Source organism: Tinamus guttatus, unplaced genomic scaffold, assembly GCF_059628265.1.
Source record: "Tinamus guttatus ecotype Peru unplaced genomic scaffold, ASM5962826v1 Tinamus_guttatus_pri_ptg000364l, whole genome shotgun sequence".
Classification (NCBI taxonomy): domain Eukaryota; kingdom Metazoa; phylum Chordata; class Aves; order Tinamiformes; family Tinamidae; genus Tinamus; species Tinamus guttatus.
In genome coordinates this window covers 508,764-580,852 of record NW_028288898.1, presented here as the reverse complement: position 1 = coordinate 580,852, position 72,089 = coordinate 508,764, and the positions used below count along the sequence as shown (strand labels likewise).

At 44.1% G+C, this 72,089-nt stretch overlaps 1 protein-coding gene across 1 annotated transcript; it reads right to left on the bottom strand.

Annotated features, from left to right (window-relative positions):
* Nucleotides 1-15,490: 15,490 nt before the first annotated feature.
* SPSB4 (splA/ryanodine receptor domain and SOCS box containing 4) lies at nucleotides 15,491-64,000 on the bottom strand. The gene is made up of 2 exons (XM_010218697.2): nucleotides 62,855-64,000; nucleotides 15,491-16,010 (listed from the first exon to the last, which is right to left on the bottom strand). The coding sequence occupies exons 1-2, from the start codon at nucleotides 63,546-63,548 to the stop codon at nucleotides 15,883-15,885; spliced, it is 822 nt and encodes a 273-aa protein (XP_010216999.1). The 5' UTR covers nucleotides 63,549-64,000; the 3' UTR covers nucleotides 15,491-15,882.
* Between the last annotated feature and the right edge of the window lie 8,089 nt (nucleotides 64,001-72,089).

Sequence of the window (72,089 nt, the reverse complement as noted above, 5' to 3'; positions counted from 1 at the left end):
ATAGTGTTATTCTAAATCATATTCTACAAAGCATATGTTTTAATGAAATAAACTTTTGAGCAGAAACGCAAATATTTTTCTATGGACACACCTTTTTTTTCTTCAGACAGGCAAAGAAGAGCCACGTACCTTTGCTGACCCAAGATTCAGCAGAGCAGCTTCTCAGATGGCAACCTCTGTGTCTCCTCGGAAAACAGGTATCTGAAATTGAAAACAAAAACCTCCTAGACCCGTTTAACCTTGGTACAAGACCACTCCAGGGTCTCAGATTGATCTCACATTGTTCATTTCTGGATTTGTTCCCACAAAATCTGTGACACATGCAAGAGAATAGACTTCTGAGATTTAAAACTGAAACTAATATGTAGAGAGAAACTGTCAAATTGTTGAAAAAGCACTTCCACAAGGAAGGGCTGTAATTTCATTAGAGACTTTTCTTTACATGGCAGGTCTTGCCCCAGCCCATGGTCTTTAGCATTCCTATTAGTTAATGTTAACTAATTAGGGAAAGTGCTGACAGAAAATTGTCATCCTGGAATGGATGTGGCAAAACTGGATGGCAATTTGAAGTATGGAATTTTTGCAAAAAAATTATTTCCTTCTGTCATAAATAAACTATTTGCACCCCTTTAAGAAAATAAAACTAAATGAAATAAAAACAAATCATAACTTCCCTTATATTTGGAATGTTCAGGAGCTTAGAAATACTCCAATGGTCATCTGTTAATTCAAGCAGCTGATATAAGCAACAACAATGCATGTTTCTTATAGAACTGCATGAAACTAGCATCTGGATGTGTTTCACTCCTCATACACTTCAAACAAGAGGTTACCATCAAGTACAACAAAAAATTGCGTGGGCTTTGAGAGATGCCAACAGCCATAACAAAGAGCAGGGAAAACACACCAATTCGGTTTTCACATGAGGGACAGAACAGCAGCAGAATATGGAGCTATGGGGCTGGAATTTACTGAAAAATCAAGAAGGTCTTAATCGGGAAACGTATTGCCAGAGATATTTGTTTGTTGATGGCTTATTCAAGAAAGCATCTTTTAAAAGTAATAATTAATTTTTTCATTTTAACTTTATAATAGGAACATGTTTTTCATCTAAGACACAGATATTGTGAAGTGTAAGGAAAGGTCTGGAAAATGCAGCTTTTGCCCTGAGGAAGATTAGTTCTACACAGCTGTTCCCCCGGAATACCTTCAAATGTGTTCATTAAACCTTAAAGATTTCTTACAGAGTGGTGACAGAAATTTTTTGCTTGACCAACTTCACATTTTCATGAACTGTAAAAGCTTAAACTTTAAGATAGGATAGTATGTAGCATTTGGATGATTAATGGACACAAGAAGTTTTTAACAGAGAGCATCACCTTAATTCTAAGACACTATAAACACCACTGCTCTTATTCACCTTCACTAGTTATTGCTGTGTCAAGCAACTTATTCTCCAAGGACTGCTTCATACCACTCATTTTCCTCAGGACATGTGCATTTCCCATCTCATACGTGCAAAAGTCGGCTTTTTTACAGCTGTTCATGATAAGTCAGAAGCGGTAAAGAAAAAAAGCTCAAGTTAGCATGCTTTCTTGATTTTGATATATTCTTTTTCAACCTCGTTTAAGACTGTCTTCCTGATTTTCACTCTCCTCCTCCCAAAAAAAGTTTTAGATGTTTTCAACAAATTCATGTTTGCTTCAGTTGTTTCCTCCTATAAAGTTAGGTCCTAATACAAAAGGCTGTTTAGTTGTCTTTAAACATGTTCTTAAGCTTTGAGAAAAAATCAATTTGTCATGGAGATAACACAATCAGCCCTAATCCAGAAAAGCACACAAATCCGTGTTTGAACTCTCTCCTTGCTAGGGATGTTTCCCTGAATCAGTATTTTAGTGTTATAGTGTGACATTTTCAAGAGCACTCGAGTAATACAGCAGAACAAGTTTCGTTTGCTTGGAGGTTGGCATTTTTGAAAAACTACATTGTTGCTGAATAAGGCTGGACTTGGAGACTGTTTTGAAAAGCTTTTGCTGAATTGCAGCTTCTTTCAGTTCATTTATTTCAGCAGAGAAATATGTTGTCCAAGTGTTTTTGTCCAAGTGTTTTATTTATTTCTGGCTCTCGTGCTTTTTCTGTCACACTTCCATTGGTAGCCACCATAAACCATCTGCTTCCACCTGCTTCAAACTATTCTGAAGAATATTGTCTAGCTATGGCTGAAAAAAACAATAAATAAAAATAATAAAACTGCCTACTCTTTTAAATATTCCTTTCTTTTGATGTCTGGGGATTGGGTTTAATCCTAACTGCTACATACCACTGTCTCTCCCAGATAAAATCCTTCCTCTTGGAAGTAGCCAAAAATGCAGTACGGTCCTAGCAAGTGCGCATCACAGTTGAATTCTGCCTCCTGTGTTTTGCATTCTGCACCCATGATTTAATGCAGCATGCTTTCTTCCTCCATCTTTCCATCCTTTCTATGAATATTACAGCATGTAAGGCTAATAACATACTTTTTTTCTACAACAAACTGAATTATTTCCAGCTCACAGTAGGTGATGGTCGCTCTGCTCTTGGGACTGTCCAAGAGTCTCCTGCAGTTACATGTGCTTATTTTCACAGGCATCCTTATCTGCAGGGAACTTAACAGCAATGCATGTTGCATTGCCAAGTTATCTACCTAATAATTTAGATGCTGTAAGATGTGTCCATGCTTATCCAAAAATGACTTCATGAAATTTAGATATTCGCAGAACATGAATTTAGGCGACCAAACGCAGAAGTCTCAATGAGTCTGAAGCCTGGAAAGTGTTCATAGAATAGGGATGGAGAATTCAAAAATATTTTCAGTTCAGAATTCACGGATATGTCTCATTTATCCCCTTAGGCATTCTAGAAAAGGTCAGGATTGCCCCATTTGTAATTTCTTCCATAAAACTGAATTGCTCTTTTGCAGGAGGCCGAAAAATATCTGCTACACAGCAAATACCCATTGAACATGAAAACATTCAGGAAAAAGTAGTTTTTTTCTAGAGAGTTACTTGATCGAAACTACTCACCATTTTGCAATGCACTTAACCCCAAAAGTAAAATAGCTACAAAAACATTAAATTGAAACAAATTGTCATTAAAAATAATATTTTGCATTCAAATACATTCAATTCACAGAATGCAATCAAACTTTTCTTAAATTTTAAAATATGACAATGAAAAATGCTTCATTTCACCTTTCACACACCCTCCATTCCCCTTTTTTTGGAATTAGTTCAGGCTGGGAAGTTGTCCAAAGGATCTTCACATCTTTTCACTGGCCTTGAAGCAGACAAACTGTAAGTTAGGCAAGACCTCCTGCTTTTCATATGTAATATTAACGTGGGAGAGGAAAAAAAAAACCCCAACATCGGCAAGACTGCTTGCTTTTACTCGATTCTCACGTTTCTCTAAATGGGAATGTAATCTTGTTTGTCAGAAGAACAGCAAGTTCTTGGCACAGGATTCAGTTACTTTGCCTGAAAACTTTGTGGTCAAACAAGTTTTGATCTGGAGACATAGCAAGGCTTACTCTGAATGCTGTAACTTAGTTCCAGTGTAACACTATCTTGAAAAAGACCTCCCAAAACAAAAAAATGAACATTTGGGAGAGCAATTTTTCAACCATCAAAGCTGGAATCTCTGCACGCCACAACACTACTGACCACTGTGTGGCAGTGTAAGGAGAATAAAATAAGCCAAAAGTAAGCAACTTTTTATGCGGTCTTCTGACGAATTCTTCTCACCACAGGAGCTATCTGAACATTCAAAATATTCCCATTAGGACAGAAACTGTTTAACAGGAACCACTGACTTTTACACCACAGGGAAATTCTGGTTTTGTTGACTGTTTACAATATTTCAAATATGCAAAAGATTTTATTTATTAGAATGCTCTATCTGCATCTCAAACAAATGGAACATTTGGAAGAGGATTATAGGATCTTCAGGTTGCTTTACAAAATGCAGAGGAAGCTTGTGGTTGTCTGCTAGAGTATATAGGACTTCACCTTTAAAACTGAAAGGACCAGAAATCAATGTGCCAATAAGATGCATATTGGGGGGGGGGGGAAGACAGCATTCAAGTACATATTCAAAAAATAATGAAAATAAACTTTCCTGAGGAAACGTTTGGGGCTAAATAAAATCTACGATATGTACAGTGAGCTATACAGCTCTAAAAAGAGTAATTTCCTAAAATAGTAATTGTCAGTTTCTTTCAAATAGCAACAATAACAACAAAAACGTTGAAACAAAGAAGTCAGAAAGGAAGGAGAAAAAAATTGGTATTTTCACTAAGATTTACTGGGGCTACCATCACTGAAGAAAACAAAAATTGCTTTAGTGGTTTTACTGAAATGAAGACTAAGGATTTCATATATTCACGTCCTTAACTAGCTGACCTTCCTTCTGTTCAGTAAATACTGCACTGAGGAACACTAAATCAGCAGAACCACAGAAGGTTGTTAAAAACTAGATATGGAAACTGAGAAAAAGCTTCTTATTTGCAAGCAGCTAAGCAAAAAAAAAAAAAGTAAAATGTGAGAGGAATAGAGAATGCCTTGCACTGCATACAGAGGGACAGTAACACCAGGTGCACCAGCCTATAGGCTAGAAAGACGAAAGTGACACATGTTCAGCTCAAACCCAGCTGAGCCCACACTCACATCCGTGTGTTCCTGCCTGCAGCCGTGCCACCACGAGCAGTCACTGGAGCTCGTCACGCCAGAGCAGCATCCCGATGTGGCTGCAAGTTTATGTTTTCAGTTGGGATTTTTCTTCCTCCTCCAGCTCCCGAAGGATCGCCCGGTGGTGCAGCACCTGTGCGAGGAAGGTCGGGCATCAGCATTCCTGGAAGCACCAGGAAAGGCAGCATTACCCTTTCCCGCAGCAGCATTGGCTCTTAGGGTAATTTATAACAGTAAATATGGGAAACTAAGATCACAGAATAACCACATTTTTCTAATCTTTCCTATTACTCCGAATTATGGGAAACCTGAACAAATTATGTGAAACCCGAAACACCGATTTAGAAGAGCTGCAACCAAATGAATCCCAAGGTACCAGGCTTCAAAGGTACCACTTCTGTGACAAGCAGCCCAATGTCTTCACAAACCCTTCCAGCAGAGGCTGCCAAATAAATGTTGTATTTCACTCCTTGCAGATAATTTAGGAACGGACTTAGCAAGACATAAATTATTATGCAATAACTTAAACACAGGGTTATAAAACATGAACTAAATGCAGGATATTGATGCAATTAAGCAAAAATCTGTTACACAGTAATCATAGCCTAGTGATCTTAGATGGTGAAAAATAGAAAAGGATGCCATAAAAATAAATATTAATAAATATTAATATGATATGAAATATATTAATGATATGAAATATATGAAACACATTCCTATTATATGAAATATATTAATACATAAATTACATTAATACCTACATTATTAAGCAGGCTTTATATTTATTGATATATTGTATAAGCATTTGTTAGCCTGCCTAGGTTGGCGGGCTGTTCTGGATTACCCGCACCGAGGCGCCTCCCTGTGCTAACAGCACATCACCCTCGGCTACAATTTCTCCAGCGCTTACGAACAGAAGCAGATCCATGCGCCCGAGTTAAGGGTGAGTGGAAATCCCTTCGGGAACGGACTCCCGAGGATCCCGCAGGAGGCGCCCGGCCGCTGTGCACCCCGGAGCGCAGGGAAGGCAGCTGCGCCGCGCGCCGTTACCTCAGCGCCGCGGCCGTTACCTCAGCGCCGCGGCCGTTACCTCGCGCTTCCCGGGCGCGCGGACACGGCCCCGCACACGCGCCCCTGTTCCCGCCCGGGGAAGGGAAAGCCGCTCCAGAAGCTTCTGCCGCGGGCACCCAGGGGACCTACGGCTTCACCCCCACCGAGGGCGGGCTTGTGCCAAGACAACCTTAATCTGGCCAAGCCTATTTTGAACTTGTGCTGTTAACAAAGCGCCTGATAACGTGCCAATCTGTGTAACCTTCCTTCCTGCCCGGATACATGCGAGTCTGTCAAGCTCTACGGCTCAGAGCAAAGCATCACCTGATAACCTGTGCACACCAAATTCAGCTGCAGCATCCTGCCAGTAAACTAATAAAACCTCCTGATACAATATCATTACTATAAATACATAGCCTGGTAGGATCATCCCCTGCAGGCACAAGTATCGAATGCTTAATGGAGGCTACACCAGCAGTGCTCTGTAACTCCAAGCACATCAACATGGTCCCCTTTTCTGAATCAAATCTCACTCTGGGGACATCAGAGATTGGTACATGTTCAGAAAATTACTTGCACCACTTATTTCCTATAAAGAAGGAATAGTGCCTGAGTATCAGCATCTCTTAATCAGGAGTAAGCAATGCTTGAGGCAGGTGCAAGAAGTTTGTGACAGAACTGGAAAGAGAAACCATCTCACCCTGTTTTTAGCAAGTGATTGTGTTTTCTGCATGGCATGCACTGCAGCAGCTGCCTCTCAGCTTCACAGGGTGTGCTGTTGCTTTGGAGCCACACTCCTAAAGCAGGAAATCTTAAGAGGTATAACCTCCTTGCATAACCATACTCCTAACCTACAGTACCTTCTATAGATTTTATAATATGTAGTGTGAAAAAGAAGAGACAAACTAACACTATTTTTTGTGTAGTGTTTGTAAATATTGCAGTAATGTTAACTGCATATAACAAAGTTCTGGGACCTCCTTGTTCTGCTCATGCTGCAGAGACAAAACAAACATCTGGTATGGGGGCTTTGGGAGAGCCACAGGTGGCAAAGAGCAGCTTAATTTGCCTAAAAAATTCTTGAGCTAAGAAGCACTGACAGCTGAAAATCTGCTTTGAGTTTGATAGAACCATCCCAGGAAACATGTGCTGGAGCTTTCATCCCCCATGCATTACTTAGCAATTGCTATTACAAGTAAAATTTGATTTTTAGCATAACTTAGCCTGCCAAGACACATAGGTTTTGTGATTATTTGCGATTTTAAGACTCCATCTCTGAGATTTATATGTTTTGGTTTACTTCCATTCTCCAAGCTTTCTTCCTGGCATCCCACACCTCTTTTGTGGACAGGGAGAGTGGCACCTCCAAATAAGTCATCATGTCAGTTTTGTCCTGCCTCCTTGCAGGAGGATCTAGAACAGGAGCAAAGGAATTTCTCCAGAACAAAAGAACGAACATGAGTTCCTTATGAAAGAGTCTGTAAACTCCACTGGTAAAATAAGAGAGTGCAACCAAATGGGCATACTTCTGTGCCACGAAACATAGTTTCAGACTCTTAGCATAGATTATTGACTAAAGAGAAAGTGAGAAAACACTAAAATTTGAAATAAATAAATTTGAAATAAATAAATTTGAAATAAATAAATTTGAAATAAATAAATTTGAAATAAAAACTTTGATTTGCAGGTATGCAAATTGCAAGCATGTTATTAAACTAGATTAACAAAAAACCTTTCTACCTACAGACTAGGGAAAGGGAAAAAAAATAAAAACTTGGTACATCTTTTCTTTCTATAGCAGAGGGGAAAGGAGAGAGTCTTTTGGCTGTCTTAATTATGGCCAGACCATAACAACGTGTAGGTTCAATAAGGAAAGTCTCAAAACAAATACTTTTTACATCTCTAAAACTAAATTCTAAAAATAGAAAGCAAACAGAAACCTTTAAAGACTTAATTAAAAATCAAAAGAAATAAAATGAGGATGTAACCAGATGCCTCTCTGCTTTTTGCAGTTTGCAAAGTTCCTTGATCCAAAAGACAAGTATTCAGAAACAGACTGGGAACAACCTGAAGAAGCAGAGTGTTCACCAAGTCACTTACTTCAGCTTTCAATACAGAGGACACCACATCCTAGGAGAGCTTGGTCACTGGTGTCTGTTCATCATCCATCATTTGAGAACTAAAAAATTTTAGTTCTGTAATACAACCTTATGTAATGCAAGAAACGAGGCTCCCCAGACCTCTTCTGTTTTCCAGCTCTGACTTGCAGGAAGCTGAGGTCACAGATCTCAGACAGCAGCAGATTTCCAAATTACACTTTTTTTTTCCCCCCTTTTAAACTATGTCAGAGCAATCAGTAACATTAAAGCTCTGAATAACATTCTTTGGAGTGATAATTAAAGACATGAGGGAAACTAAAATGATTAGTTTTAAAACTCAGCAACAACAAGCCTTATTATTACAAACCATATTTATTCTGGTCTTCTTTTGCACATTCTGAACTATTGTGACAACTGAAAGAACATTTACCTAAAATAAATTTTTATTTGCAATACTGCTAATCTATCTGAGACGACTACTTAGACTAAGCTCATTCAAAGTCAAAGCACTCAGTTTTCCAAGAGCATGTATAACAAGCAAATATAACCCACAAGACATGTACATTATAGATTGCAAATTAGCAGTGGTCTCTTGAGTATCTGTATGCACGTGTAGATGAGGCCATACAATTGGACACTGGACAGTTAGCAAAGAAAAAATAAGTAAGGCCAGTTCAACAGAAAAACACTATGTAACGTGTCTCAGCATGCTTTCCATAGGCTCCTGGGGCTCATCAGCAGTTAAATTAAAAGGGTAAAGATGCTCTGCAAATATAGACCGCGAAGGAAGGAATGAAATTGAAAGGTAGAAAAAAAAATAGAATGAACAAAACTGAATACTTCAGACAGTGAACGGTACCCAATGCCCCCAGAAGATATTGAACATGCTTTACTGGAAACTGGAGTTGTATGAAGCTTGGCCTAGGAAACATAGTCCAACTCCCAAATACTAGTGACGTCAAAAACTCAACAGGAGTAAAACCGATGAATTGGATACTTTTTTTTTTTTTTTTTTTTATTATGAACACATCAGGATATTGGTAAAAAAAATGGTAAAACTACTGAAACAATATTACAGGGCTAACTTCAATCTTTATTGCAGAGCAGAAGGCAAACAACTGATAAACTTGCATATATCTATGAAATAGATCCAAGTCTTTACCTACATATGTATTGGGTAATATCAGAGATACGGCTTAGACCCACAGAACCCTAACTGGAATAAGGGCAACATTTATTTCTTGGAGGCAAAGCCATGTATGCTATGATACAAGTTGTCTGAAAGATCCAAATCTGATGCTGTCCTTGGTTGAATACTGTTACCCATGCGTTAGTCTGGACTGGCAATGAGCCTGGACCTGTGGAGTAATTCTCAAGGACAGAAGAATCCTTATTCTGCTATGCCAGCCACAAATAAACTGACAGATCATAGCTATTAGTACCAATGGCTGCACAGCTGGCAATGTTATCTACAGTGTGTTATCTGCATTGGACAGCATCTCAGAAAAGAATCAAGCATTGCATTTAGAACAACAGTTTACACTACAGAGAAACTAAAATCTCTGTAGACACAAGGGGAAATGATGCAAAATCAGCTAGTCACCAAGGTCACCCAAGGATTTCAACTAGACCACCTGTGTGCCAGCACGCAGAAGTCCTGTCTTTCGCTGGCAGAGCTCCTCAGCAGGGCACAACTGGTGGCAGACCCAAGGCCAGGCTGAGTGTTCTCCAGGTAGCTTAACTGGTGGGAGAGTTTCATCCCAGCTCTAAAGAAACCATGAGAAAACACTTCCTTCACCTGGCTACATCTCCCATTAATTCCCAAATAAGATATAAAGTTTTAATTCATCTGTAAATAAGGCTACAACTTCAGCGCCAATGTAACAGTGCAGGCACCTTTACCGTACTTGAAAAGTTGCTTCCAAATGCTTATCTTGAAATTGTAGCCACATGCCTTAAAGCTGTTCACACTGCTATATTAGAAGCAACTCACATCCCAAATTGATTTTCTTAGTGAAGAGTAAAAAGGCTGAAGCACACTGACACTAAAAACACACAATAGTTTCCCAGATTCCTGTTCTGCAGTTACTTGCATCTCTGTGAATAGTCTTTAAGTGCAATAAGAATGTCTTATTCATTATAAGGCTCCACCTTTACAGATCAAGCTTGCAATTTGAGTAGCCCTATTTAATACTTTTCTTTAAATTAAAAAAAAATTCAAAGAAACTCTTTGATCAGGCAGCCCATGGAAGGGATGATGATCTCAGCTGAGCTGCTGTGTGATGACAGCTTATGAGCGGTGTTTGAAACTGGCTGCAGAATCCACTGTACATGAGAGCCATCAAAAACATCAGCTTATTTTTGCTTCCTTTTCCTTAGAAACCTGAAGAAACTTACCTTTTGTACTGTAACTTTCACAGTTCACAGAAAGCAGCATATTAAAATCCATGTCCTCATTGCAAGTACATCCTAATAGGTTAAAGTAATTACAAAAAAAGTTCTACTCCTATCTACTGTCCCCTAGGGGATTAGAGGTGATAAAACTCAGGAATTTTCACAAATACACTAATGAAACCAGAAGGATGTGCTCCTCATACCTATTTTAAACAGGATTTACAAAGAAATCTTCAAAGCAAAATGTAGATCATTTTAAGCTTAATCATCTGTTAATCACTTCCCACTTGGTGACACTGCTTTCTCTTTGTTACCACATCCTGACAGCCATTCTGCTGAGTACGGGGTTTCTCTTCAGTACTCAAGTAAAGCACATGCCGGTGCATCAGAGATAAGGATACAGCAGACATACCTTTTGCCCAGGAGCCACTTCATGACAATCCAGTCGGACAGCACGCGGCCCAGGTGCTACTTCATGGGAGGAAGGAGAGCAGAGTCCTTCAGAGGCCTGAGAACATGCACAGCCTGTCCAAGAGCTTTGGATTGTTAAGGCTGTACAACTACTGTTTTGGAAGGGAAAAAAAAGCTTTTGCTTAAAATGAGTTTTACTTGTATGCTGCACTGGGGTTTAAAAAAAGAAGGGAGGTAAAACAGTCATGCATGAAACCTAGCTGTTCAGTGTGGTATTTATTCTCACATTTGGTAAATGCCTTGGGAAATGCTATTTTCTAGAGCTCCAGCCTTTTATTTTTTGCCACACCACAGTTTATACAAATTTGCTTTAACAGTAACCTCAGCAGAGCATTCTTCTTTCTAACAGATGCTTCAGAACAGCTTACTTTAGACACCGCCTGCAGAACACCCTGCAGTTCCTCTCTGAAAGAACAGATGTGATCTCGAGAAAAAAAAGAGATGGAATATTTTGGCCTGCCTTTTTGCGTGTGTGTGTATTTCTCACGGGTCTGTATCTACAGAGAATATATCCTGAGAGAAGGGCTTCTATTTTTTTTTTTTTTTTGTATCTTTATGTATCAAGCAAACAAAGGACTTTCATTTCATGATCACCAGATATTCTCATATGACAAAAAGTAATGAATAAAGATCCTCAATCCTAAATTTAAGTATGCAGAGTTAAAACCATAGTGACATTTTAAGGATTCATAAATTAAAATGCTTTTCCAAATCATCAAGGGCCTGAACTCTCTCTTTGAATATTACTGAGCCTCAACTAGACACATTTCTTCGTTCAGCTTTCTCACAACATTTACCTAGCTACACTTGCCAGCATGGTTTGCCAAATTAGAAAAACTTCTGCTGAAACCATCTGCTTGACATTGCTTACATATAATAAAGTATCACTTGATTCAATGTATTGGAAATGTTTAGAGATCTTTACATGGGAACTGAAATCAGCAGTGCTGACTCAGGCAGATCTCCCACTGATGTTGGTGGGAATTGTACCTGAGCGAGCACGGCTGGATGCGATACAAAGCTCCCTGCACAGCGACTGCTGCCCAGGGACGCGAGAACATATGGTTATAATTTAGCAATACCAACCAAAGAAGAAATGAGAAGGAAATTTTATAGCATTCCTGGCTTGCTGCTCTTTTATAAATATCAGGAACACTCAAATGATTCATACATACCTGCTTCTGCAACATTTTTTCCCAGAGTCAAGCAAAACTACTGCAAAGTTAGAAAAGTTTGAGGCAATACAGAAGGATTTAAACCTGAGAAAAATTAAATGGAAAGTATAAAATCAAGTTTTAGAGTTCTCTATGCACTGTATTATATTACCTCTGGATAAGAATGCAGACATTTTAGTATGTTTTTCTTGGTCCACGGCGAAGCAGAAATAAATCCTTCTTAGTCCTGGCTTTACCAGGCTAGTGGTAAGGAAACAGGTATGACTGCTGCTACACCAAATTTTGGCTTCTCAAATTTGACCCCAAATCTAGGTTTTATAAAACTACAGTTTTAATTAATTCTAAAAGCTGAGTGGTACAGAACCAGAAAATATCACTGATATTTTTGTGCTTTTAAATTGTGACTGCAAAAGTAGCATTGCTAAATGGTTAAACCAAGCCTCCCCTCTCCCAGAAGCTGAAAAAAGATGAACAGCAGCAACACTGTAAGAAGGGGGAGGAAAAAAAATAAAAAAAGAAAAAGAAAAGCTATAATATATTTACCCAAAACTCACCTGCATAATGTTGACGTAAGAGACCTTGTACTGTTAAGGAAAACCCTATTTTAGAGGCCAAAGCCCAAAGAGCAGGTGAAACATTTGTTGCAAACTGCTAATTAGCAAGTGCCAGTCACCAAGAATTAAGTAACAGAGTGGTTACAGGTGTGGGTCTTTTTTTATTTAATTTAATTACTTAATTTATTTATTTAAACTTTAAATATCACAAGGGCAAGCCCTGTGCTTTGCTCTAAGCAGTTTCTGTTACTCTTAGCACATCAATCAGGAGGATACTTCCAGGCCATGCCTAGAAGAACTGCACTCCTCATGCTCATACACAAGGACATAAATGCTGAAAATTATTGCAGCTATTGCCTGTGTTTTGTTCTGAGATGAAAGCTTGAAGTAGCGGAAATTAAAAATACATATGCAAGATAGGTCTTACTGCAAAACCCCTATCAGTGCAGCTTTACAGTAAGTAATCAACCTCTCAGTGAGACGTATCCCTTGGGGTGGACTCCTGGACAGGTATCTTGCTACAGTCAAGCTTGAAGATAACCTTGATAGAGGAACAAGAAGTTTCAACTGTACAGGTTAAGTAATTATTATAATCTGGGCTTTGGCTTTAGCTGAAACAGAGGTCAATGCATTATTCTGCAATGCCACCTTATAAACTATTGCTCAACATGCTCCAACAGCAGACAGTAAAGAATGTTTGCATTCCAGTGAAGCGGACCTTGAGGATCAACGAGAGGAATGCACCAACCAGGCTGGAATTCAGCAAGATGATGAACTTTATCTTTTTCAGCATTTTTTTTGAAGAAAATATTTTGACTACTTATTTAGCCTCACTGTTGCGCTCAGTCTGAGCAATATCGATGGGCACTCTGCTTTTCTTAAAGCCTCTCAGAGGAAGATATGTTTATGCACAAACAGTTAGCAGGAATACTGAGTATCACTGATTTCCTGCATGGCATATCTTCCTCTACAGGAAAACTAAATTGAAAAGATTTTAACCCTTGAATGCAGGGCCCTAATCCCATATGAAGAGGAAGATCTCATTCACAGAATTACAACAGTGCAGCTAAGGAGAAGTTAAAAGAATCAAACTAGTGTTTCTAAATGTTAGAAAATAAGTTTGAAAGTTAAAATAAGGAGATTTAGCATTGGCATTGTGTCCCTTTAAAAGTTTAGAGGAATGACTACAGAAGAAGCACCGACTGAAATTCCAAATCCAATTGCAAATTAACCAGGTTAATTAGCATACAGATATACCCTTAATTTATCTCACAATATAAGTTCACACTTAACTGTCACATTAAAAAGGTTTTTGCCTGGGTCAAGTTAAAAAACAGAAAAGACCATATTTAACAATTGCATTATTAAAAGGAACAAGAAGTCTAATTATAGCCAGTACAGCACTGATTTTAGGAGATATTTACCTAAAATATATTTCAGTGATGAAAAAATTAGACCTACCAGGATTATCATGACTATGCCACTCCTATACAGCTGCTTACCTTGCTCATGAGTGATCACTTGACAATTTTTTAAATTTGGACAAGTTACTGCCTCCTCATTTCTCCTCCCTCCTATGTCCCTAGTGAGAAAAAAGGTTTTATTTAAACAAAGCAGGAAAAGAAAGAGAAACTTAGAGCACAGCAGTAATTCCCTCCTCTTTGCAACGCTAAGGTAAAAATACAACATGTAACTCTGGTACTCAGTGAAAGCAAGTCCAGCAGTAAGTTGATGCTGTAGTAAGCACGTAGGGTTAAGCTCAGAGGAGCAAATACTTGTTAGTCCATTTACAATATCTCTCAGTTACCTTGCCTGGTTGCTTCCACGCTTGCTTGTAGACTTGTACCTTGTCAGTCAGAAAAGGGAAACGTAATTCTTCATCTCAGGGTAACTGAGAGCAGGCAGCCACCCGGATGTCTGTGCCTGTGCCTGTTTCAGCAGTGGTCCAATTTCAGCTTACCTCAAAAGCAGGTTGACCGAAAGCCTGACCCCACTGCTCTGGACCGAGTCTCCAAGTGCGGATTTACGTGGCGGAACCTGACCAGAGATGTGCTCAAGGCCCCGGCGTGGGCAATAAGGGTACGCACAGCGCGTGGCTGCGCGCTCCCCGCAGCCTCCCCATCTCCACCCGCGCTGCGGTTCCGAAGCAGCGACGCACAGAAGCGCGCGCAGAGCTGCAGGAGGACTGAACCTCAGCTCTGCGTGCAGTCCTGTGTGTAGCTGACAGCTCAGCAAGGCAGACAGGAGCTTTATTTCGGACAGTAGACTTTATTAGAAATTTTCTCCTCATTCATCAGTAAATTCACATTAAAATATGCTGAAGGCAGCTCAGTCTAAACATTCGACCTCCTGCCATAACAACAACTTCCAGTTTAAAAACTAGATAACTGATCAGGCAGATAAATTGAAACATGTAAGAAATGCAAATAAAAAGCAGCATCTTAAAATGGGATGAGCCTGAAAAAATAATACATTTCAGGTGGAGTTGGGGAAAACAAAACCCCCCAAGTCCCCCCAAGATGGGAAACAGTAAATGAGAACTCCACAAACTCTAAACAGATAAATAAAAATTATAACCACACATACATTAAAGAAAGAACCAAGTATTTAGAGTTCATACCACATAAAAATTATTAATTTGTTCAAATAAAAAAGTGACAAGCTTTCTAAAATACGAATATCCTAAAATCTTGGGATAGTGAACACTTCATTATAAACTGCAGAGCTTTTTTGGAGGGATAAGATTTGGTCTTGAAAACAACAGACTGTTTCTTACTGTTACCATAGCCAAGAACAGAGCTTTCAGACCTGTGTACCATTCTTTCCTCTCATGTTCTTAAATCACACGCTCTCCTTCTGGACAAAAATCTCTTTTTTTTGTGATATGATTTTTTAACATTATAGACTTGATTACGTTGAATTCTGAACATTCAAAGCTCTTAATTCTGGTTTAACCGAAGTTTAATCATTTTTTCAGAATTTACTTATGGAGATTTTTCCTTTGCTAATTAATTCTATAAGGAACGTGTGTATGCATATGTGTGGGGAAGAGAGGGAGAAAAATCACACTACTGAAGAATGCTCTGTCCTGCATGAGGATGGGTCCTGCAAGACAGATTTTCCGTTGGCATGGGTCAGAGTCCGCGGAGACAAACCACTCGGTGCCAGCTGAGGATAACGGCCTTCGGGACTGCAAACACAACAGGCAACAGAGAACTCAGGAATTTAGAACAAACCAATGCTTTCACATTCTTGAAATCCCCCCAGTGATCTGGTATCACTGCTTCAGAAAAAAATATATATTAAAAATTAAATAACACTTATGTGTCCATCATGAAGATTAATATTTTGTTGTAAACAATTTTTCTGCCACTTGCATTGATTTAGTCCAACGTGAGGCCAGAGGGTTCTAGATGTCTTATTGATACTGTAAATAATTTTTCAGAGATAGAGGCAAAGGTAGAATTTCTATGTCATGCAGGCGGTCTCTGCCCAGAGCAAAACGAATTGATCGTCGGCACAAGTCCATTAAAGGCAGGGGTTCAGCTGAAAAACATGGAAGAAAGATAACGGTTAATTTTTCAGTATCTCTACTGACAGTGTTTAATTCATTATTAAATAGATTCTGTATTGTACTAAACAGCCAAAATACAGTTCTGGTATTGTGGAAAAAAGACAACCTTGAGGCAGCTAAGATCATTTATCAACAGAAGTAGAGACAGATTTTATGCTTTCACATGTAATAAACGAGTGCAAAGTTTCAGACAGTTTCCTTATCTATAAAGCTTAAAATAATCCAGAATCACTCTCGAGACTTCCAGCAGCAGAGCAGGTTATTGCATTTCCAGATTTCTAACAAGACAAAGAGTTTCTGCTTCGCTCATAAGACAACATTCTTCATGTTTCTGTTCCTGCGAACTGAACTAGCAACTTCTGACCTTACCTACCAGCCCTTTCTGTGTCCTAGGAACTGGAAATGGTGTTTACGAGTAACTGAACTTCTCAGCAAACACTACGTTTTTCCTAACACTTCCTTAGCCTTTCTTAATAAGAACTTTATTGGAAGAAAAGAAAAACTCTTAAAAAATGATGGGAAATTTAACCTTTTCTGCCAATAATAAATTGGGGCGAGGGGAGGATTCAGCTGACCAGGGAGCACACTGTGGGGGGCTGTGTTCTGTCTGATACCTATAGAAACAGCCCCTAAACATATTAACACCTTCCGATCCTTGGAGTGTAGCTTAATAGGTGTGAATTAAGTGTCTGTCAGAAATGCCTGACTAAGAACACTTAAGATTGGAGACCCAAGCACACGATCAGCAGCATCTCAAACCACCCATCCTGTATCCTACCCCAGGCTACAGAATTCCTGTGGAAATGCTACAGGATCAGCAGGTGCAGCCCGGACAGCCCGTGACGGCACCATTTGAAGTCTCTGCCCCCTTACATCTGCCTTGAACAAGAGCTTTAACCAGATGGATTCAGTTCTTGGTTTCAAAGGAGAACAGTTGTAAAGACTACAGGAAAACAAACAAACAAGCAAGCAAACAAACAAAAACTTTACAGAAAGAAAAGCTTTTTTAATAGCTTTTTAAAATCATAGGAAGACTTTCGAATAACAGAAAAAAAAAGTCCCTCTCATGCCTGTATCACTTTTTAATACACTTGACATTAGTTAAAAGCCCTCAGCATTGCACTGCTCTCTCAGTGCTTCTGGCAAGAGTTCTTGCAAGTACCACATGTAGATTTACACATATCGCATATTAATCCACCAAACCTTTAGCTAATACACAAATTAAAGATTTAAAGATTTACTAGCAAGTTTAAGGACTGCTTTTGTACATTAAAATTTTGTGTTCTGGTGACATTTGACTGACTTCATAGATTTTCAGGTACTTACCAAATTGTGTTTGATACGAATAGTCTGCAGTTGAGTACAGCGGTTTCCAAAAATGTCCCATGAAAAGCACTACTATTCTACGGTATGCTGAAAGGCTAAAAATGATATTTACTTTTGTAACCAATCAGTGGCTCAGATGCAGGATCTACTTCTCCATAAAGTCCACTTCTACTTGAATTAGAATTTTGGCTATGAAAAGATTAAAAATTTTTCTCTCATTCCAGTAACAAAGCACATTTTTCTATATACTGTTGTAGTCATATTTTTTATTTTTGCGTACCAGACTTACAGACATCAAATTTTAGGGAGTGAAGCTATAAAATTAATTCAGCAGGATAAGTAGGAGCAAGAGTAGCTCTTGATTTCCAGACCCAGAATGCAACATACATCCTACAGGTCTCACACGATAAACAACAATTTTCCAAGCATCTTCCCAGAATCTCTGAGGTCCCATAAAGAAGATGTAAAGTAAAGATTAACAGTGTTTTAAACCATTAACTGCTCATGTGGTCTCTTTTTCTCTTAAACAAAGGAATATGCAAAATGCAGCCATCTGTGCAACTGTTCAGTGGGCAGAACTAATCCCAAACTTGAAAATATAATTTAAGGAAAGGTTGGGATATCTTCTGAGTTTGAAATGCTAAATGAGCATCTCCTGTCTTACTCATTCCACAGGGAATTTACAAATGCTACAGAAAATGCTCCTAAGTGCTTGCAGCAGCTGCTAAATTACATGTACTGATTACGTGTTTGCAACTCGAAAATTTAACTATATGCTTTTATTCTCCTCTATATGCAACAGCAGATAAAACTTCTAGGAAAATTAGAACAGATCTGGTCTAGAATACAAACAAAAGTTATGTTTTTTGGCGGGGGGAAGGGTGTTGCTTAAGAGCTTGAAGGAAAATATAATATAGCACTTTAAGTAAAAGCTGTGCAGCTGTGGGTAATCCTACATAAAAAAATGAACTCAGCAAAAAAAATCACCTTTAGGTTTTGAAATGGTTTATCTGGTGAATGTAAAACTAAGACTGAAAGTTATCAGACAGTCTAACTCAATGGAATCTACTGTCACTGCCCCTTTGCTGTACACCGTAATGCGAGCGCTCTCCCACTCAGCGCAGCGCTCGGCTTTCCGGGTTTTACAGATATAAAAATTCACGGGTGTTACAAAATACTTGGTTCCTTTGGAAAGGAAAAGTTCAACCACCTCCAGGACAGCCACACCACACGTACAGCCGTGATGTACCCAGACCATCCAGAAGCACTAGCAGTATTTCCAAACTGAGATTTCCACTGGCATTAGAAAGGCTACTAAGATCATAAAAAAATAACGCCGAGGAGAAAATGTTCTAACTATGCCAAGATGGGAGAGGAATATTCTGAAACCGTAAATTCAGCCATAAGTTTAACTATGGAAAAAACAGTCTCCTTTTGGAGCATTAAATATTTACCTTGGAGAAAGAAAAACTTAGAGATCTAAAGATATTAACTAACTGATGTACAAGGCTTGTTGCTAGAAACAACCGTATTTGTGAGCATTTCTCCAATAAAGCAATTGCAACAGCAATAAAGCAATAGCAGCTCTCGCATCAGTAAAGGCTGAAATATTAATTTAGCTTTGGCGACCTGAAGTCGTTTAACAATCTGGCCCTCCAACAAGGATTCCTCATCTTTCTCAATGCGCATTTATAATGAAGATACCGCTCAAGTCATCTAACATCCAGTAACGCTATTGGTATCAACTGCAATGTTACATAATGCTTATATTTATGCAAAGCAGCTTTTAGCACATGACCGCCACCTGCCACATATTAATGCTCATTTTTGAAATGAATTCTTAAAGTTATGAGAACGTGCAACATTGTAAGGTTCATTGCTTTCATTACTCTATAAAACTCTGGTTTTAATCTTATTTTATTAATTTCTACTTGTGCAGGGGTGGGGAGATGGCTAATCAAAACAAATTTAAAGCTGGTGAAAAAATTAAGCAATTTTCTGTGAAAATCGCTTCTTACCAGAAATCAAGTTACTAAGTTAGTTATTTTGTAGCCCTAATTAAAATACCACATTACTTTGTATTTACAGCTTTTTTGCCTTGAAAACGTAATAAAACACACTCCTCTATTCAGTGATATTTCATATATGTGATGACTTCCAAACGGTGTAGACAGCTTTGTGTAAAAGTCATGTCACCACACCGGAGCATTGGGTCCCATATTCCCCTAGATCTGAATTTTCTCCCTTTTTTCCCCCTAAATACTAAAGCACCTGTTAGAGCATTTCAATGGGCACTTCAATGACTAAGTTTCCCCATTAGGATGAAGTGAGGCATAGTGGGATTTGCAACTACCATTTAATTATCACTTACAACAAATATACGGTGAGCAGTTTTCCTTCCCAGCTTTCTGCCAAAGCTTAATTATTGTTTTAATTTTATGCAGTAAGGACCAAATTCATTCTCCCACATAAGGCAGTGCGTAGATACAATCCTCTGGGCATTTTTATGGCTTCCTTGATGCAACTAATGGAAAATCTGACTCATGTTCCTAAAATGGCACCTTCTAAAGAAAGGAAATTGCAAATAATATTTTAAAGAACACAGGCTATGACCAGACATGAAAAATACTAATAAATCTCCTAACGGCAATGAAAATTTAGGCAAGGCATAACATGATAAAACAAATCACTTATCTTTTTCCCACAGATGTCTTTTAGCAATGCAGCCCACCACAGTTAACTGTACAGAGGAAATACATTCCGACACTCCATTTAACCACAGCTCAGGTGCTCCAGGAGAATCACCACTCACAGCAACCCCCACTCGAACGGCATCACGGGGCTTTTTGGGAATTGTTGCAACGTTCCCCTTACTCCACACTACTTGTCTCCCGGCGAGCACGAGGCTCCCAGCAGAGCAGGGCCGGGCTCCCGCTGTCCTGGTGTCCCAGGGCCCCCGGGCGCTGCTCCCGCCCTCGCTCCCAAGGTCTGTGATCTCCGATGAGGATGACGCAGCGCTTGGACGACTGCTCCTGACTTAGGAAAGCACCGGAGCACATAGCCGAATCCAGTAAATTCCATAAATACTTAGATGTCATGTTTAAAGATTTCAAGCCAGTAGACTTAAGCGTACACCTAAATCCCTGGAGTTACAGGGGTGTTCTCCCTACAAAAAGAATTTGTATGTCTGCATTTGTAGGAAGACTGGATATTGGAAATCACACATATACCTGTCACAACCTTCTTCTGAGATGCTCAATGTGCTTTACAAATATCAACTCACTGCACTCCCTGCAAGAAGCAAAGACTATTAAACAGTATTTATTTTACTAACAAAGCAGCGGCAGCAAACAGGGGTGAAAGGCACTGGCTGGAGGTCGCGTGTGAAGTCTGCAAGAGAGCTCTAAGCACCAACCCCTACTTGAGCACTGGGAGCTCAGGCAATGGGAGCAGATACTCACTGATCACCCCTGGAAGTAAATAACCAAAGGCAGCTGCTTCTCCCTTTTAGCCTCCCCTCTCTTCCCCCTCAAAGAAAGAAAAACAAATGCCTTAACAGACTCTTCTCATTTGCAGCCTAAATTGTGAAAATTTTAAGGCAAGTACAACAAATGGAAATGAAGCAATTTATGGTATGAATGCACCTAAAAGATTGGCTGCCTGTTTACCTAGAAACAACAGCAGCCCCACATATGCCCTCGGGACAGGCAGTAGGTCTTGCACATGCAAGGAGAGAGACACGAAGTCACCTGTGCATTAACAACACAGTCGGGTCACTGGCAGCCCATTTAACTGGGCCCCTGCTCACAAACTCAGCCGTGGCCCCTGGAAGTGATGGGACAAAGCGAGGCAACCTTAGTCTATATGCATGCAAAGTGCCAGAGTCTCACACTCCCTAAAGCCCCGTCCATGCGCCCAGCTGCTGTATCGGCATCTGAGCTTTTAATATCATTAGAATCCTTCCAAAGCTGCTGATAAACCATGCCCCAAGCATCTCCACAGCTCACCACTTCAGCAGTATTTAGAGAGTTCTGAGCCACCTGCAGCCTTATGATCCACCTAAAAACGGGCTCTCCCTCGGACAGCTTTAATGTGTAGCAGCAGGTATAAAGGCTGGCCGAAGGCCAGGCTCTGCGACCAGACGCACTGTGGCAAAGCCCGGATCCATTTCCTGATAAGCTGCGTTTTCTGAATCAGCTCAGCTAATTTATATGTGCATACACATTAAAAGAATTCTATTTAAAGTAACAAAATCATAGGTATGATTCACATTTGAAAATGTTTTAGCACACTATTTCTCCAAACCACAGATTCCTAATTATACTGCTGTACATCATTCAGAAGCTGAAAAATAGTGGCAGACAATAATGAACTTTATTAACAAAGCAGTGGCTTAAAAAAAATTACAAAGCTCTATAATAAGCTTGTTGTTGTTGTTGTTACAGCTTAATAAATTTGCATGCTGACATAAAAAATATATACATATATTCTGTTCTGAAAGAGAAAGCAACGTGTATGATTTTATTGCATATTCCCTGTGTGAATCAGGGGAAAGATTGGTTTTCTGATTTGTCATTGTTCTCCTACCTTCAAATGCTACCAACAAAACTACTCCTTCGTCTTTGTATTTGAAAATGCTTTGAGGGTGAATTGAGCCAGTTATTTCAGTGATGACCTAAACGTTTTGCAGCAGGAAAGGCACCTAATGTAAATTCATGCTCTTTTAAGACAACCATTCAAACCAGTCAAGCGCTCGATGTTAGAGATGGGCCAAGGCTATAAACGTTGGCTTCACAGCTCTTCTCAGTTCAAATTTCCCAAGTTTAAGGTCTTGGGAATGAGGACTTGGCATGGATTAATCTCTAATGCATCCTTTATGTCAGAGGCACATTTATCACCACTACATCCCGCCTGTGTGCCAGGCCATAAAGGTAGAAGCTAAAATATATCAAGGTGAGAAAAGATTAAAGCTTGGATAAGAATTTCACCGACTGGATTCACTGGAGTTCAAAGCCAGTGTGCTCAGGGGGTTATGGACAGATTTATAGGCAAAGCAAAAACCAAGAAAGTTGAAGGAAAGTGCAGGTTTCAGGGATGGCCCAGGTGGGCAGCTATTGCACCAGGAACTCGCACAGTGCCAGCGATGGAGCAACACACTACACTACAACACACAACTGAAGCAATTTCTTGCATTTTCTCTCTTCAAGAAATAAGTACTTCATAAATGAGTACTTCTTATAAAACTCATGCACATGTACCTATGTGCCTACAAACCTTCTATTGCTGCAAACCTTCTATTGCTCCAGAAAAATACATACTTTCTCAGAAACAGTTTTGAGGGAACACCTTTCCCATCCCTCATTTCACTGGCACAGTTCTGCCTTAATAGCAGTGGCAGAGCATAAAAGAAAGATGTCCTGGTGAAAGAACTCATCATATAGAATAGTCAAAACCATAAATTGTTGTTCCTAAACACATTGTATATTAGGCGTCCATCTACGAGAGGGAGAAAGAGATGCAAAAAGGCAAAACCCTGGCGCGCAAGCTCAGCTCAGCTGCTCAGCAGCCTCCTTGGGCTGCCCGGTTCCCACTGGCCTATTTCACCCGCCCGCTGGAGTTTCCAGGGCACATCCATCATGTGCCAGGCTGGAGCACACGGTGCCCTCCTCTCCTGTGCTCTGCCCAACATACTGGAGCACCCTGAAAATTGTTCAATATGACCATACCTAATTCACACATGCTCATTCAGGATCATTATTGCTTTTAACATAGTCTCAACTGTAAGTTGCCACAAGAGGTTTCCATGTAGGTGTTTCGTACTATACAATAACTGGTTTTGTTTTGCAGTTATATTGAGTCAAAGCATCTTCTGTATCATATTGCTACTTTCCTCAAGAAGTGTCCTTACACTGAGGGGGAGACAGAACTGATGGCTGTCCTGCTTACATTTCTATGAAATGTGCTGGACTGTTTAAGACAAATATTTGACTACATTCCCTGTATCATTGTTACATTCCGTTTTCTTAACGGCTTTAATTTAAACTACCCGGAGGCTCCAACATGGGCAGATTTCCTCAGACCAAGCAAAACACTGGCAGCAGCCTATAGATTAAATTTTAATGCAATTGCATAATGATCTCCAGGGGCTATTTGCAAATCTGATGCATCACATTATTACTCTAGTTTTTATATCAATAGAATTACACCCAAATAAATCTGGAGAAATGAAGTTGCAAATTACGCTCAATAAAATCAATTTGATCCTGTTAAGTTTCGTGCCATTTGTATTTCCACTTCTTGAAAGTGATTTTTTTTCTTAAGTACCATAATTTCTATTAGCATAAAACAGGCACTGGAGACGATCTGAATTATTTTCCTGCCGAATTCAGGATTTGTCACCGTTCCTGGTGTGCAGCCTCAGCACAGCCTACGGCGCCGTCCTGCTCCGCGCGCGCCCATGCCCCGGGCACAGCCGCAGCTCCCGATTCCTTCACCCTTCCCAGCACAAGCTCCTGTGCTCTGCGCCTGCACGCGGGAAAAGCTCTGCCCGCCACGGCATCCTGCCCACACCCTGCACTCCTGCTAAAAATGCCCTGGCTCTTTTGGGGAAAAAAAAAGGAAGAAGCACAATTCCCACGGGAAGCATCCTCATGCCATTTTATATTACATGTTTTCATGCCCTGCAGCATAAAGCAGCAGCATAAAACCTGCTGGTGAGAAGGAAAGCAAGGGAGCACGTGGCAGGCTGAGGGTTTGTCACTAACAGGGTGACATTTGCTGTTCCACAAGAGCGGAGGGCTCAGCTCTAAAACCAAGCCAGCAGGACGTGAGCCCCACAAAAACACACATTCTAGCAGACATCTGTATTTCTAATATGCATCCCGGCACCGCACTACAACCGTGCGAACTGTAAGTTAGCATCAACGCTAACTCATATCAGGATAATAAATAACAGCTCGGGTATTGGACCGCAATGCCCCTGTGGCCAGCGTCTAAAGCAGACCAAAAGATGACAAACCCAGGGACACGCGTTTCTCTACAGCTATTAGCAACACGGGGACCTCGTTTTCACAGCCAGGTACCTCTGCTCCAAGCCCCAGGTGCCCCCACATAGCGACCACTGCCTGGATTCGAGCTCACGGGGCAGAGCGAGGCGCTTAGGAAAGTGCTGTGACCAGTAGTGCAGAAGAAATACTTCTAATATTCCACAGTTCTATGTTGGGGCACATGCACAGAGATTTCTCAGTGTAAAATATAAAATAACCTCAACATGGTTTTAGACACAAGGGAAATCTTTTATCTTATAGGGGGATAGGTAGATAGATGGGTTAAAGTTTTCGAGAGTAAGAAATTTTACCCAAACCACCATTAGAGAGCTCATGAAATGCGCTGATTCACCAGAGGGCAGCAGCTTTTAGGGAAGACAGTCCGGCCATTTCCAGCCCAAAAGGAGGAGTGACATTTTTGCCACCTTTTCCTTTGATGTATTATTTACAGTTTAGGCTCATGATATTCTCAGACTTACAAACAAAGGTCCTTACCGAGAAGCTGATTCTTTTAAGAGATATATTTCCTTTTTATTTAAAGATTGCAATATCAGCTTGCTGGCAAGCTCCCATTGTGTTTGGTTAGGGTTTGCACATATATGCTTTTGGTATCAGCACTATTTATTTTCTTTTTCTCTTAATGTGCTTACCAAAGCAAGCAAAAAACATCAAAATTCAGTCTCATTTTATTGGTGTGTGCATAAAGATATATACTTTTTTTTTTCTTTTATACTTTACCATGATTGTTCTGTTCAGTGGCTTTTTAATTCAGAGATCGGTACAGTAATGATGCAACAGATGGAAAACTAAAATATCAAATGAAAGCTCTGCAACTCAGTACTTACTCCAGGAACCAAAATATTAAAACCACATTCAGAATTACACGTTGTGCACAAGAATTCTTCCCACTAAATTCCTCCTGCTCAGTGTCGACTCGGGCTTTTTCACTCCAGCAGCGTTGGCAGCAAAGCCAAGGGGAACCTTGCCAGGGTAAATACTGCTAAACGGGGTCCCCATCCATAGATATTTGGCCTTTTTCCCCTTGCTTGTTGCCAAGTCATTTCTGATGTCAGTCTGTCTCTATGATAAAATGGATGTATTTTTCTCTAAGTAACCACAGGTTTGAGATAAACAGTGAGCCCGTAAGCTAAGAGCATGGCTCATGCCATTCTGATGTCTCTGAGGATATTTCAAAGCTCATTAAGTTAGTCATGTAAACAACGATGGAGCAAAAAGCTGCCCGGGTTTCACCATCATTCTTCCTCAGGGTGGGAAGCGCCAGGCAGCCCGCACTCCCTGGGAAGCCCATTTAACTCTCTCCAAGCCCATCAGGGCACTTGCCTGTTTACTTGGGTTATGCTTTTACTCCCCCCAAGGGGAAATGAAGACCCTGGGCTTGTTTTTAACCCTGTCTGACACCACAGAGCGTTCAAAAGCGTTCCTGTGGGGAAGGGGGCAGGCGATGCGGGTGCCCGTGCTCCCGCTCAGCCCGAGCTGGGGCCGCAGCCATGTCACAGCCCTGCAAGGTGCTTGGGCTTAGGTGAGAAAAACCCAGGCAGGGAGCAGCAACCTCTGCCCCCAGACCAGCCAAAAACTGGGGGCTTCGCTCCCGAGCCTTGTATATGCCCTGTATGTGCAAAGGCAAAAGCTGGACTATACGTTATTCATCAGTGGCTTGCAGGACACTCCTACTTTGAAACACCAAAGCCAGAGGAAAAAATGCTCAAAATGTCTAGACCTCCCCACCACGTGTCTTTAGAGAGCTGCTCCTGTACTTCAGGAAAAGCAAGTTTCCTCCACAGAAACTTAGACGCTTTCCTGAAGGCCGTGTGAAAGCGCCGAGGCTGCTGCAGCTGCAACGCACGTGGGCCCCTCGCAGCACGAGCCCGGCAAGGCCGCGACGCCCGCGGCCTTTCAGCACAGCACGAAGGCATTCCCCAAACAAGCAGCTTATCTAGTCATCTCCTGGAAGTGTCACACTTTTTAAGAGACAGTTGTACATGTTACTTCTCATTTCCTCAAATTCGTGCTCTGGATGAGCCACAAGGATTTAGCAAGCGCTCCTGACAGAGAGGGTTGTCACATCTGCCTGTTCAGGAACCACTGGCCCCCCTCCATGCTCTGCTGTCACAGGAAACCACTGAAAACTCATTTTTTTTGTATCTTTCCTCAGGGAGTTTGGACAATTTTGGTGAAATATTCAGCTTGATCGATTCAAACATGGATGTTTCACAAAACTTGACTCACAGAAAAGCTATTTAGAGTATTTTAATGAAATACTACTTAGAGACAACAGCTTACTTTGGGGAAGCACATTATGGGGGTTCACTGGTTAGGAGATGTTTAGTAATGGAAAAAAAAAAAAAAACACACTTTCAAGGATCGCTGAAATGAGAAGATGCTGCCACATAATAATGCCTGGCTTTGGATCAGTTCCCCCAGGCCTGGGGAGCTCAAGAGGCTGTGGGACCCACTGGCCCCAGTGCAAGAACAAACCCGGCACCACATCTTGCCTAAAGACTAGCTCAAGAAATCCTTTCTGTAAATGCTGTTTCTAAAAGCTATTCACAATTATTGTTTTTATAGCTTTTTGTCCTGTAATGACAAGATATTCCAGCTGTTGGCATTAGAACTACAGATCTGCCTGGGCCTTCTCCTGTCAGATTTCTTCTGCCCCCTTGGAAGCAGAGCCCCAGCTCTTCCACATGCCAGACTTAAACCATACAATTTCCCCCCAAAACTGACCCAGCCTGGGACTGTGTTTCCTCTGGGGGAACAGACACTCAAGAGAGATGGGGAGCAGGACAGTGTGGGGGTTTGCCAGTGGTCACAAAGCACTTAGAGAAAAAGGACTGCAGAAGAAGCCCATGTGCATTTCTGCGTTCAGGGACCTCCCGGCGCTCAGCGACCCTCTGGGCAGACACTGCAGGTGGCTTCAGCATCGCCCATCAGGCTCCCCAGCACCCACCTCGGGAATGGCTGAGTCTCTGCGCTCGTGCTGCACCGCCTGGCCCACCAAAACTGAGCCTGGGGCACAAACACAGGGAAGGCAAACGTCACCGCGGAGCGAGCCATTAAAGACAACAGCTAGTTTATTTGCTATTTATTGCTTTTGGTTTTCCCAACATTGCAGCTCCCCAGCTAAAGCCAGTACCACACAGATTAAACATGTCCAGAGTAAACTTACAGACTAGTACTGAAAAATTTCACAGCCCAGGCCTCATGTCCAATCTACACACATTTGGGTGCACAGATGGCTCTCGAGCCCGAGCAACAGGGAAGCTGCGGGAACAACCCTGAGCACAGCAAGGAAAGGAGGCTCTGCCTGGTGCCTTGGTCTCCCCTGGCGCCCAGGAAAACTGCTCTTGCTCTTGCTGTCCTAGAGGCTTGCAGTGATAACACAATGTGCCACCTCGATCCTGCAAAGCCTACATAAAGCTCTGCCTATCACAGAGTGAAACCAGGCCTTTGAGAAGCTCAAAAGAAGGCAAAACTAAGAGCTGTTATCCAAAATACAAAAAATAAATAGCCTTCGAAATGCCACAGGATGCTGGAAATTCGGTACTTTTGGCAAACGGAACAGCTACGATGCTATGTCCATCATTTGCAAAGTGCTAGGCGTTTCACTTCACGAACCTGAAGCTCATCTGACGCGAACAAAGCAGCCCTGTTCGTGCCGCGCCAGAACGCTTCAAATCCCCGGAAGCCTTTAATCCTCGCCTTCAGCCTGGGCTTACACCTGCACCTGGTTCTCTCCATCCTCTCCCGTGGCAGAGCTACTTCTGCTCAGCTCCAAACCCTCTGCTGCGCAGGGAAGCAGCCGGCGCTGGCAGCCCCTCTGCGAAGCAGCTGTGGCTCCGTTCCCAAAGTCACCAGCTAAACGCAGCAGGCCAGAGGGCTGCTGGACTGTTCACAGGGATGTGGTCTGTGATGTAGATGAGGCTGCTCTCTAAATTTGCCTTCTGAAAGCATTCTCAGGAACCCAGACCAGCCATTTCCTCCTTGAAATCTCTCATTCTCAAAGAAAAACAAAAACAAGAAAAGACCCACAACTAAATTTCCCCAGCAGCAGGCATCTGCCAAGAAATTTTAAATGTTCCCATCCAAATCCTCCTCCCTTTTCTTAAGCTTTCCATTTCTTGCTGTATTATAAATCACTCTGGGGAAATTCCATGGACGCTGAACATTTAAGATATGTTCCTAAGTGGTAAAACATCAAGTTTTACCGGCCTCTTGAAAATGAGGCTAGTAATTTCTGCTCTCCGCAGAAGCAAATTACAAGATGTTACATGGATTGAAGAGTACAGTAATAGGAAGCTAAACTTATTTTGAAAAGATGTTATGTTTTAAAAATAAAATATCACACATGTTGAACACGGCTTTAGGGGAACATAGCAAAGTGGTATGCAATAATTATTTCAGTCAGTTCCAAAACAGCTCGCCAAATAACTCAAAAAATTGTTTCAAAATCTGAACAAAAATAAAACAAAGCAAAACAACAAAACAGCTGACCTACAGTCCAACAATCAGGAGCACCTCGCAAAATGCTGGAGTTCTGTATGTTTTCTCCCCTGAAAGAGCTTTTCCAATATATGCATTTATCGAAAGTTGGTTTGTGAGCATTCCTTCATAAACAATCTGGTGATTAAATCTTTTATTCCAGGAAAGTCACTGTAGGTTAAAGATAATATTGTAATTAAAATGCCTCCAAGGTCATTATAGGAAGATGATGCAGCAAAGGGGGAATAGCTTAAGTATGATTGCAGGATTGCCTGTTACTAATTGCACTTTTTGTGGAGTCTGAGCTCGGGGAGCAGTTTGGCAGTGTCAGCCTACGTACGATCCGAGTTCACAAGCTGCATGGTAAGGACACAGACAAAAACGTGAGCCAGCACTAACTGCTTTCATCTGGTCACTTGATGGAGTGGTCCTCAACACTATCAGGTGCGATTTACACGTTCAAGGTGCATTTCAGTTTCCTTTAAGGAGTGACAGAAGCCAGAAAAACAACACTGAAAGCACAGGAAATAGTCATTCATTTATTTCCAGGGGGACACGTGCTTTATTAACACGCTAGCAAATATTTAAGCATCTAAGGTGAGGAAGACTGAGCCAGTTCTGCCCTTGGCAGCAGTTCACGGTGGAACCAGGGACAGCGCAGGACAGGGAGGCGGCGAGCGCGGCAGCCCCTGCCAGGGCTGTGTGCCCAATGCAGCTCCGTGAACCTGTCTGAACAGTGCACAGACCCCCCGCTGTCGACCTGCACCTGACAAAGCTCCGTTTTAAATGATGTGCTTTCAGGTCCAGGGAAATTTTTTGAAAAAAAAAATTACTGAGGCACAGCAATGTGGTGTAGCAATATGCTCTAACAGACCCTGGCAAGGGAATAGCATTCTCAGGAGCGGACCTTCATTAGCAACATTTGACAATTTATCACCGTTAGCTGCCTTCCTCACAGGTGGGGGGGAATATAACAGTAATTCCCTTTCCAAAGCACGTCTGCTATGGCCCAGCATTTGAAGACTTCTAGGTTCTCCTACTGCTATTACTAAAAAAGGCAAGTCATTACAAGGAGGTGACCTTTCTGCCAGCTTGGCTTGCGTTGCAGCAGGCTTCTCAGAATGAGAAACCTGTCGGAGGGCACAAACAGCCCAAGCATTCACAGCCCCTCCACAAGGAGGGCAGGATATTGTCCATGCAAAAGCCGCGGTCAAGGACGGCAGTTCTGGAAAGAAACCAGATGCACCCCTGAAAGAACCGCGGTGGCGGCATCGCATGCGTAACAGGACATGCTTGTTACTTCTACTTACAGACAGAGATGACAGATGCAGATTCAAACCCTATGCTGAGATTCGGCCAGCTGTACAACCTGGGCACCCCTTAGCTTTCCCTTGGAAACACAAACTCTGCTTTAATTTGTTTTTTCAAGAATACTGAAGAGAGATGCTATGATATCTAAGCTGCATAAATGAACTCCAAGATCTAATTTCTGCTCAGAAAAGCTGCAGTTTAGTATATTTATCCTATGAGGCTATTCAGGGGATTACACACAATACACCTATGTACAACAGAAGTGAAGAGCCCCCAGCAATAATGCTGTGGAACAGCCTGCTCTCTACAGCCCTGGGTTTGGGAGCTCGCTGGGTGCCAACACCACGAAGCCTCCCGGCTTTCCCTTCTCCCACAGCCAGGGCTGCCACGCGGAAACGCAGCCCTTCCCGCCCAGCTGCAGCAGCCCAAAACCAAGCTGGGAACAGCAACTTCCAAAGCGTGACAGACGGATTCACCAAAAGTGTCCCTGTAATCTAAAATAAAGCTTCATGTTCACTTACATTCAGTCACTGCTCACACATACTCCATTCACACGAGCCTGTCAAGGAGCCATCGGCACCCACAGCCTGAGCTCCTCCAACAACCCTCCGCTGCTCTATCAGCGCCTCTCTCTTCACACCCCAACCACCAAACTATTAACAAACAGAAAAATGAAAAACGGAGAGCTGCCTTCTTCAGCAGATGGGAGAGAAGGGCTTGCTGAAGGGGTAGCGATTCCTGCAGAAAAACCCCAAGTCCCAATTCTCTTTTTGCAGCACCAAAAGCTACCCTGAGTACTGCCTGTAGAATTTACTGCTATCTTAATAACAAAAATGCTTGTCAAAATAATTATTCACAGGGTGAATAGTCTCCTGTTAGTCTATTTTGTCATGACGAGTTGGAAAGAATCACAGGGGCTCTTTCTGGAGGCATAAAGAAACCAGAGCACTGAGGCTGCCCCAGCCCAATTCCATTTCTCAGACACAGAACCTTGCAGAGGAAAGCTCGACATCCTGCACTGCGCTGAGTCATTCTTAAAGCCACTGAAAAAAGGCTTCCTTCAGGAGCTTCTGGCATATTTGAACAAAACTGTGGAGGGGACCCAGGGACAGCAGATAGCTTGTACTGGAAATGGGAACCAAAATGTGACCAACTGACGGACCCAGGAAATGCCCCTCAGCACTGAGTTGTGGAGCACATTCCAAAAGGAAAAGCCTCATTGCACCTCTGCCTCCTTCGAGTGGTATGAAACCCTTAGTTCAGTTACATAACACAGAAACATTAAAATATAGGTTAAATAATTACACTTGTGCGCTATTTCTAACATTTGTACACAAACATATGGATTTGTACTCAGCATTTGACCCTGACTTAAGATTGATTAAACTTAACTTGGAAGAAAAGGATATAAGAACTCAAACTACAGATGAAAAAATGAAAAGTGAGAAGAGACAAAAATGAAAGGTCTCAACACTCAGCATGAAGAACCACCATTCAGGAAGTCATCACAGAAGTTCAGAAAAAAGCAGCTTGAGGTGAACATCAAAAAGGAACTGTGGGATGGTCTCCCAAGCAAGAGGACAGGAGCATCAGTATTTTGTAGAAGGGGAAAAATATAAAATGCTAAGACCATTCAGCATAGGTTAATTTCTGCCAGATGAAAACAATAATAATAATATACATATTTTTTAAGTCTGGAATATTAAGTTTAGTCTCTTGCTGCTGTAAATAATGTACTCTTGAATATTGCATTAAACAATCAAGTCTTATCTTCAAGTACCTGAAGTTTCTTGCCATGGTTACAACTATTAGAGCAACAAAGGATAAATCAGTCCCAATTGTGAATTAGAGTGGGCTAATTGGCAAAGGGATGAGCAAGAATTTTTGTTTTCCATCCTCTTTTGTTACTCTTTTGTTACTTGTTAATTTGTGTTATCTTGCACATGCTGCAAAATAAAACACTGAAGCACACCACTAGAGTCTAAAGAAAAATATTGGCCCACTGACAGAAGTGTTACTCTGCAATTCTATCATGGACCAAAGAAAGGCCACTTTTAGGAGGCTTTTTCCCCAGCTAGTCTTTTATGTAGTAAAAAAAAAAAAAAAAAAAAAAAAAAAAAGAGGGGAAAATCCCTGCCCAGGCAGAACATGTGCATGCTCCGAGTCAACCAGAGCAGCTGAGGTATCCACTAATTACAATGTTTAGAGCTGGCATGATTTCAAGCTGATATCACTTGTAATATGCTTACAACTATTACCCTCTTCCATTACCAGATGGGTTGTCTAATGCGAAAAATAAATTACAAAACACTTCCCAGGGTTGCTTAAATGACTGATTTGTAGCTGCAGGCATCTAGCAAGTTGTGAGTGATTACTGATGGAAAAGACCAGCGCTAAGTGGGGCCACAGTAATTAGACTTTACAGAAGTCAGGGGAATATCGTCGAACAAGAACCACCAGCAATTCGTGCCAGGTCTCAAACTACTGACAGAACTATTAAAAATTTACCCCAGACAAATACGGTTCTCTTGTAACAGGCAGCACCTGGGGGGTTATAATCTTGTCTAACAGAGCCGCTCTTCTTTCTCTAAGAAATAACAACTAATTGGCATAGCAAATAAGACGTAGTTTTGTCAATCTTAATTACTGCTTCTGCCATCACCAAGTGTATTTCTCTGCTGTTTCTTCTGCTTTAGGAAGCAACATCCATGCTCTCCCTTCTGATGTTATCCACTACATAGCCTCAGTAAAGTGAGCCAGATATCCAAGGAGTGAGTGTACTTGGAGATGTTACATTAGCTGGTCCCATATAACAAAAAATTGTTGCAAAATGCACATATTTGATGCAACAATGATGAATACTACAGTGACTAAATTGTAGGCAACTTGGAACACCATTCTACAGTATCTGATTTTGATAAGTATAAAATAATCAAAAACTGCCTAGAGATTCTCAGCTTCCAAGGTAGAAACAAGCAACAAACATCTCTGAAGAGGGCAGCTCGGTGTGGAACGAGTATGGAAGAAACACAAGTGCTTCCCACCCGAGCAGCGAGTTTCAGGGACGCGCAGGGGTGCCCCATGCGAGGTGGCCACTGCAGCAGCTCTGCTCTGCCGTGACCAGCACCCGGCGCCCGCCGCTCGCGCAGGGACGCGGGTGCCCCTGGGGAACCGAGATTACACATCCCTTCGGCTCGAGAGTCTGCAATGGAAAAGAGGGGTTTGGCCTTGGACGTAGGAGGAATGAAGCAGCCCCGCAGTGATGCACGTTGGCCAATTTACTACCAAGAAAAATATTCAGACTAATCAGATACAACAGGGTCTGACTGCATGGAGCAGACTCTTCCCGTTTTATTGCCTAAGCTGTTGAACGATCCAGCATGATCCAGCCAAAGCTTATGCTGTTTTCTGTCAGCCGAGAATCCAGACCTCCATCTCGAGTGTGCTGACAAGAGTAATAATGATAAACTGATGCCATGTTGCATATAGTGAGTAACAACTTAGATCCAGCACTGGGCTGTTAACATGTTATAACAGAAATAAATTGCTCCAAGGCTGACTATTTCTAGGTACAGAAATACCTGTGCACAGGAGGGCTGCAAGTCACCGTCACTACCTGTGACGAAAGGCAATTTAACGTTGCTCATTCTCCAGTCCTTCTGCAGTTTGATATGATCAGTCATTCCCTGCGACTTGGTTGCTGCTGGTAACAGTCTTCAGCTACAGGGCAGGAGGTGTCAGCAGACCAAGGTCACTAGCTGAAAACCACTGAAAACAGCGAGGCCTGGAGAAAGCCCTGCCCCAGCCTGCCGGAACCTCCCACCCGTGCAGCCATCACCACACGCGCCGCGGCCTTTGCAGACAGACACCCGGAGCGCAGCCCATGACACCAGCCTGTTTCAGTGGGCGCGCTGTCCCCCGCCAAGGGCCCCAGGCTCTGCCCAAGGGCAGCAGCACGTCCCCAACTCCGACGGCAGCGGCGAGGCCGGCGCTCCGGCCTCCGGAGCCCTTCCCGAGCGCTGCTTGAGGCTGGAGCTCCTGGTACACGCTTCACCGACGCGGCTCCGCTACTCACGAGGGGAGGCACGTAAATATTTACGCCCACTGATACTCTGAAATGGAAGAAAGAATTCTTGTGTTACCAGGGGAGGGCTGAATATAGGGATATTACACAGCATACTTTAATACAGCATGCTTTAATGGACCTAATGAAGTCTTTAATGATTTTAAAATGCTGGCAATTACACATTTTAAAATTAATAAAAATACACGGAAAATAGTGACGTGGTACTCATAGTACCCCTTTTCAATTAAACTATCTACATCTACTATGAAGTGCCAGTGCTGGGCAATATTGTATGCCTGAAACCTTCTTTCTAAAATCACACCCAGAGCACAGGAGCTATTATTTCGCTGTGGCCCGGTCACGGGAGGCGCATGACTGTGTCACCTCTCCCCAAGCGCTCAGCGAGGGAGCCCATTTGGTAGAAACCTCCACGGCAGTGTCTGAACCCCGGCTGGTATAACACTGTAGTTATTTTTCACCTGGGCTACGTACTATTAAATCCGCAACACCGAATCACGCAGACAGAACTCACACTTGCTAAAACCGGATTACAACCAGCAGGATCTCCAACAACGCTGTTACGGGGTAGTCGCTGGGGGTGAGGGAGGAAGGGAGAACCTCGGAGGATTATTTCATATTTGTCAACAAGATAGTTTCAAGTGACTGCCTTCCTCTAAAAATAATGTTTGCAAGCTGCCCACCCTTCACCTCAACTTGGACATAACCTCTTATGTAAGGATAAGGAACATGAACAATGATGCCATTAAAACAGTCCTACGTTAACCCACCACATTTCACAAGCAGAGACTCCAAATCTGATGAACTATTGATCCCTTTCCTCCTTCATGGCTCTATAGATCTAATGAACTATCGATTTTCTTCTCCTCTCCCCAGTCTCAGCTCCTGTGCTGGCTTCTCCTCCTGCTGCTAGATCCCCTTGCCAGTCCTGCCCTGGGCTCGTGCTCGCCCCACATTTGCCTTCAGAATCTTTTGCAATATTCACCACAAATCTTCCCTCTTCACATGCACAGGCAGTTCTGCACATCTCAAACACCTGGAGCTAACGCTTATTGTTGAGCTTTAGCTTATCCCATTTGAAAACCAATGAAGAGGAGAAACATGAAACAAAAAGTAGCTGATGTTGGAGGACTGAAAACAGTACTTGTTCCTCATTAGTGGCTTTTAACTCACGAATACCCATTGTCACAAAAAAAAGAAGTGTGAATTCTAGTCACTCCTAAGTTCTGCTTATATGAGATACACTCTCCCACTTTCTTTTTCTTTCTCTTTATTTTTTTTTGGCTTCCGGAGAACGCCACTAATTCCCTGTTTACTTCCAAGGCGCTCAGAGAGCAGGTCACCTATGGACACAACAGTCACTACGTGCCCTTCAGAAACCTGCGCTCAGTGACAAGCATCGATGCTGGGCTGGCCTGGCATCCAGCGGCCCGACACATGGCCTGAGCCCTGGCAGGATTTTCCAGGGATGTGCAACAGCTGAGTGCAACGCGCATTTAATTTATTACTGATAATGTCTCACAGAGGACGAAAACAGCCAGTCTGGGAGTTCTCCCAATAGCACCACTAGTAAGCAAGCTCTTTATCTTCCTTGACATGGCAAGCTAAGATTTTATTGCATAATAAATAACGGGCATTAGCATGCTCTGGCAGAACTGACAACGGAGGCAAAGGAGGTAAAATTCACTGTTAATTCAACGTTGACTTTGTCTTTACTGCAGGGTGACACTGCACTGGCCACATATTCTATAGCCACATGGACAGCAGAGCCTCATTCTTTCTATGAGGAATACAGAAATACAAAGAGAAGAACCCACCCACTCACCCATTCCTGTTTAAAGTTGAAGTTTCTCTGTCACCTCTTCTATTCTTAACTGATGCAACATTACAACAGGTGGAAGGGCAGTAGAGCAGATCCTAAAATGACTGAAATAAATCACTGTCTTATACAGACTGTTTTATCTTCCACCACTATTTAAAAACATTTTTATTGGAAAATAAAACTCATCAATGGATCAATGGAATTTGCAAAATCAAAGTATTTGGCTAAGTGAAAGCAAAGTGAAATACCCAGTATGCAAAGCAAAAAAAAAAAAAAGGGGGGGGGGGGCACCAAAAAAAATCACCAAGAAGTTGCATCCTTTGATCCCACCAAATCTAATAGCATGAGGATTTTTTCCGTTCTTTTTTCACATGGGACCCAGAAATGCTCATTTCAAGACGCAGAAACAAGTGCCCAGGCAGAAGCCCTGGAGCATCCACAGCTCCCCAGCAGGGAAGGTGTCCAAGTATGTGGGTGTTTCGGGCAAGATCTCCCCAAACCCTCACACCTCAGAGCCAACAGCCCCAAAACCACCCCCTATTCTCAAAGCACAATTTCATCTGCACAAGCTGGAAGAAAAAGCAAATAAATGCAGCTCCTGGAAGTAAAATAGCTTAAGGCAACAGGCCCAGGAGGTGCATGGGGCCTGTCCTCGGGGCTGGCTCTCAGCTTCCCGCTGCGCTCGCGTCCCGGCTCCCTCTGCGCGGCTCTCAGGAGCAGCCTCCGTCTCCCCTCGTGCGCAGGGTCCTGCTGGCCTGGGGACAGTGCCGAGGGCAAAGGGGGACAGGCTCTGCGGGCACCGCTCCCACTTTCAACAAACGCTCCCAATCTGCTGCTCTCAACACAGAGCGACCTTCAACGGTTTCCTTTTGTGCCGGGATTCCAGTGTCTCCAGATGTTAAATCCTTTTGCCTAACTGGCACAAATGGATGAACTTGGCTGTATTGCACGGTTATGCGATACATTAATATCAATGAAAATATTAACACTAGCAAGCAATGGGTTTGCCATTTAGAGTCTGTGTTTCCAGACTACCTCCCTCTCCCAATTTTGTGGAAGTTTTAAAAGCTCATGTCATTATATATCATCTACTCAGCATTTTATTTCCCACCTTGAATGTCTTTTCATTCCTTTATTATTCTTGGAAAATTTTACGTGAATGCTTCCCACAGACATCACAGGACCTATTCCCGCTCAGTAATTCAGTCAGCAAAGCTCTCCCAGTCCCCTGCAAGAGGCCACGGACTTAGAAAAGTAATTGCAGAAAACAGTAGTTGACTCACGAGCTGCCACAGAGCGGAGGCAGGAGGAGCCCCTCGCACCGAGGAGACCTCGGCAGCACAGACAGCTCCAGACACTGATTTCCTCTCTGCAGGCTGTTTCCCGCGCGCGGAGCTCTCGTTAGCAGGCACCGCGCGCGGCCGGCGGCAGGACGGCTGGAAACAGCCCAACAGCAGCGAGCTACCACCCAGAATAACCACCTTCCAGGCGACCTCCTCCTCTCCAAAAACTACCCTCCGCAACGACATCGCATTGCTGTGGCTCCAGGCAAAGCAAGCAGATGCTGCCCAGATGCCACCACACCAGAGAGGGGCGGAAACCTGCACCACGGCTGCCAGCAGGAGCAGGACAGGCCCCTGTCTGCTTTGCTGGAGCAGGCAGGAGAATCTGCTGCAGGAGAGCAGCCGCTCGCTGGCTCGTGGCAGGCCCCAGCCGTGCACGGGGCTTCCTCAGCTCGTGCTCTTGCTCAGGCCAGGAGGAGCAGCCCCAGCTCCTGCCCAGCACAGAGTCCCACCCGCCACAGAGCGGCCCTGCACCAGGTGCGCTCGCGTTTGGATGTACAAAATACACCATTGCTGCAAGACTGCACCTCTGCTCAGAGGACAGCACGTATTTTGTCTCCAAAAACACTGCAGCTACATATTCCACCATAAACATATTTAATGCCTTGACAAATTCAGTGAGTTGACTGCATTATCAGAATACCCCAGCAGCAGAGCCGAGCTTTGGCTGAGCGTTTCTGCTGAGCCCGAACGCGCAGCGGGCCCAGCGCACGTGGCCAACGCGAACCACTGCATCCAGGCAACCCTGCTCGACCCCAATGCCTTAAAAAAAAATGCAGAACTTGAAGAACTTGCATTTTAAAAACAATAAAGGTGAAGTACAAATGAACACATAATTTATATAGATAAAGGGGAAGATCAAATGCTTGGTCATTTCAAAAGGAAGTAATGTGCTATAGCCTGTCATCGACTCTTGTTCCCCTTGCCTTCACCCACCCCAAGCTTCCAAGAAACACTGTGATACGTGTAGATTAGAAAGTGGTTTTAAACACATCATAGGAATATCCTCACCAATTAAATAAATAAATAAAGATACACACATTTTAAATAGCTCAAAAAAGGAGAAGTAGAGCTTGAGAGGAAGAAGAGGCAAGGAAGGGATTTCCAGGGTATTTTTCCACATGATCATGAAGTGCTCTGTGATCTTTTGATAACTGAGAGAGTCACAACCCTTCCAATAACAACTGCTGCCTCGTGATGACGCCGGTGCCGGGCAGAGCTTTCCGAGAATAAAGATATCTCTCTTCAAGAGCTGCTCAGAATTCTGCTCTGAACTTTAACCAGACTTTTAAGTCTCCTAACGCCTCCTGCCAAGAGATAGCAGACACATCCTGAAATAGGGACACTCAGGCTTAGTGCTGACGCTCTGTGATCTCGCCCGCTTTGGACAGACGTGCCTTCCTGAGGCATTTCCATAGGTCCACCCGTGCCCTTCGAGGCTCTGACGTGCCACTCGTTCCAGGCCTGCTTTGCCTGGCTCTAGTTAACGCATAGTCGTGCCAGATTCCTTCAGCATCTCCCTCTTGTATTCAGATCTAGCACGTCTAAGTGTGGAGCAGTGGTGCGAGGACAGCCACAAAATACTGTACTGAGTAAATAAATCTGAACTCTGTGAAGGGAATGTGGCCTGTGACCTGGTGAGGGTGACTACACCCTCGAACATCATCTTCGTGCACGTCAAGAAGCAAGCTGAGGAAAATATATATATGTGCAAGGAAACCCTGGAGTGGTTTATGATGCTCAGGGGCTCCCTGCACTCATGCAGTGACAGCTCGGTGCTTTGCTTTTAGTGCAATTTCTAAAAGCTTAAAATGATTCTTCCTATTTTCTGCTATCATTCTGCAAACAAAACACAATACAGGCTGGCATACGCAGTCAGAATGCAGTCAGCAGGCTGGCACAGAGAGAAAGAGTAGAAAGACTGACCCAAAAAGAGTTCCGTGCCACCTTTCCTCAGTATTTCTAGTCCAAAAGTAGGCTTCGAAAGGCTCATTGGTGCCTGCAGACACCCAGCACGGTGCAGTCCAGGGCCCTGCAGTGCTGCCTCCCTGCAGCGGTCCCGTGGAGTGGCTCAGCCGGCAATGCTGCAAGGCCTGCCATGGTTTTGCAGTTTTCTAGACTAGACATTTCAATAATCAGGAGCAAGAAACAGAAATAGACATACTGATCCACTAGCAAATACTATTTTTGGTCGCATAGAGAGACTGGACCGAGGCAGACCAGCGCAGGGCTGACACTGGAGCCGCAGCGGTGCTGGAGCAGAGGCACCCGCTGCACGCGCACGACTAGCGCCGCTCTGCAGCGGGCCAGGAGCCGCGCGGAGCTCCAGGCAGCCGCGCCGCCGCGCTCGCCTCTGCCAGGTCCCCGCCAGCAGCAAGTGCCAGTGCGTAAAACCGGATTTATTCTCTGGGACTGCCTTGAGGACGACTGTCCATAGACACACGTGTGAGCTGGCTCCCATGCCTCCTCCTTGGGCTCTCGGCGGCTGCTTCTGCTGAACCCGCTGCCAGGCTGCGGACCAGGCGCCTGCGGCTCTCAGGTCGGGGCGGGCGCCAACACGGCCCCGCCGCGGGGACTCGTTCTCTGCAGCAAGCAGCACCTCTTCCCCGCACGGTTGGCATCTGCATTTTCATCTGCTCAGCTACGCTGTCTCTTTTTATTTAGTTTCTATTCAAACAAGCTGCAAAAAGATATCCTGAATCATTATCAAGTTATTCTCCTACAACTTAAAGGATTGCTTTTTAACAGAAAAATACATAACACAAAACTGTTTCTCAACTACATCCTTTCAGAAAGCATTTTGTACAAACATATGACTCAGCTTTACAATATTACTTTTTTTCACACAACTCTTAAGAGTCATCTGCTATTACCACAAAGCTGTCTCCTCATTCCAGCAAAAGCAAATGTTAACTTAGGATACTAAAAATCCAAATTCAGTACCAAATACATGCCATCTATACTGCATATGCATAACTGCACACTGACAGCCCAAACTACACACTAAACACATTAATACTACTGCCTAATTGTAAACTTTAAAACCTGCAACAATTAAACACAGGCAAATAGGTACCAATAGAAGTTTTACTTCTAGTGCTAAATTCATTCCTTATTAATAAAACATTCTCTTGAAGCAAAATCAAACATATTTCCAAGGACATCCTGTAACACCTGGTCTGAGAAACAGGCTTTTCCAGCGGTCCTGAGCTTGCTGATGCGAGTCCACGTCACCGAGGCTGCTCCCTTGACGGTTCGGAGGACAGCAGGGGCTCCGAGCTAAGGCTCAAGTCGCCTGGAGAGCCCGAGGCCGCCCTCAGCCCGGCTCCGACCGCGCGATCTGCCGCACGCAGCCAAGAGGGGAAATTAAGAGGGGAGGGAGGCTGGGAGTCAGCCAAAGAAGTGCAACACAGGACAGGAGAGATTTAAGGTCTGAGAGAGGTTCCGGAATAACAAATGACAGCGGCTTTCCAGCATCAACAGCCTCCGCTGTGAAGCCACCCCGAACGGGAAGCGCACGGCTGCTGGGCCTCTGCCTGCAGCTCATCCGTATGCATTAAACGGTGCGTGAGCCGAGCACAGCGCTGGGCAGTTGTCATCTCAGTCCAGAAAGAGAAGAGAGAATTAAAAAAAAGTAACATTGCTAATAAAATTGTTTAAACGAAATTTCCTATATTCCACATTATTTTCAATAAATCAAACAGCGCTCAAGGCAAAGCTTTCCCAAGGCAGAATTGAAAATCAATGCCAGATTCCTACTTCTGCTCACAGGCACATGCAGCACGGATGCCAGGTTTGTCCTTACTGCCCACACCAGGCCCACAAACCAGCCCGGTGCAGGAAATACGCTGTAAAACACACGAGCACTAAGCTCTTGATCTCCACCCAGCTAAGACCTCCCCACGCAGCAACATTCTCCATTTGCCCCAGCGAAACCTCCTATTTGCAGGTATCCAAAATACAGTTTCTGTTACCATTAGATTCGCTCTAGTCTTGTCTGTTTGACTTAGGCAGCGTGCTGGACATTTTATGGGTTTGCTTTGACCTTAAAAAGGAGACTCATCTCTGGAAAACAGCAGTCATTCTTATATGCTAATTCCAACAAATAATGAACAAGCACTACCTACTTTTAAGTTTCCAAAGAAAATTAAAGGAAAGCAAGGAACATAATTCACGTTAAGCATCAAGTCCTTGCAGGAGACTAGCACCTCTGTGTTACACTACTGAAAATGTCCGCTCACTTCTTACCCAGCTAATCAAGTCCAGAGCACCCAGGGGAGGACAACGCAGCAGTAACAGGCTCCCAAGGTGGTGCCCTTCCGAGATGGTGTGTAAATCTAAGGCACTTACATTTGATCTACACGTTTGAGCTAAATGCTTGTTTAGCAGGACTGGAGACTTTAGGATAGTTTGAGAAATATTTGACAGACGTAAATATTCTTTGAATATGGACTATGGTTAGCTAAGTGGAAAGGGGAAAAAAAAAAAAAAAAAAAAAAAAAAGGTGGCGGGAGGGCAAGTCTGGTGGTTTTGTTATTTAAATATCTTACATTTCATTCCTGCCTGCTGCTGCAGCACCAGCAGAACTATCAAAGACCCACAGAAAAGCAACATCTTTGTTTTGAAACCAATTTCCATTCCAAAAGCTGCAAGTCTAGACATCCCCGCTTGAATTTTGCCTTGCATCTCATTTCCACGGGCCGAGCAGAGGGGCGATCAGCTGCTTCGTTTGCTGCTTTGAAAGCTTCCAGCCTACAGATTCATGTGATAAAGACACGAAGACAGAGTGTACCTATACATATATATGTCTCCCTTGGGCTTTCTGCTGAATGGCTGATTTGCATGAGCCATTGCATAGTTGCCTGTTTCGAGTGAATGCAAAATCTCTAATTTCCTCTTTGGACTTATTTAGCAGATAACAAATCCCGTGCTAGAGAGCGAGAGGGAATTAGCTTTAACCACTCTTCTGGACCAGCCTATTCTGGTGCGGTGCTGCCAACACAAAAAGCTCCAGGGAGAAAGAGTCTGCTCCAGGTGCCCAGCTCGGATTGTGCAGGAACCCTGGCTGGCCCCAGGGCGCCGGGAAAACATCAGCTCCTCCTCACTGCCACCACCGGGCTGCGCAGCCCGATGGAAAACAACACGCAACCTTCAGCGCTCTCGCTCACTGCTGGTATTCGCTAATCTGCCCTGGCAAGCAGCTGTATTGCTTAAATGCCTCTGCATCCCCAGTAAATAAGGTATGTGGGGGAAACTGGTTCACTTCACACACTTCCGCTTACTTCAAAGTTCAAATGGAGACAGGTCATTCACAAGTCTTTCACCATAGAAATGCAGAAGGCAGTCACAGGAAAATTAAATACACATCCTATTTCAGCCACATCACCCTCAAATACTTCTGCAAACTGAATGCAACACTTCAGCCCAAGTTCTCTAAAATGGCACAGTGTACTGCAGGAGCGCCCTTCCTCCTGCCACACGTTTATCCTTGGTCGAGGTTCTGCTCCTCACGTTTGTGTTTCTGCGAGGGCAGCTGTGGGACACGCAAGACCCCAGCCCAGCGCTACCGCCGCCGAGTCAATCGCTTGGGGCCGCCGGAGGAACGAGGGCCCCCGGCCCACAGGAGGGCAGGACCCCCCGGGCTTTGCTGTCTCAGCACCTTCTATCCCTTCCCTCCTCTCCATCTCCCACTTTACTTTTTTTCTCCCAAACGAGCAGGAGCCCGAGTTACCCTTCGTGATGTCAGCAGTTATTTTATGCTGATTACTGGAACCAAAACGCCAGACAGGATATATTTACAACTGCCTACCCTGTCTTGCAATAAACTGATGGATGATTCACCCTTTTCTTCTTTCCCCTCAGCTGAAATCACTGGAAATAACACAAAGCTGGAGCGACAGTCCAAGGGCACCGAGGGTCCTTTGCAATTTGCCACTTCTCGCGCACCCTACAAGAAAAAACTAAAGCTAAGCAGCAGTGAGGTTATAAGGATGTTGCACTGCCTATAAAATACATTTGAATGTAACGTCCCTCCTGCGTGCAAGAGGAAGGCAGCAGCATCCGACAAAGTCTGGCATTTTTAACATTCCACTGCAGGCAAAAGCCACCTTAGAAACTATCACCCCTCGCAAAGAAATGCAAGTAAATCTGGATGACCTGCTGGGTTCAAACTGACCAGCCAACCTCAAGCACGACAACGTAAGGATGAAGAAAAACTCCCAAATGTCTTTAGTTCCAGGGCTTCTACATGAATGTCAGTACTTGAGGGTTGGCAAAGGCTAATGAGCCACTGAAAGGAACGCTCTTCTTCCTCTCATGCACATTAAAGAGGACACAGGAAACTGGAAACAATCCAACAGAATGTGTATGCATATTTATATACCTCTCACTGGAAGACGAAGCGCTGCTCGGAACAAAAGCACTACCCAAATTGGACTTTCCACATAACCATGTAGAGGCAGCTGCTCCACAGGCACCAACGAGATGGGGCAGGAAGGGGGCAGCTGTCCCGGATGGAGGGAGGGATGGAGAGAGGGAGGGAGCGCACGGAGGGCAGCGCTCGGGCAGCCGCAGAGGAGGGATGCGCCTTCCTCGGGACGGCCTCACTTCCCACACCTGCAAAATCAGACTTGAGCAAAGACTGGGATGAGTTTGTGATTTTTCCTCCTTTTATAACAAGCAGGTTTATGATCACAGTGCGTGACTTCTGTGCATGGCTGTACATTTAGCACTAGCGAATGGGCCGTTTCAGCAAGTTGTGCCTACAAGCAGCCTGTGCCACCAGTAAACTGGCCTCTTTTCTGTACATTTGGGCCAGATACCAAGGAGCTCTTCAGCATGTTTAACTTTCAACATACATCTACATGCCACTGACTTCAAAGGAACTTAGACACATGTTTAAATACCTTCTAAATAAAAATGATTGCCTGATTTGGGTTCTGGTGCTCAATGTACACCCATGACATTCCCACTTCCAGCTTTTCTCTTTATCCAAACGGGCCATAGCTGTGTTAAAAAGCACAGGCCTTGCCACACCGTCTCCCCAAATGCATTTGTTTCCTCCAAGTGCCACGCTGTACATTTGCAAACGTATGTTTGAAGTAGACTTCAAAGTGCTTTGAAAAATCACTTTCAAATACTTACAAATAATTTTTACAAATACAATTTCTTTTAGCTGTCCTTCTTGCTTCAGCTACAGGGTCACATGCAAATCTGCACCAAATTTCAATTACAAACAGATCTCACTGCCATATTAACTAACACAACTTATAGAGTTAAATTCTCTTTCCACTTCCCTCAAAAAAAAAGAAATCAATTCTTTTTGAGGCCTATACTGCATTATTGATGTAGATATAACATAAAATATCCATAATCCCATTAGCCCAGCTGCTGTCTAAAAGAAATGTTAGTAACTACATGCTACTTAATGACCAAAAGGAAAAATCCTAGGGTGCCACTCTCGGAGCAGGGCTGCTCAGGCAGAGGCCCCTGTTCCCGACGAGGGGTCCATCAGAGCAGCCGGCCATGCATTATTCAGGGACCCTACAGACAATGTGCACCACAAACCTGCCGTGGCTTTTGTGCGTTACCCAGTCAGCCAGGGAAATCATGGAGTGCTAAAGGTTGCTTTGCAACATATGCTCCTCCTGAGAACCTTCAGCTCCCAGAGCTCCCGGAGGGGGAAGGACTAGTGGCTGCCTCATTGTGTTCAAGGAAAACCAGCCTGCCCTGCTTTGCCAGCTCTAAAACGGAGATGGCAATGCCCGCGTTACGCTGCTCATCAAAACCAGCACCTGCTTCACGCAGCCACAGGCTGCCCTGCTGCAAAGCTGCGTGAGCGACTGAACCCCCTGCAGAAGCACCCGGCTGTGCTGCTGTTGAGAAACAGGAGCGGGACGGCCACGCGCCATGAGGGAACAAACTAAACCAACGCTAGTTTCTGCTGAGGCTGGATCCATCTCCATTCCCCACGTTCACACGGCAGGATCGTGAACGCTGAGCTCTCCACAGCACAGCCACACGTTTCACCTGCAATTCCAACAGATCCCACACATGCAGTATATTTTTTAGCAAGGCAGCTGAACTCAAATTAAAAAGTGCATGTAAGTCAATTTATTGCATATCTCTAGATAATGTGTTCGAATGCACAACAAATTACCCTCACTGTTTAAAGCCTGCATCTTATCGCCAGCTTCTACTTTTTCTCTAGCCAGTGGACCTTCTGCAGCCTGGGCTTGCTGACTGAAATAGCTCTTCCTCATCCCTTTCCCCATGAACACAACTCCTAAACAGTAATAAAGATGCCCAGGCTATCAATGAAGTAGCATTTGGCTATACCTGACCTGCGGGGAGATGTGGGTAATTGAGCAGCTACATTGTAGAGGACAACACGATCTCTAACGTGCAAATACAGAAGGCAGCTGTTCTAATGCTCAGGACTATTTACTGAGATAGAGATACAGCTATGAAAAAAAAAGTGATTCAAGAATAGACATGAAGTTTTCTGAACAAAAATGCTTCTAATTAAAAAAAAAAAAAAAAGAGAGAGAGCGCACTAATTTAAGAATAATGCAAGTTTCAGTAATTGTAAAGAATATCTTTGGTTTTCCAGTTGCTTTAAATGTACTTTCTAAATCTTATAATAGAAGCATGCACTTAAACTGTAATAGGAACATGCACATTCACCCACATATGTTTTACAAAGTTCCCTCTCATGGGATATAAGGGACAGATAATCACTCATCCACAGAAATTTGGTCAAGGGATATGCAGCAAAATTGCTCCTTTAAAAAAAGGCAAAAATAAAACTGAATTCCTGCCCAGACGGACCCGGCCACTGCTCTCTGTCTGACCCTGGCACAAGGGGCCTTCAGGCAGGCCCTGAGCAATGAGGTGCAGAGCTAAACCCAGGGGACCCCTTGGGCGGCTGAAAAGCGAGACGCAAAGCACAGACCCAAGGAGACCACGGCGCTTAGCTTGGCCACATCCCAAGCAAGTCTTTGGGCTAAAAAAAAAAAAAGCACCAAACCTTTTTTTTCCTCCTTGGTTTATAAACTTCCTTGAAACACACGACCTAGCTAAAGCTCTAGCGCGGCTAACTACCTAAAGCAGGACAGGCAGAAAAACCTTTTCCACAAGAAGTTTCTTTGTAACAAAGTAAAGTCCAGCAGGAAGTGAAACCGAGTATTTACTTCTAACACAGCAGCATTCTAGTATAAGAATACTTGTAATGAAACTAAATAGCAAGTCGAACGCTTGGAACCGCTTATGCAACAAACGAATGCCTGAAAAGCTGAAAGCCTGTAAGTGCGCAGCAATGAAGAGAGGGAACCCACAGAGGAGATTCTCACACAAAAGCACCTTAAAACGCTTATCTGCTTTAGAAAGGCAGTAGTGAAGGCCAAACAACTTCTTGTTAATGATAACACGTTTAAAAATCCTCTTCTCCAGATGTGAGACCCATTCCGGAGGGCGAGCGAGGGCCGGGCCGGCGGCAGGGCCAGACCCGGCTCACGGCAGCGCCCAGACACAAACCTCCCTGCTGGTAGCGTTTGGAAGCACCGCTCAGAAGCTTCTCAGAGTTTTCCTGCTCAATGAATTAAAAGCCAAAGTTTTATTTGCTTAAAAATTTATCACCAAATGCCAATGGTTCACTTATTCGCTCACCCACAATTAAGTGCTAAAAATGCACCAAGCTTTCACACGCCAGTTACGAGTAATGCAGCTTCAGAGCAAGGCCAAATACTATCAACTGCCGACCTTCCAAACACTCCCCAGTGCCTTCCTGGCGCTGGCCAGGCCCGTGTACCTACCCAAAGCGTGGGCTAGCGGGACATGCGTTGCTGCCAAAAGAAAACACCCACGGACAAGGTGTATATGGGGGGGTGCCACCTGGGGACAGGTCTGGGGTCACCCCCCGCAAGACCCTGCTGAGGCTGGGCGGATCGGGGTCCTGAGCTGCAGCCCAGGGCATAACGGGTAAGCGACAGGCTGTACTGACTGCATTGATGCAGTCATTTAATGACTGCACTTACTGACTGCATCGATGCGCGTCAGACACTCCAGAGCTAAGATGTTCTGAGGCTGTTCAATCACCCAAGGCACCATAACTAATTTTCCTGAAATTTCTCTCTCCTTTTTGATAAACTTTGCATGGTTAAAAGGAGAGAAGTGAGGAAAGCAAACATTTTTCCTTCCTCCAATCCCCATTTTTATAGGGCAGCAGTGGTGCTTGCTGGCAGTTTATTTGGGATGCTGTTTTGGTGATGTTTTTGCGAGGGTTGTTTTGGTGGAAGTGAGGATTTGTAACAGATACAAAGTTGTATCAGCTTCACCAGCTGCCCCACAGTATCTGATCCTCGCTTCCTGCCTTCCCGCGCAGCAGCAACCAGACCCCCCTCAGGACCCCCCGGATCCCGTTTTCCCCCTCGCTCCGGGAGGGCTCGCGTGGCCGCTCTGCCACGCGCTGCTTGGGCCCACGCAGGCAGTGGGGCAGGGCAGGCTCGGGCCGGGAACCAAAGGTTCAGGCTATAAACGCATCATCGTTATTGATCCCCATATTGCCAAAGGAAGCCAGAGAGGGAAAACTGCTGCTGTAAATGAGCAGTCTCAGTAGCTATTATCACGTCAAATTTTACATATTTTCAGACTGTAAGTGCTGTATTTTAGATACTGTCTCATCACAGAATTATTTGTCGTGTGCCAGCCTGTCAACATAACTTTCATAAAGTCATGTTTAATCAGGCAGATGCAAAATTAGCCAGGATGAGACATTTGCCTCCCGGACTGATATCGGAGCTGGCTGCCAGCTCGACTAACACCCACACTTTTAGCCCAGGTCTCCGAGTACTTCACCATAGATTGGAACTTCTTATTTTTCCCTTTCTTCTCAGCCTGGGCTATATCTACTTTTCTATAAATAAAAGGGAGACAAAATAGCTGCTGCCTTCCCTCAGAAGGGAAGGATTTATGCCTAGGACACACTTGTGACCAGCAGCTGTTAACGAGGAACCATTTCTTAGCTCCAGGGATGCCCGTGACCCACGTGGCGCCCTGAGCCCAGGGATGGAGGTGGAAGCAGCACCAGGGGCTCTTCATGCCATGGGGCGCCTCAGACTCACCCGTCACACCCCATTTTAGCTGCTTCCATGTTAAGCTCTACCGTATAAAACACGGCTGACAAAAACTTCATTTTTAGTTTGCTGGAACTACTTTACACACTGAGCTGGTGACATAAAGCCCATAAAAAACAGCATATCAAATAATTTTGACATCAGTAGTCTTATATTTCCATTAATAGAGAGCTGAAGCCCTGCACGTGAGCCTTGCAGGACCCCACAGGGGCTCATGCAGTGTCTGCCGCACCTCGTCCCGCAGCTTCAGCGCGCGGCTCTGCAGGGCTTGGCCTTCCACTAAACACAAGTTACGCTCTCTACCCCATCGTTGATCCTTACACACACAACCACAAACTCACACTGCTCTTACCTTGGGGTAGTTTAATTTTAGTAAATCTACAAATAAATCACATTTATTGCACAGGAAAGCACTGTAAAGAGCTTCATTTTTCACAGGCAGATAATACAGCTAATTTATTTTTCTATCTGCTGTCAAAGTACTTTTCCAGAGTACTAAAAAGACACTGAAGTCTCCCTATCATAGAAAGGGATAAAAAACAAACAAGCAAGCAGCATTCTAACTTCAGGACACACGCACTGTACTCTGTGCTACGTGTGGACTCTACGTGCTGTGATAACCCAACAGCTAAACTGGGGATTCTCTGGGCATCTCCCATCTTGTGACTGTCAGCAGCTTAGAAGTTTCCTGTGCTGGATTGCCATGTTCAACATTCATTAGCAGTTTGATCTTTTATGAATGTATTTAATTCATTTTGAATACTTCTGGTTTCCACAAAAATCTTGCTGCAGTGATTCACACATTTTTTCACTACATGATTTTTTTTTTTTTTTTTTTTTTTAAAAACCAGGCACCCTATATTTCACGGAAACACCTCTGCTGTCAGGTTTTGACACGAGACCACCCACAGTCACATTTCCATGGCATTTATGAATGCATAGCAATTCCTTGAACATTCCCCTCACTTATTTCTTTTCCAGACTGAACAGGCCAGGCAGTCCCAAGCAAGGAGGTGGCTGTCACACAGCACACGCGGGAGCTGCTGCACCAGCCTCTGGCTGCAGAAAGCTCCGTAGATCCAGGGACAGAGCGGGATGGAGAGGTCAGGAACAGACCACTGAGGATCACAGACTGAAATAGGGATTACTTCGTAATTCACATTCTTTTTTTGCTCATTGCATTGAGCAGAGTAGATCCCAGCAGAGATCCTTGGGAATCCTATTGTAATTTCCTCCTAGTTTAAAATTTGACCACTTCTTTCTATCTTTTGTATCCTATTCTTCATAAAGTTCCTCTTTAAAAAAAAAAAAAAAAAAAAAAAAAAAAAAAGTTTCCCGCCTCGGAGGCACTACAGAAGGGAAGTTTTTGACAGATTCTCCGAAATATCTGTATTTTGAAAACCTAGGAGATCACCCTTATCCCCTCCCACACTACCACCTTCAGAGAACACTGAAAAGATATCACATTAACTCCCCTTCACAAAACCATTGAGATTACCAGCATACATACCCACTTGTCTGATAATTCTACACCTTATTACAGTTTCTAATAACAGAAGCAGAGATTCTTCTTAAATTTTTAACTTCATTTTTGTCTGAACACTATCTCTACAGCCTGGTTCCATAAAAGCAAAAGCCATATAAGCTTCCCTCTGTAACAAAATTTATTGTACATAATGTTAACTAGATGAAAATAAACTTGTTTTCTCAACTAGAACATGGGATGAACTGAAAAGCACTGGAGAAGCCTGTCTAAGGCTTCAGTGGGAGCAACACAAGTGTTTCTGTAGTCGAAGCACAAAAACCCCAGTCAAAATGCTGCAAAGTCTCCTTGCCAGTGGTGGAAGTTCCAGTTTTGTAGCTGTAGGGCAACAGTGAAGAGCCTGAACTCAAACTCGCAGAGATTGCATAGAAGCCCCTGCGTGCAAACACTGCAGAGCAGCAAGTCTCTGGACACCCAGAGATGCTCCTATGCACTGCAGGACATGCATCTTGTCAACCTAATTAAACGCCAGAAATCATTTAGTGTTAGCAGTTTTTCCTGCGAGGCAGGAAACACCAGGAGACTAATAGCAGGAGAAGTGGCCTAGAGGGCATTGAATTCCCTCCTACAATTACCTAGCAGAAAAAAAGAGCAGTAACATCTTTAGAGACTACCGTCTGCACCAAAAATATTCAGGAATATTTTTGAAATATGAGAATTTCAAGAGAGGATCTCCATGAATAAGTCTGAATTTATATATCCATGTGTGTATGTATGCATACACATTCACATACATTTATTTCTTCATTTTGGACATCCCATACCAGGCATGGATTGTGCTTTGTGCTGGGTCAGCTGAGCCCTATTTGTCCAGCTCTGATGTGGCTAAAGTGGCAATCGTTATCCAAAGATGGACAAAGATAGGGGAAAAAAATACAAAACTCATCCTCTTAAACCAGAATATTTCATGCTATTACAGTATCACGTAATAACCAACAAGTTCTTACATGAAAAGGCTCCATTTACTCTCTGTGCTCGGGGCGGGGAAGAAAAAAGAAAAAGAAATCTTGTGACTAAAAATGACTGAAATGAAAACAAAATAGCCATTTCTCTGGGCTAGGTAGAGATTACCAAAGGGCACTTAGCCATCACCCTCCCCCAGGCCATTTTTTGACAAGCTAAAGCTCCGTTTCTCCTTGGCTGCTTCTTAACCCACAAAGTTAACTGAGTACTTTAAAACTTGTTTAAACTTTCTAATTTCTTGCAGAGTTTTAGGAGATTAATTCAAAGTTAGATGTGTTGAGCTCTGCACAACTACCTAATGACACTCACTATTCTTATCCCAAATCCCAAACAGAGACAGCATCGTTCACAGGGGAACAGAAAGAAGCAAGCGCACGTGAGAAAGCTGCTTTACCAGCCTCTACACGTTAATGTGCGTTTTCACATTGCTAGAGGAATGAATATGGTTTTCCTCACCACCGACCGTGCTATCCCCTGTGGAACAGCCTCCTGAACACACGATTCCCACCTTCACCTGCTTCAGGCACACGGAGGCTCCCTTTTTCAGGTATTACGCAGAGCAGACCAGTGCTCTAGTTTGAGAGCCTTATTTCATTGAGAAACATCCACCACTACAAAGGCAGCAGAGAACTGAGGAGGGAGGAGATCTAGAAGACAGGTAAAAATAAGAGGCTTAAGGGCCACATCCCGTTTCTATGGGAGGCTGAACACGTGAGGGAGGATGACTGAGGACCAGGACGCGCGTCGGGCGAGCTGGTGACGGAAGGAGCAGCTCCTCCTGCCTGAAGGGCGCTAAGGTGCAGGCAGGCACCGCGCTGCGGAGTCCCACGAGCGGCCTTCCCCGGGCTGCCGTCATCATCGTCCCCACGGCGCTCAGAGAGCCCCAAGGCAGCAGGGGATCTGCACCAAGGAAGGAGGAAACCCCGAGGGGGAGCGGCCTATGCAAGTGCAGGTATGCAGAGCACCCCAAGGGAGTCTGCAACCTGGTATTGCCAAAAACGGCATTTTTCAGAGTACAGATAAGAAAATTGACAGCTTTACCTCATTAAAAAATACCATTTATGTATTCTTCACATAAGAAAAGCTTTGCTTTCCTATCTAATACACTTACTATTATGGTTTAATAAAACACCTTACAAATTAGAGCAGACACCTTGAAAATAACTATCAGTTAAACCAAAATTTTGCCAATTCAGAGAAGCACTGCGGACTAAGTGGTTTATTACATTTATGTCAAAAGCGACATTTAGATTTTATCCCCACTCATGCTTCATATATAAAATGAAATTTATTTTTGATACTTGGAGTAAGTTTCTATGATTAGAAGAGATTTGGGGAACAGAAAGCGAGTGGTGGCTGCAGCCAGCAGCCCGGGCAGGGGTTCCTGGCACCGCCTGCACTCAAACAGCCTGTTCGTGCAGGTTGCGGAGACCCCCCAAACAGGAGGGTGGTTCTTCCTGCTCCAAAATTAGCGGCAAACCAAAATAATGGGCAACTTCCACAACACCGTATTCCCCAAGAGGGAACTTCTAATGGCAGCAGCAACATTTTGCAAGAAAGGCAGCTGGGGGGTGGCTGGATTTTCCCCCATCCCCAGAACAGGCAACTTGGAGACTTTTGCAAATAGTTCAGCTCTATTTCTGCTGCAACCCCTTTCATCCAAAGTGCTTCTGTGCAGCCTCTCACACACACTCCCCTGACCACATCAGCTGTAAAATCAAGTATCTTAAGACCACACTGGGCTCAGTATGTCCAGGAGAAACAAAGTGTCTGGATGAGACCTGGAAGTACAGAGCGACAGAGCTGCTGCTGCACAGCCCCAGAGCTGCTGAAGGCACAACCCTGCTTGGGTCAAAGCCCAAACTACAGCTTTGCTTTTCATCTCAGTTCTGCTTGAATGACAAACTTATTTTCAGACACACTTTATGATTATAGTGGGCACATACACACACGCTATGGATGTAAAGTCATTTAAAAAAAAAATCTTAATTTGGAAGTTGCTCAGTATGAGCTAGTTAGGGGGAAAATATCTCAATTTTTAGGAAATTATTTACATTTGTGTGGGAACTGCTCAAATAGCCCAGTTTAGGAACAGTTTAATTCCCAGAAGGTGATGATAAAAGATGACAACTCTAGTATTTAAAATACACTCTGTTACATGTTGTGTTCTCAAAGAGTTTGCATCACAGATCATTTAAGCTTCTCCCCTAGTCTTGGTTAATAAAATTATAATACCCCTCAAAATTTTAGTGGTGATCAGACATAAATGGAAGTTAGTAAATTCTTTTTGAGAATACAGGTTGTTATATAGAAAGCGCATGTGGAGCTTTTCACTCTAGGAGGGAGCAGTTCCTGTGGCCAGGGCTCTGCTCCAGGCAGGATGGAGCCACGGGGACCTTCTCGCGGTGCCAGTGCCAGCCCTGGCCCCACAGAGCGGCTGCGGAGGCGGGGAGGGACACGGGCTCTCGCGGCTGCTCCTCAGCCTCCTTCCTATCCCGAGGAGGGACACGGGCTCTCGCGGCTGCTCCTCAGCCTCCTTCCTATCCCGAGGAGGGACACGGGCTCTCGCGGCTGCTCCACATCCTCCTTCCTATCCCGAGGAGGGACACGGGCTCTCGCGGCTGCTCCTCAGCCTCCTTCCTATCCCGAGGAGGGACACGGGCTCTCGTGGCTGCTCCACATCCTCCTTCCTTCCCCACGGAGATGAGGAGGGACGCGGACTCTCGCAGGAGCTCCTCACTTCTCCTTCCTTCCCCTCTTACTACACTAGGGCTCATTTCCTTCCTTCACAATCTCAGCATTTTTTAAAAATCCTCTTGCCATACCAGTCCTCTCCTTCCGTTTGAAGCACTAGTGCCTCTTCCCGTCTCCTCTTCCAAAGGACTCCTTCTCCATGTGGCTGCCACTTCTCCCTCCGCCTCTTTCTTCTCCTCCTCCCTCCATCCAGGCTTTTTGGTTACGTGCGGGTCACTTATCCCCTGGGACACTCTCCACCTCCTACGCCCCATCCCTTCCTCTGCCTCCCCAGTGTAGTATTTACACTCCTACGCACAAAGCAGCACGTGTGGCTGCAGGAGGACACCGCTGAAAGCCGCTCTCTTACCTGAACCCCTGGGATTACAGCACTTTGCACAGCTGACATTTCTTAAGAAAGCTGCAGATGGACATGTCCAACACCAGACAGAACACACACTTAAATCTCTGAACACGAAATTAAGCTATTACTGTTCTGTGCAAAGGCTACGGAAAGCATCTTCAGAGACAACTCAAAACTTGAAAGCCCTCTTTCTCCTGTTTTCATCTGTACAAGGACACAAATAAGTCAGGTGGGGGAAAAATCCCAATCACCTTTGGATAAAGAAACCAAAGACCCTGAATAAGCTCCAGCTCATTAGAAGACACCATTTACAGTTTGCCAGCAGCAGCAGAGGGTTTCTGCAGCCCACACGCACAGGGACTGTGTTGCTGGCTCAGCAACGCCAGCACCTTTACTGTCTCACAAAAGACTTTTCCAGAGCAAATCTTCATTAAAGCCACCAAATTTCCAAACAACATTTGTAGAGGAAGAAGGGGAGAAGAGCCACAACTTCTAGGTCTCCCAAATATTTATCTCTTTGGATGATCCTTCCCAGGGAGCATCAGCAGGGCAGATGATTAAACAAGAAGCAGAAGCCCCAAGGGACGCAGGCCGCTCCGGAGTGGGAGCTGCGGATGTGCCCGCTGCCCCTTTCAGTAGCTAGGGGCCTGGATCACATCCGGGCGATTAGGGGTTTCCTTCGAGTAAAATGAAATAAGAAAGCTCATTGAAATATCCATGAACCAGACGAATCCTTCCCAAATGTGTTACAAACAAATTACTTGGCAGTACAAAGGGATCGGTTGTAACTGAATCCCAACGTATCCTTAATGGCCTGCAGATCTGGCAGGATGTCTCGAGTTCCCCCTCTGATCTCCCTGCACTTTGGCCTTCGGTTGTTTATACAGGCAGAGGCCAGGAGGTCGCACCACGAAAATCAGCAAGTTGTTTACACATATGGCAAGCACACACCAGGCAGGAATTCCCGCCCGGCTCCAGCCGCACACACTAGTTACAGCACTGGCCTGGGCTCACACATCCCGCGCAGCGGCCAGCGGCTCTGGAGACCCGGCTGCCCCGCACCGCAGCTCCCGCTGGCTCACACACCGCTCCCGCTGGAGCCGGCGGGCAGGGGAAAGCTCTTCGTTCGCAGGAACGCACCGTCTGCCCAGCGCTCAGGCTGGCTTTACAACTAAAATTAGTTAAAAAATTCCCTAAAGTCATTCATTCGTAAGCCTTGGAAACATTCCTAATCTTTGCAAAGTTCCTCACTAAACCTCTGCAACAGCACACCTTACACGAGGCACCAAGGCATGTTATTAATGCCAGCCAACATCAGGGCTGCCAGAGAAATCACCCAGCAAAGCAAAGAAGCTAACACATGAAAAACAAAACAATGCTAAAAAAAAAAAAAAAGTTTCTAAAATTATTTAATTAGGAATAGTTTGTGGATATATGCTAGGTGTGAGAGTTCCATAGTTCAAAACAGAAACGTAAGGCATGAAGATAGTCTTATATTCTTATTCATCATAAGAGACTGACAAATTCATGACATTTGTGTCATGAACCACTATCAGAAATCCTCTCAGAAGGGGTACCGTCATTTTACCTTCTGCATTTTGATGTCAACAAATATTTAAAATAAATGTTTAAAACCCTCAAAGAACCCTTCTCACACGAGCACCTCAACTGCGGTGCTCTCGGTAATCTCCAATGAACCTTTTCCTCTGCCTCAACCTTCAGGCTTGGTGCTAAAGCTTGAAGTCTGCTGTTCAACATTTATGTTGAAAGTTTTCTTAAACATAAGTTGAATACAGATTTGCTGGCAGGTCTGAAGAAAATTCTGACTTGTTAGTCCCAGTCCAAAACATTTCAAAGTAAAAAACTAAGTTAGTAGAATTCCCTACATTCACAGCAATCATGCAGACAGCATTAGTCCAGTCCTGTTACCAGTAGGTTATAAATTAGAAGTTCTATTAAGAAGCTAATACAAAACTAAACCCCCAAAACACAGGCTCTACCTTGCTTGGTAGAGCATGTGCTCTGTTGTTGAAGGAACCACAGCAAATCCGTGGAGCATCAGGACACACTCCCACAAACTCACCTCTACTCACAAAACGAGGAATAAAAGCAAGTGAGGATCCTCCGATCTCCATTAGGACATGTAAATTAATTAGAAATTCTCCAGATTTAACTTTGGCAGTAGATTCCCTTTTAGCTATTACAGCAACTATGGTTAAACTACCTGAGTTTTCTGCAGAAGGACATTTGCGCACGAGTAAAACTGTAAAGGAAAGATGTACCTGAAAAGACTTCGTACCTTTCTCTTCCCCATTTGACAAAAAACTAAATTAAACTATGTATTTGAGCAGCACATTGGCATCAGGAAAAAAAAGAAATATTTGCATGGAGATACCTCACAGTAAAAACTGCAAGAGAATCACCACCCTGAAAATTATAAAAATTCCATGAAGAAACAGTAAAACAGTACAAGTCACATGTAAGTAAGAGTCAAGTTCTTCTGTGTATCCGTGAATGGATGGTTTTATCGGGCAGGTAAGAACAGTTTCTTCACAGTACAGAAGAAAAGGGAAGCAATAGCCAAAAGAAATGGCAGGTCAAGCCAAGGGGCAATGCTGCTAGCCACAACCCATTAAACAAAAGGTGTCTCTGAAAGAGCACACAAAAAGACCCTCCTACAGGGAAGAGTTAAAATATGGCTGTGAATATGCTGTTAAATGCAAACTCTTACCTGCAAAAGGAAAGAGGGATTTTGGAAACTACTCCCTTCAATACTGGGTGAATGACATCCCAACAGCATGCACAAGCACAAAACATTATCGTCAGAGAATACGTCACTGGATAATCTATGGCAAGCAGTGCATTACCTGCAGTCAGGGATAAGTCGGACAGATGAGAATTAGTTATCAGCAGATTGCACTAACAGGAAGGAAGGAACAAACTCAGCTGAGGACGGGGACAAGCTGCAGGACAGCAGGGAGCAGCAGCAGCCTGGGGCGAGGAAGCCAGCAGTGCCCGGAGCACCAGGAAAGGGGCGGGAGGCGCCTGGAGGCAGGAGCCAGTTAACAGGGCAGGATATGGTAGTGCCAGCACTGGGACTTCAAGCTGCTGAGAAAAAGCTGAGACTCCTTCAGACAACACCAACAAAGAGTGGAGGAGAAGAAATGTGTTTATAAGGCAAGGGTGGAGAGGGGTTCCTAAAGTAGGAACCAAAAAAACATTGCTTCCTGCTAAGTTGTCCCAAAAGCTAAAGATTGCTTTTTCACAGCATTAGCTGCTTAATTACTAACACTTCATCCTCTGATTGCATGTCCTTAGGGAAAATTCTTACTAAGATTTAGCAAGACAGAGTTGTACTGCATTTTCAAAGTACATTATTTCCACTGCAAACTCTAGGGTAATGGATTATTTAAATATCATAAAACAAACAGGTTTAGACAAACAAAAAATTGTCTGTTTAAAAAAAAAAATCTAATTGAAAACCATTTGGGGGAAAAGAGCGTATGGTGAGAAATTAAACGTTTCTCCTGACAGTTAACAGCTCTGCAGCTTTACCTCAGATTTCTGTTCAGCTACCAGGCTTCGAGGAGCAGAGGCGGCCCTGGCAATGCCCAGTTGTGGGGGGCTGCAGATTCATCATCTCTGCACGCTGGGCAGCTGGGCAGCGAGAGCCGAAGGTGACCGCATTTCCCCCGGCGGATCCGGGGGCAGCTGGAGGTGAAGCCCACAACCCAAAACCTGGATTCCTGTTCCCCAGTGTCCATAGAAGTAGAGGTGCTACCCTTAACACTCAGCCAGGATCCCTGTTCTCCAGCTGCTGGCCAGTTTACGTTTACACTGCAGCTACATTACAGGCTCTTCGCAAGTAAAAACAGGACCCCAGAATTTGTTTGGAGATCTGCTCCCCTCCTCCGATGCACTCACCGCACACGGATTTGAAGCAAGTACAATTAGGCTGCAACTACTGCTGTTTCATTTGGGGAGGGAAGTAGTTACAGATGTTGAAGACAACCCACACGCGCAGGTCTGCGTCAGGTGGAGCTTTCTGCAGGTCGAGAGGCAGGTTCATAGAGACCACGGGATCTTTGTTGATACGTACTGAATACTGCAAAATAAAGATCTTCCGGCTAAAGTGTGAGTTTGTACTCACAACTGCCTTCCATAAAGTAGCATTACTACTAGACAGTATGTAATGCTAATTACCCATCTTTTCTGAGGGGAATCCTGTGCTCCCCGCTCCCGAAGCTCCACATGAGACTCACCTGAAGACCTGCCCAAAGGCTGCACAAGGACCAGAGCAAGGACCCTAAGAGACTGCCCAGCTCTGGCACTCAAGGAGCAAAAAACCCATAAATGCTGCATGAAGGAAAGAACGTCTGCTATAGTTAAGACACTATTTTGAAATTAAAGTGTTCAGAAGCATGAGATTCAAGGGTAAAAGCAAGAAGCATCCCAAACATCTCAAATTTATTTCTTGGATCTATCAAAACATTAATTTTGGGCCAGAAGGCTAAATTTTGAATGGAAAAGACCCTGAAGGGACTAAGGAAGTTATCAGGCTACTATTGTTTCTCTTAAAAAAAAAAAAAAAAAAAAAGTTTTGCAGCCTATTTTCTACCAAAACATGAGTTATTCTTCTTGGAACTTAGAAAGACAGAATAATTTTTAAGGGTAGAACATGGCTCAGCTGGACATCAGTTATGACTGCAGAACAGTTGGTTGGGCAGCACTAGCCCCAAACTTTGCCAAATTTTCCTGTCTCCAAGGAAAGCCTTCAGGATTTAGAAGCAGAAAGGTATAAATCAAGGGTGGAGATTGCAATTCTTTATTCTTCTGTTATTACAATCTACCCAATATGTTGTAATTTTAAAAAACTTGAATTTTGTCTCTCGCTCACCATTTCAGAACTCACTGGAACACTGACTTGTGCTTTCTTAACAATCAAGAAGTGAGGCAAGAGTTTGGCAGCCTGCTGCTTTCTCTGAAGCTGTGGCCATCGCACGGAGACCGCGTCCAGGAGGCAGCTGCACGTTTCCCACTCGAGCGCAGCAGCTGCAGCAACCTGCACTGCACCTTGAGAAGGCACAGGCTACAGGAGGGGAAAAACTGAGACATCCCCGGCGCCTTTGAGCCACGCTGGGAGGCCAGCACTGACGCACATCTACATCTACAGATGGTTCTTCAAGTGCCCGCTGCTGACTTACATACATGAGAGAGTTCACAGAAATCAGAACTTCCTCAAGAAATCACCCTGCTAGCACTCAGTTACAGGAACAACGTTTGTTTCAATTATTTCTATAGTATTTTACAGTTAGGACTGAACAACCTTTCTGCAGCGCTTCTCTGCCAGGAAGCCGTTAAATCCCCAGTTTGGCAGCTCTGAGTTGCATTACCACATCCTATACCTACAGGTCATACTATCCATAACGTACAGTGTCTTAGTTTCTCTTCAATAGTGGTTCAAAATAAGACACAGCTGGACTCAACACTTCTGAAACTCCAGAATCTGACTGTGCCATTGCCAGGAACATTGAAGGACAAAAAGATGCCCCCACAGCCCATTTACTCAGTGACTAAATGCCCCACTGCAGCACTTAGGGCCTCTTCCCACCACTTCACTCAAATGAACGAGGCCTAACTTATCAGCCATCATCTCTAACACACACTTTTACACAGGGCTTCGCTATTTCCCAGAGTAGCCAGTGACATTTTTGGAAGACTTTCAGGCAGAATTTTTAAAGCCATACGTATTGCTTGAATCCATGAGCAATTCAAATGAGCTAAACTTTACAAAATCTTTTCTTTTTTTCCCCTGCAACAGGAAACACCTCACTATTTTAACAGCAAAGTAGTTACTTCAGCTGCCTAAATATAATCCTACACACACATGGTTCAGCCCACGTGGGAAAGCTGAGCTCTGACAACAGTTTAAACAAGAGAGTCGCTCCGTTCCCAGGTAAAGGGCCACAGGCTCCCTGCAGCCCAGCCAGGCTTGTTACACAGGAGACTGTTCTTAGCAACATGGGAGCAGCAGAGAACGCCAGAGCAAAGGAAAACAGTATCTGATACCTGCTTAAGTAATTATGGAAGTGATTACGTATAACACAGACATATTTTTCTGGTTGTTAAAACACACCATTCAAAATGAACACATATTTCTTGCCAGACAAGAAAAAGGGAAGCTGCCTCTGATATTTCCAAGAAAAACAGGGTAAGAAGTACAGTGCATTGCTAAAGGTCAAATCAAAGATCTCTACAGTGAGCACACTTTCCTTTACAAGAGCTTTCTTTGATGGGGAAGAACAACAAAGCCCAAACTAGTCGCACTGCTCAGCTCCCAGTTTCCTTCTTATATCTAACACCGCAAACAGTTTGGACAGCAAACGTGGAATTCCTCACCGAGTCTCTGGAGACCCTGCAATAACAACCAGCTACATCAGTCTATTTGGGACTTTTCACAGCTCTGCTTCTAGAACATATAAACACAGACAAATCAGAGCAAACCGGTGTTAAACCTCCTCCTCACACGAGCCTGCCGGGCGAGGCCTGCACAGACTTCTAGTTCCCAGGTTTTCTCTTTGCTGCGGATATGTACTGAGAAGCGGCTGGGCCACCTTTCCCAGAGGAAAGTGACCCTATCTTTCTCAAACACACTGAAGGAAAAAAAAAATAAAAAAGGAAAATATTTTTCTCTCTTGCCATCTCTCAGACCATAGCTGAGAGTTTGTCTCTTCATGCAGCCCCTTTTATCATGTATGTTCCATCAAGCTCACCCACATCCCTTTTGTTGCCACCTTCCTGGTGCTCCTGGGAGCAGCCCAGCACAGCCCGTCCGAGACAGGGACACGCTCCCAGGATGGGGAAAGCCACTTCCACACAGAACTATTCGTTTCCCAGAGCAGCTCCTCCTGGGCACCCTCCGTGGGAGCTGCCTGACCGCCCCGCCAGCCTCTCCGCAGCGCCCGCGCAGACGTCCGGCCCCACAGGTCTGATCCTCAGCTGCTCGGGCGGCTGCCGTCCAACCTGTGGCTGTAGAGACCTTGTAAGGATCCCGTGGATCAAATCCCCCTCCCCTCCAGAGCCAATTGCAGATTTTCATCAAGAGGTAATCTTAAACAAGGTCAAATTCGCAATTATGGTCTTACACTGGCTGGTATGTCAGAGGCATGCTTAATGAGCACAGAATTAACTTTGATGTGAAAAAAATGAGCATTCCATTATAATTGAGAAAAATAGCAAAAGGGCTTTTTTTTTTTTTTTTTTTTTTTTTTTTAAGAACTACTAATTGAGAGGCAGAGGTGCTGTGCACTTGCTCTTGGGTTTTCTCTTTACAAGACTGAATTCCATTCATAAAGAAAACGAAGAAAAATTTTGTGCAGCCAGCTCCTTTGGTCGAAGTGTTTACACATTTGGTTCATTCAGCAGCTCAGCTGACAGAGTATTTAGCAGGAGGAGGATTCCTCTGAGCACCTTGTTCAGCCTCCTACACCGTAATTCACAGTGGGAGAGGAGGGAGGCCCCAGGGCGCAGCTGCATCTTTCTTAATCTCTCAGCCCCCTGGCCTCTGGGTAGCCTAATTGTGCCAGCCATTCCGACAATTAACTCCCAGCTGGAATAATGAGAACCATCAGATAAAGACACCCTGGCAGTTACAACTGGAAGTGCTCCAGGGTCTTTGCAAGAGGAAAAATCAGGCCCAGACAGACCCGTTAACTGTGCCCCTTCTAGACAGACCTGGCTCTTGCATTGTTCTTCCACCTTTACACCGTGCTCCCCACCCTGCCTACAGGGTCCAAATTAAGCCAAGTTCTCTGCTCAAACCTATTTACTTTTTGGGAGCTGTGCGTTTTGGGAGACAGATGAAGCGTTCAGACCTGCATGTGATGCCATCACTAGTTCAGTGTTGCTGCAAGCAGCAGACCCGGTGGGACTGCTCAGAGCTACTGAATCATCTCTCTGCTAAACCGTGCAGCGCTCAGCTCTGGAAACACATGTGCAAACGAGACTTGATTCATGCAGAATTGCCAGGGCTCAGCTATTCCTGACTCTCTGGTACAGCAGGACGGATCTACTGGATCCAAGCTGGTCTGAGGAACAGAAAACCTGGGAACCCAAGATCCCAGATTTGTAGGGATCCAGAGCTGCTTCTATAGGTCCTGGAAAGGGAGCTGGGAAAAAAAAAAAAAAAAAAAAAAAAAAAGTCCACTGGCTTGGGTTCAAGCCTGCTAACATTAAAACCATGTTAGACTTCACTACTGTGTGAAATGTTTATAACATCTACAAATCAAAGAAGGTTGAAAACCACAGATTTAAAACACATCCTCAAGTAAACAAGAGTTTTGTAGTTAAAGACATCTAGGAACTTCATCAAGATTTTCTCCCCCACTTCAGCCTGTTCATTGTCTTTGGATACAGATTTCTAGCAACTCTGCCAAAACAGAAAGTTCTCAGATCAGGATATATTTTGATACAACCCATACTGTCATGATGGGACATACTGCATAGAGCTTAGTTGAGCACAGTAACTCCATTACCCACGTAGGACTGACTCCCTCCTAGCACATGTACTTTAGAACAGGAAGATAAAGAAAAAACCCAATCCGAGAATAACTGAAAGACAGTGTAAGGAAAAAGCTGGGTAGCACTTACGGTCAAGTCCGTTGATGTATCTCATTGTAATTTCACAGTGCCCCCAAACTGCACTGACTATGGGGTAAAGTTTTTTCCCTTTCAATCCCCTGAAGGCCACTCCAAGATACTGTCCGTCCACCATGAAGCTAAGCGTCCCTTCATCCATGTCCAAAACCACCAGTAAGGAGTCTGGGAGTACAAAAGACTCATCCGGTTCCAAAAAGACAGGATACGTAATCCCAGGTTGGTTTTTACAGTTGTGGTAAAGTTTGTTGCGTCCCAGATCCCAGCCCCACGATTCACTGTTGCTGCCAACCAGCGACGTGTATCCCACCGAGTGCAAAGGAGCTTCGGCCGTGGAGACACCCACCACGGCGTGGGTTCCTCGCTGCCTCGTGGGCCAGTGGATCTGCCACACGTGCAGGCCTCTCGTGTAGCCAACCTTGCCCCGGATGCAGTCTGTGCTTTGGGCAACTGGGTGTCTGTGAAAAGTTAGTTTATCATCTTCCTTTACAAATATATTTAAAGACCGATCTTCATTGTTCCACGCGTGTTTATGTTGGACCTCCAGCTTGGCAGGGGGCATATCCAACAACATGTCCAAGCGCGCAGGTTTGCAAAAATCCGGGCCTCTCAGCTCTCGTTTAACAGGTCTATAGGGGGGCTCCCTCACATCCACAGACTTTATGCTCCCTGAGATTTTCTGGCCCATTGCTTGGCTGCAGGTTTACAAAGAAGAAGGAAAAGTTGACTTTGGCCCAACGTTACCTCATGAAAGCACTTTTACACCAAGCCAGTGCCTCGACAAGCTGACTGGATTTACTTCTCCTGTTTGGAGCTTTGTAGCAGCAAAGTTTTCGAAGGAAAAATGCTCCTGAAAGAAAGCAGAAAGTTTCCAGTTAAATTAAGAAGACCAGTAGAAAACCCATAACACATTTTTAAAGAACTGTGATCACTAGTAGTTATTTTAAACACCCAAAAAAGGCAATTCGACACTTTTTGTTCAGTATCCTACAGCATCAACCAGACTGCCAGCAGGATACTTGGAGCTCACCAGTGTTCAGCCTACAGACAGTAATTTCCTCCTATTCATAATAGGATAGAGACATTCACCACCTTTTGCCCTTCCATTCATTTTGTCTAGCCAGGTCCAAAACAGTCTTGAAAAAAGGCATGTGCTATGGGGATAAACTTAATGTTCAGCTGTAACTCCACTTTTCCGCTCAATCTTCAGTTTCAGTTTCTTAGAATTATTCACTATGTCAGGTCATCTTTTTCTTTCTAAGCTCTTCTCTTGCCTGGACCCTCGCAATCCAGAACTTCTGCTTTCACCTTCTAATGTTATTAGAACAAACACAGCCAACAGCAGAGGTCTGCAAAATGTAATTGCTTATTTTTAACATACCCTGTCCTTAAAAGAAAAAAAAAATCATTAAGCTTTGTATTTTTTATGAAGAAGATAAAAAAGGAGAAGGAATAAGAGGCATTGCAGGACAAAGGAAGAGTGGGAGTTTCAGTTCTTCGGCAGATCTTTCTAATGGGGAACGAACTTCCATCAGAGCGCACGTTCTCCAGGCTAATCCCCTTCCTCAGCACCAAGGTACTAAGCTGACGAGGACTGGGACATAGTAATAGCAAGACATGTTAAGGCAAATTCATGATTTTGAAGGGCATTATTCCTGAGCTTCTGCAGATGAACATGGCAATTTAGCTGGAAGAACTCAGAAGCCACTCTGAAAGCTGTGCGGGAAAGACCCTTTTTAGCCTTGGAAAGTTATATTTATGCACCATTTAAAGCTCAAAATGCAGAGACAAGCAGTGAACCTCTAGCAGGGCTAAAGGAATAGAAAATGAAGACAAAGTCCTATAAACTCCAGCAGGTGATTGGCAGGAGACCAAATAAAGTCTCTGCTCCAGCAGACATATTTCTGTCTTCTAGCAGAAGCAGAGACAAGTCCTGAACACTCCCCCACTCCGACTAGTTACTGAGTTATGAAACATTCTATAAAGAAGCAAAACCACCAGGCCTCCAAAGGCTTGACGAGACCATGACAGCTGCTTTTCATGAACCACCAAACAAGTGGCAGGAGCACAAATGCCTTGCAAGAAGGCTCTGCAAGGCTGCACTTGGTAAGCCACCAGTCCAGCATCTCCTTCATAATGAGCTTCTACCCTGGATATACAATCACACTGTACAGAGCATTTCTGATTTCTTTTCCCCACCTGATTTTAAGTGAATTTTAAAGATGAGCCTCAAAACCTTCCTATCACCTGCAGGACTCGCAGGAATTGCTTCTCACCGAAGAAGCACCACAACTTGAAAAATACCCTCTGCAAGGTTGGCTCAACAGAGCCTCCCTTCCAAACCACACAACAAGAACCTGACTGTTTACACAGCAATTTCTTGGTGTTTGCCTTCTCCATTACCACAGAGGAACTGAAGATGAAAACACAAATGCTGTTTCAAAAGCACAGCTGAACTTTTGGCTCACTGCGGCACTTTTGGCTCACTGCACTGAGGCAGCTCCAGTATTTTAGTCCATGCTTGAGGAGATGAAACACCAACAGTAAAACAGAGAGAGGGAGCACCAGGAAGCAAAAATCAGCAGAAAAGGGTCTTTCCCTAGGACATCCCCTGATGGGGATGGGTAGGTCTTTCTAAAGAGGGCACCTGGTTATACAAACTTGAGAAAACGCAAATGCGGAAAACATCAGATGACCAAAGGGAGCCCAGCAAGTTCTGCATTCGGGATTTAATTTTACCTCCGAACTCTTCCTGCTGAAAGCCCAAGGGCTTTGCCACCCTGCGGCGCATGCGGCAGCGAGGCGGCTGGGGTCTCCTCAGTCACCTCCCGAGTGCGTACGGGGCTCAACCCGGCCCTGCCGTTTGCCTGGGAAACTACCAAGGGAGCTGGAGAGCCCCCTGACTCCCTCGGCAAGCCAGGAACAAGCCTTCTTTCTCCCCAGGTTGGAACATAGTGATTTAACATATTGTAACACAATTGTAACATAAATCAACTGCTAATAAATAGATCGGGAAAAGCTGCAGGTTGAGTTAAAAGGGGAGAAAATGATTAATCCTTGCAGATAAATTCTACTTGATCCATTTACAGAAATATACAAAACCTTCCCACCATCTCCTGAGCCTACAGGGTCTCATCAGAGCAGAGACCATGATTCAACCCCTTGACCTTTTGTCTTCTTACACTAATTGGTGAAAGAGGTCGTCATCTGTATCATCTCGCAGATATCACAAACATTATACCTGGATGTATGCATATTCTCAAGATTAAAGTAATTATACATTTCCACTGTATAATTTTGCTTTTCTTTTCTCCAGGGTTTTGCTTTTCCACTAATTTCCAACAGCCATAGAATTTAGGAAATCAGGAAATATTTCAGTACATAACTTCTCCATTACATCTGTTTGGAGACTATAACTGAAAGAGCAAACGGAATTAGCAAATTAAAGAAATAAATCAGTTATCCCTGGTATGAAACATCTTTGAGGATGGGAGCAGTAATATTTCCATAGGAAGAGCCATGCAAGCCCAGTCCTTCGGCAGCTGGAAGCCCACAGCTGAGACTCCTAGTTTCCGTGAGCCCAACTGTTGGTCCTGGTTTCACATTCCCGCCGCACTGCCGGGCTATGGTGGTTACACCGGAACGCTGTGCAGGAACAGGCCAACCCCACGCAGGAGGAGAAGCCCGGCAGCTCCACCAGCTTCGTGTAGCAGTGCCCTTGTGCGGACAGCCAACATATTTAGGGAAGTTATTCACAATCAAAACAGAAATTTTACTTAGCAACAACAACAAAAAAAGCTTGCTGAGATACCGTTTTGCTATAATTAAAAAGTTTTTAAACAACTCAACGTATTGGCACCGGTAGAAGTGATCAAAGAAACATGCTTTCTACAAACCATTTTCAGCATTTGCTGGAATATTTCCCTTCAGATTACCATGAACTAGATATGCACAAAACTTGAAAAACAGAAATGAAACTACTGAAATGCAATTCAAAACTACAGTAAGAACATGCTAAAACTCAGGTTAATTCTACTAAATTGGCACTTAAAGTGAGTGAAAAAGAAGCCAGATGTGGCAACCTAAAGATACTGATTAGTAAAATTGCCCACTTGAAGAAGCAGGGATGGTCACTCCGCTGCCTATAAGCAACCCATGCTTAGCTGATAGCCATAATTGTTGTAGTTGTTACATAGAAATGATACCATATTTTTAAAACTACACAGTAATTCCCAGGCTTCGCTGCTCAGCCTGGCTGGCTTCCTTTTCCTCCCGGCCGCCTCCTCGCTCTGCCCAGGGAGCGGGGTCAGGAGCAACACTGGAGTTACAACAGAAGCTCCCAAGCTTGGGCACAACCCAAGCAATGTGAAACTGCCCCAGGGAAAACATCCTCTCTAGCAGGGGAACCTGGAGAGAAACCCGGGTCCTGCTGTGCAAGTTGATGAAGAGGTTTTGGAAGCTCAAGAACACGGAGTGTTGACTCCATGGCCCAGTGTCTGCCGACCCTGTTCCCAGTGTGCAGACAGCCACGTAACTATGGCAACATGGCCTGGAGGGTGACAAGGAATTGAGCATATTCTTGGCACCCTAAAAAGATTGGCCAGCTTCATGTTAACTGCGGATCCTGGTATCCAACCCGGATGATTTATCGCACTCTTGGAACAATGTTGGCTTCCTTTGTCAGACTGGGAATACACAGTAACACCGTGAGGAGCCAAGAGCGCTTGGATGCTTCCAGCTCCCCTGTGCTCCGGATAAAGCCTGGTGCTCCATGCACGCTCGGCACAGGGCGCTGCACACGTGGGGTGCACGCTGCACCACAGCCCTGACTTCCACCGTTCCTAAAGGAATGCAAATCCCAAGAGTCCCAGGGACGTTCCTCCATAACGGCTGATGTGTTCGACAACATTACCAGAATGTAATTATTTCAAAATAAACCAAACAAAAAAGTACATAAGAGGAGCATGTGCATTTACACTTGTTATTTAAATAGACTGTACATTTACTGCTTGGAATTAGAATAATCTGAAATACCACACCATATGTGGCAGAGTCAGAAGGTAAGTTAGTCATATGATGAAGAATTCAGAAAGAATCTGAGTAGCTATGAATAGTGCTGTGGATTTAAGTACTTCCATCTACAGTACTGCAGAACTGCAGCTGGTTTGGGGTTTCCATTTATTTTTGAGCATTCTGTGTCTCTGCACGTGTTTCTGGAAACTGAACCTCTGGCACTGAGCTGTTTAGATGTAAACAGGTATTTTCAGAAGAAACATGAAAGATGACAAGCAATACTGCCATTCCATGAACAGACTTTTTTTGCATAATACCTGCTCAGTCAGACTACAGCAATGTAATTTGAAAAACAAATGCAGTAGGAGATAGTACAACAAAAAGAATTTTTTACTACACACATACCTTTAAAAAAAAAAATCACTTGGAAAAACTAGCTGGCAACAGGGACTTTCTTTTCAGGGCATTTAACAGGAACACACAGGTGACTCCAGGGGCACCCTAAGTTTGGGGACACTGGGGCTGTAGCAGGTCCCCAGTCATGCTGCCGCCTCGTCCCCTCCTGCCGCCCCGGGGGAGCCTCCCTCAGAACAGACAAGAGGGCAAAAACGAGTATTTCATTCGACCATTTGTTTTCTGGAGGGCCCTTTGATCTGGCCCATCACGTAGTCATGTGAACTTCAGCTCTGGCATAAGGAAAGAGAGAGGAAAAAAAAAAGAAATCTGAAAGCCGGGACCAACCGTTCAGGCAGCAGCCCGGCCTGTCGGATGCATTTCCGCAGGGACTTCAGGCTGCCCAGAGGGGCACAGCTAAACCAGACACCAAAGTTCAGTCAGGAGCTGCTATCAAAGGGGTCTTTTCCCTCCCTTCGCCCATCTCCCACGGTTTCCAAAATTATTTCGGCCCGTTTCCCCCTCCCCAGCCCTTCCAGGGCCCATATTGAGCCATTTTGCAACTGCACAGCCCAGCACTTCAGCAAAGCTCTCATCTCCATTACGCCAATAAAACATTCAGTCATGGGGGTAATAGAATGGTCAAGAATAATTTCAAAATAAAACAAAAGAAGCAACAAGCCTATCTCCTTCAGCGCATGCATCACGCATGCATACTTTTTTTTCCTTCCAATTCTGTGTTTTTTTCAGCACACTTGCTCCAAATATAAATATCCAAAATCACATAGGCCATAGCTTGATTTTCTTTTCAGAAAGATGAAGCTGAAATCTATTGCTTCATCCTCACCCATCAAAAAAATGTGTGCAGCACAGAAAAATAATCCCTTCTCCACAACAGAATTGTTGACAGCAATTTTTTATTGCAGTTTAAACAACCCTATGTGACAAATACCAATTCAAATTCCAAAATCTCTGTTATTCTCTCCCTCCATTTCCCCCTGTTCCTAAAAGAAGAGGGAAGTAACATTGAATCTCCTTAAAGTCCCTGCTTCCAACTTCTCACCCTTCAGCTCCACTTCATATTTTAGAGAACAATTTGCCATTTTGGGATTTTTACTCAGCCATATTTCACCAAAATAAAAAATAATTTTGATAAATATCATTAGAACATATGAGATTTTAAGCTCAAAGAATAATTTCAAGATCTCAGTTATTCTCTGATGACTATTACTCTTTGCCAACCTAATACTGTTTTAGATCATTTATTTTACATTTTGTAGAATACCTTTACAGCTTTGTAGCAGATCAATGCCTCTAAAACTTCCATTTCAGATCAGAAAACTCATTCAACTGTGACCACTGACCTGGCTGAACACATTCCAACTATTTCTTTTGCAGCAACATTCCGTGAAGTCACCCAATCTTTCAAAGGCAAGTTAGAAAGTCCCACACAGGAAAAGAACAGCCACAGGAACAGCTGTAGTGTTCCCCAGTCCAGCCACACACACCTCTTAGGACAAGCAGGAGACGGTCCCTGCACCAACAGAGAAGCAGTCCAGAGACGGTAACAGCCAGAGGGTAACAACCAAATAAGCAGGAGCTGCTCCACCTCCAGGTAACTGTTCAGCAGAGCTTCCTCGCAGTTGCAAACACCAGAACAACGTCTTCCTGTGGACATCCGCCCCGCTGGCTCAAGGTGCTTCCTAGCATTACATGTGCTGATGTTCTCCAGGCCTGGGGAGCTTTGGCAAGTCATGAGGAAGCCTAAGTCTATGCTTGGCTTTCCAGGGAAAGTGTGAGGATGGGAGAAAGGAGAAACATCCACAACAGCAGCTCTTCTTGGTCAATCACAGGGACTTGCTAAACTAAGAGATGGCTCCATTTTCCCAGGGTCTGTCTGTTTTACAGTCACGGGAAGAATCAAGTCCTCAGCCTTTGCACCATTTATAAAAATAAATTCACTAATAGTTTACAATTTGCAATGCTCTTGGAATGGCCAGAGCACTTGTATCTCTCTGTTTTGCTTTGAAGCCTTGTGCTGTTTAACTCCCCTCTGAGTGGAAGCAACAGTTTGTCAGCAACCCCAGGCACAACAGCCTGTCCCAGGGGCTCTGCTGGACCCTTAGCGCTCCCAGCAGGGCCCCAGGCCGCAGGGACAAAACCCTCCGGGGCGGCGCGGGGCAGGCAGCCTTGGAAGGGGCCCAGCCATTGTGCGTGCGACACGAGCGCGCGACAGCACGCCGGAACAAAGGCGCGTTCTTTAGTCGAGCGGGGAAGCGGCCTTACACAATCCCGCCATCTGCAGCCCTCTCGACTCGCCCCTTCACCGTTGCAGTCAGTGGCCATCACAAGCCAAACGTGGCAGATCGGCAGCTGTCCGAGTCCACCACGTTCCTGCAAAGAAGGCACTGGAGAGACCATGAACTTCTCAAAAGTGAAGGTGAGGTTGGAGAGCGAGCACATGTTCCACTGCACCGAGGAATCCAGACGCGAATGAGCACGTCTAAGCATTGCAGCTGCACGCAAAGCGCCCTGAAGACTTCAAGTCACATTAGCTAAGAAACTCTAATCCAGGAAACGCTTCTCTAGTCCTGCTGCTCTGCGAAGAGGCGCTTTGCAGAGCAGAAGGAAACACACACACTTGGTGTTTCTCAAGGAAGCACCACCATAAGCTGAGGTACGTGCGCAGGTTCAGATTCCCCAGGAGAAGTGACAAGTCAAGGCACACAGAGCCGTAGAGCTCTGACAGAAAGGCAAAACAACATCCCCTTGAATGTTTTGGAAAAAATAAGAAACAAAACACAACACAAAAGAACGCAACATGCTTTTAAGCAACAGCAGTGAACTTCATCTTTCTGTCTCGCACACACACACCCCTCTGCTGAAGCCCATCTGTCAGCAGGGAGCAACTGCAGAGGCAAACGGGAATACAGGCAAAAGTAACAGCTTGCAACAGGCAGCCCCAGCTCTAGGCTTGATATTTTTAAGAGAAATATTTTCATTTGTGCATTCTATTAGCTTAGGAAATCGGGCAAGTATAGAGGAATTGAGGAAATAATGCAGTAAAGGCCACAAAGACTACAGGGATTTAATGAGTTGAAGGTTACAGCCAGTTTGTTCCCCGAGACAAGAACATGAGGCTCCCTGATGGCACCACAGAGTTGGAGAACCCGGACTGGATCTTTCAGTGATAAAGCCCAAGGGAAATGTTACTTTCTCTCCACAATAATAGTCCTTACCTGAAACGGTAAGGACTGTGAAGAAAGTGGAGTGTGACCTACAGGAACCATCTAACTGCCACAATCCGACTGCCACCACCCAACTTCTGGAACTGGCCCACCAGGAAAATAAATGCTTTGGGTAGGAAAGGGGATGTATCAGGCTATTTTGTAAGGACATTGGGAAAACCAGAATATTTGGTTATATTCTAAAGTGGTCTCGAGAGCAATTCACTTGCTTGGGATCCGCTGCCTCAAAAGAAGTACAGGAGGGAGAAGAGCTCCCTCCTCCAAGAAAACTGCAGGAGGACAAGTGTTTGGTGAACTGTGTCACAGCTGCAGCTACCCAAGAGCATGAGAACATAGGTCTCCAAATGTTGTATCTGGACTGAGTAGAAAAGTTTTACTGATGAAGGAATCTCACATGTAGAAGCTTCTCCATCCCTGTTCCAACCACAGTCTGGCGCAGGGAACTAGCTACGTGGCCCAGGTACCAGCCGGTGGGATTCAGACCTCGCCAGGTGCCACAGAACCCACCTGAGAAGTAGAATAAGGAGTAGAAATAAAACCCAGCATGTTCTTCTCTGGTGAGGGAGAGCTTGCAA

Coding starts and splice junctions, on each gene's coding strand:
- SPSB4 (XM_010218697.2), bottom strand. CDS start 63,548: ATGGGCCAGAAAATCTCAGGGAGCATAAAGTCTGTGGATGTGAGGGAG. Junction 16,011..62,854: donor ATACATCAACGGACTTGACC/GTAAGTGCTACC, acceptor CATGTTTTTCAG/CTGAACCCCTGCCTTTAATG.